The following is a 72,089-nucleotide window of genomic DNA, read 5'->3' as shown; positions in this document are numbered from 1 at the left end:
CAATCATCTGAAAATATAGCTCATAGAAATGCTGCCCACATATATATCTTTTTATTTTATTTCATAGTGGAAATTTCATCCCGCCCTAGGACCCTAGGATGAGGTTTGATGAAAAATGCAAAGTCCACCTGGCCGATTGACCTGTCTGCCAACTGTAAGGTTGGACGGGCCACGAAGAATTGAAGAAATTGTGCCACTAATGGGCTTAATTGCCCTTTTAATTGTCAGTGGGTGCACTTCCAACTTTTGCGCATGCCCACCGAGCCAAATGTCGTGCGAGTGCGCAATGACATTGGGACGCTTGCCCGATGTCTTCTCACGTGATTTTACACCCAATTGGGTTGGGTGCGCGCCCGCTCAAGGGACGTAAAATTCTGCCCTAGGAGAGAGATTAAGAAGCAAATGTTCTGTGACAGTCTATTATAACATCCTTCTTTTGTCCAGCACCTACATTCCATTATCATGGACAATCATGAGCAGGAAAACCAACAAAATTACATTTGCGTGACACCTTTCACAGAACAAAATGTCCCATGATGCTTTACAGGGTTAGTGGTCGACACTGAACAGGAAGATGAAGAGACTTTGGAGGAAATGAAACAAGACATAAGTCAGAAGAGGTTTTTACACTTGGAAAAGAGGCAGCAATCGAGAGAGGTTTAGGCAGAGAATTTCAGTGTGCACAGGTAATGATAGTTAAAGATTTTTTTCCATCAAAGGTGAAATGAAGAAAGGGGGAAATTAAAAGTAGACCTAGGTTGGAAGAGCTGAGAATGTTGTAAGATGAAGGGAAGTCATATAGCACAAAATCTGGAAGCACAACTTTTGTTTTGGGCTCTATGGCAAGAATTTTCCATTCCCCACCACCTCCGTCCCACCCCCCCAGCTGGCTCTGAGCTGGTGGGGGAGGAGTGTGAAATTGCATGGATGGGATTCCCTCCGGCCTCCTGCCCACCCTGACCTGGTCACAATTTTATGCTGGAGCAGACATAGCCTTGGATGGTAATCCCATCCTTTCCCCAATTAAGGCCCTTAAGTGATTAGTTGTAAGGCAGACTGATAGGGTGACAGTACTTGAAGGACTAATACTGTCATCCTGAAAGAGGATAGCATGTTTGTGTTCCATGGGCCACTGCCACTCTCCTGGGACAGCATCTCAGCAATCCCAGCAATTTGTTGGAGAACATATTGTTGGACTGCTGTGATGCCCTGCAAGCCCCTTCAAACAATGGCATCTATAGCCATGGTGGCAACCATCTGTACTTTCATTGCCGAAAAGCCACACTTGCATAACAGACGTCTGAACTTTTACTGTATCACCTCGCATCAGATGTCTTCTGCTTCCACCACAGTGGAAGCTGAGATATTCACATCAAATGCTGCATCGTGATAGGTCTCCGTGTGCACAAATGGAGTTGGCCACTATCTCCATGCTGGAAAGCATTGGCTCCAAAACCTTTGCAAAGTTAGTGCTGGATTCTTTCACAGTCCTCGACATTAGCTGTGGACTTTCTGACAGGTTGGTCAATGCACCAAACATTTCATTGTGCATACCCATCAGTCTTCCTCTGTAGCCTGCCCTGCTGAAGTGCTCTCTGAGTCCTTTGCAGCAGAATTTATGTACTACCTTGCTCTCTGAGGAGAGCCTTATCCTTGCTCCCTGACCTGGTTGCAGGTCACACATGCCCAGTGTTCCTGCCTCTAACCTATCCTTTAAATTATGCAGTGTCAGTATCTGAGCTGCTGGCTGCAAGTACGAGATTGAGCGACAGTATTTCTTCATCATCAATGTTTTTCAGCTCTTCTGCCTGTAGTTCTTCCATTGCTGCCTGTCCAGGTTGCAATTCTTGGGTATCTAAAAGGAGAAAAGCACAAGGGTTGGAGGGTTGTGGTTAAGGGAGGGGGGTAAGTAATAAATCTATGCTTATAGTCTCTGCAGCTTCTAAATCAGAGGACATTGTCTGATGTGGGAAAGTGAGATGTGAGGATTGTTAGGTATGAAGATGCAGTCACCTTCTATCATTTCAGATCCACACTGGGCACGGCCCTAGCAATAGCTGCTCCAATGATGCCAAGCCTCTATGAGGGTAAGGATGTACTGTTGGTCCTATACTCTGCTGGCTATTAGCTGCTGCATCCGGTTATGTATCACCTTGACCTGCAAGAGAGAGGAGAGTGTGTTAGCGAGTGTTGTGCAATGTGCTTGGGTGATGCAGATGTCATGCTGACTAGCAGTGTGTGAAAGCTTTAAGAGGCGTGTGTGAGGCTGTGACAAGTGGCATCCCACAGGGGTCTGCAGTGGGGCTTCAACGTTTTACGATTTACATCAATGACTTAGATGAGGGGAGTGAAGACGTGGTAGCTAAATTTGCAGATGGCACAAATGTACATAGGAAAAAATGTTGTGAAGAGTACATGAGGAGATTGCAGATGGATATAGATAGGTTGAGTGAATGGGCAAAGATCCAGCAAATGGAGTTTAATGTGGGAAAATGTGAAGTTGTTCACTTCAGCAGGAAGAACAAAAAAGTAGAGTATTACTTAAGTAGAGAATGGCTGCATAATTCTGAGGTGCAGAGGGACCTAGGTGTTCTGATATATGAGTCACAAAAAGTTAGTGTGCAGGCACAACAAGTCATTAAGGAGGCTAATGGAACGCTGTCCTTTTATTACAAGAGAGATTGAACATAAAAGTAAGGATGTTATGCTTCAGTTATACAGGGCAATGGTGAAACTGCACCTCGAATACTGTGTGCAGTTTTGGTCTCCTTATTTAAGGATGGATGTAAATGCATTGGAGGCGGTTCAAAGGAGGTTTACTAGATTGACACCTGGAATGAGTGGGTTGTCTTATGAGGAAAAGTTGGACAGACTGGGCTTGATTCCACTGGAGTTTAGAAGAGTGAGAGGTGATTTTATAGAAGTATACAAAATCCTGAACGGCCTTGACAAGGGGGATGCTGGAAGGATGCTTCCTCCTGCAGGGGAGTCCAAAACTAGGGGCTACTGTTTTAAAATTAGGGTTCGCCCTTTGAGAACAGAGATGAGGAGAATTTTTTTCTCTCAGCGGTTGTGCGACTTTGGAATTCTCTGCCTCAGGAGGTGGTGGAGGCGGGGTCATTGAATATTTTTAAGGCAGAGCTAGACAGATTCTGCTAGGCAAGGGAATCAAAGGTTATTGGGGTTAGATGGGAATGTGGAAATCAAAACACAAGAAGATCAGCCATGATCTCATTGAATGGCGAAGCAGGCTTGAGGGGCCGAATGATCTACTCCTGTTCCTATTTCTTATGTTCTTATTTCTTATGGCAGTCAGCAGTACCAAATGTGCAAGGGCGCAGTGAAGATATGAGTTCTGATTGATAGATATTGTTGGTAGGTGAGTGATGGGGTTATAATGCATTGAACACTTGATGAGACAAGTAGTGTCATTGGTAGAATATGGCATTTGAAAGTGTATTCACTGACCTTGATCACTCGTGTGAGATCATGGAATTTTTTTGCAGCACTGCACCTTACCAAACGCACAAATGACATCTTATCTGACTGTAACAAAAGTAAACTATCTCTCCTCATCTTTCTTGACTTGTCTGCAGCCTTTGACATGGTTGGTCACACCATCTTCCTCCAATACCTCTCTACTGTTATCCAGCTGGCAGAACTCCATTCTCCATTCTTATCTATCTAAAAGTAGTCAAAGCATCACTTGCAATAGCTTGTCTTCTCACTCCCACACCATTACCCCTGGTGCCCCCACAAGGATCTATCCTTGACCCCCTCTTATTTCTCATCTACATGCTACGTCTTGGAAAAATCATCCAAAAGCACAGGGTTAGTTTTTATGCTACACTGACAATGCCCAGCTCTACCTCACTGCCACCTCGCTCGACTCCTTCACTATTACTAAATTATCAGACTGCTTATCCAACATCCAGTATTGGATGAGCAGAACTTTCCTCCAGTTAAATATTGGGAAGATGGAAGTCATTGTTTTCGGTCCCTACTCCAAACTCCGCACCCTAAGTACAGGCTCCGCCCCTCTCCCTAGTAACTGTCTGAGGCAGGGCCAGACTGCTCTTAACCTAGAATCACATTTTCCCCAGAGATGATATTCAAACAACATACCCACACCATCACTAACACTGCGTATTTCCGTCTCCGTAACATCGCCTGCTTCAGCCCTGCCTCAGCTCATCTGCTGCTGAAACCCTCATTCATGCCTTTCTTATCTCTAGATTTGACTATTCCTATGCAGTCCTGGTTGGCCTCCCACATTCTACCTTCTGTAAAATTGAGGTCATCCAAAACTCTGCTGCCTGTATCCTTACACCCACTAAGTCCCGTTCACCTGTCGCTGGGTCAAAATCCAGGAGCACCCTCGCTAACACCACATGGACTGCAGCAATACAAGAAGGCAGCTCATCACCACCTTTGCAAGGGCAGTTAGGGTTGGGCAATAAATGCTGGCCTAGCCAGCGCTGGCCGCATCCTATGAATGAACTAAAAAAAACCCTGTGCTTGAAGATCCACATTGGCTCCCAGTCAAACAAAAGCTTGATTTTAAAATTCTCACCCTCCGTTTAAAGCCCTTCCATATGACCTAACTCCTCCCTATTTCTGTTATTTGCTCCAGACTCAGAGCCCTCCTAGATCTCTATGCTCAAATTCTGTCTTCTTGAGCATTCTCAATTTTAATTGCTCCATGAGTGGTGGCCATCCAGGTTGTCGATGCCGCAGGGCCTAGAATTCCCTCCCTAAATAACCTTGAGCTATTACTCTCTCTTATTTTCTTTAAGATGCTCCTGATAACCTACCTCTTTGACTAAGTTTTGCCCTGACCTCTGCCCTGATATCGTCTTATGTGGCACAGTGTCTAATTTTGCTTTATAATATTGTGAAGCATCTTGGGACAGTTGAAGATGTTAAAGGTGCTACATAGATATGAGTTATTGCTGTTACATCTTGGTCCTCGAGACATTGACCATATCTTCTTAAAGTTTGTCTGGAGAGCATGGTCTTCTGTGGATAGACCACATCTCCCTTGCTCTCCATTTCCTCAAGCAAGGCCTCTGGTGCTGCATGGGAAAAACTTAGACCTCGCTTTCTCCCATGTTGTGCCATTATTATATATTTATTATATCATTGTGTGGCGCAGTTAGGTAGCACCCTTGCACCTTAAGTGAGAAGGTTGTGAATTCAAGTCCCACTCCAGGACATGAGTAGAAAAATCTAGGCTGACACTCCAATGCAAGGCTGAGGGAATGCTGTACTGTTGGAGATGCTGTCTTTTGGATTAAACATAAAATCAAGACCCTATTTGTCTTTTCAGAAAGAGGTAAAAACAATCTCACAGCACTAACTTGAAGAAGAGCAGGGGAATAATCTCCAGTGTCCTGGCCAATACTTATTCCTCAAACAACATCACAAAAACAAATTTTTTGATCATTATCACATTGCTGTTTGTGGGAGCTTGCTGTGCACAATTTGGCTGTTGTGTCTCCTACATTATAATAGTGACTGCACTTTAAAAAGTACTTAATTGAAAGGAGTGCTTTACGATGTCCTGACATCATGAAAAGCACTATATAAATGCATGTTTGTCAGAACAAATGGCTTTCAGCATCTTTTCCAGCCACAGTGCACCTCTCCTTTAAGAGGTGCACATTGGTTTTAACTGGCGCAGTTTGACTATAGCTAGCCTCATAATTTTGTGTCTCCTGCTGAGGCATGCAGCAATTCAGCAGCGTGTTTAGCTATGTCTGTTTTCGAGGGCTATCAAATTTACCCCTCGTAGAGATGTTTGGTGTCAAAGACATCCAACTGGTGCACGAAGATTAAACATAGCAAGGGGGCTGTACATTGCAGATTTGCAGACATAAGGCTCGAGCAGTTCCCATGGGGAGAGGTGAAGGTTTGCATGCATCTTATGGACTGATAGGGCCCCAAAAGAGGTTTCCGCACATTGCCTAACTCCTGCCCACAGAGTTAAAACTGATGAGTCTCCCCCACCATGGGTAAAATCTGGCAGGGGTGGGATGAGGTGTTGGACAGGTTCCAAAATTGCAGGGGGAGGGGACATTGTTGGGGAATTGGGCATTGGAGAGGGGTCAGATGTTGTTCGGGGGGATAGGAAATTGTGGGGGCATTGAACATTGCAGACAGGTCGAACATGTCCATGTCCAACAAGATGTTTAGGGGTTGGGCACTGTGGTGGTTCAGAGTTCACAATGGGTAGACATGCATCATGGAGGGTGGGGATGAATCTGACATGGCTGGGGATTTGACCATTTATGAGGCAGGAAGCTTATTAATTCTTGAGAAATACTTCTGCATCTTCCGACCCACAAGCAGCACAACCAAGGCAACTACCTCTTGGACCCGGCCCTCCTCGCCTGCTTTTATCTGCTGAAATTCCCACTTGGGAAACCTAGCCAGCATCAGTTTAAAATAATAATCAGTTAAAATGGAGGCACACAGCCTCTTTAAAATGTTTTATTGACTCACCTCCTATGAGTGGATTGGCTGTCCTGTCTCAACCTGCCTCTATTAGAACTAAAAGTGGGCAGTTTGGAGATGTTTGAGAATATTAAAATTTTTACCTTCCCACCCAGCCCCAATCCACACATCCTTGAGGTTAACATTCCCCCACCCCCTCCCAATTTCTATGTGTGGAAGTAATGCAGGACATAGAATTTAGGATGACCATTAATTGATTATTAATTTGTGTAGAGTGGAGTTGAAAAGCTAGCAAAGACAAGATTAAAAGTCTTAAGTTTTATATCTGTTATAGACTTGATCTTCAGACAACTTTTCTGAGTGGAAACATTTAACTTTATTTACAAGACAGCAGCAGCAACTGCACGCATCCACCAAACTCCACAACTAAAGAAGAACTCCTTTCTGTGGAGGTAGCCTGCACTGCTCACACATTGGTTTACACAGACCTTGTGTTCTTACAACACAGGACTATTCTTAAAGCTACAGTCCTACATTTCCCCAAACTATAATTACTACATTTCTCCCCCTTTAGCTTTTCTGTACATTTTGTATTTACAGGCATATTTATCATATGGCATTACAACATTTACACAGGTCATGGAATTACAAGTTCAGTCTTTCAGGTGGTTTCCTGATCTGTGTGGAATGTTGCAGCTTCATGAGTTCTGATTCTTTTGTAGGAACCACATTCTCTGGAACAGTATTAACATCAGGTACCTCATTAGGGACTTGCAGTTCAGTGTCTTCCATTCTGGCAGAGACATTAGGCATGTCTGTCCTTGGTTAAGCAATTTCAACAGGAATCACTAGTTCAGTACAAAAACAGAATTACCTGGAAAAACTCAGCAGGTCTGGCAGCATCGGCTGAGAAGAAAAGAGTTGACGTTTCGAGTCCTCATAACCCTTCGACAGGGTCATGAGGACTCGAAACATCAACTCTTTTCTTCTCCGCCAATGCTGCCAGACCTGCTGAGTTTTTCCAGGTAATTCTGGTTTTGTTTTGTATTTCCAGCATCCGCAGTTTTTTGTTTTTTGTTTTTATTACTAGTTCAGTAATGGTTACAGGTGGAACATAATTTTGCTGCAGTATCTCTCTTTTTCTTAAATGACCCACATGCTTACGGGTGATCCAGCCCTCCATTTCCACATAGCATGACAATGGTCCAGTCACAGAACTCACAGAACTTACTTTACCAGATAACCGCTTATCTGGATATAGTCCTCCACCGAAATTCTTTACATACACTGCTTCTCCAAAAATAAATTGTCACTCACAACTATGCAAATCATGCATCGCTTTTTTGTTCCCTTGGCTTTTATCCACCTTCCCCTCCAAATTTGGAACTATTGGCTTAGTCTTGTCTAAAGACAGCGCCTCATCAGTAATTCTGCAGGTGTTGCTCCTGTCATGGTGTGGGGTGGAGGGTGGGGGGGCGCGGGGTTGCGGGTGGTGGTGGGTTGTTCTGCAGTGAAATAGAAAACAAGCAAGTTTGGTCTTCAATAAATCACCTGATAACTTTTTCATTCCCACCTTAAAAGTTTGTGCTGCCCTTTCCACCAGTCCGTTTGATGATGGATGGTGAGGTGTAGTCTTCACGTGGTTGATACCGTTGAGGCTGATAAATCGCTGGAACTCAGCACTCATAAATGCGGTACCCACTCTGAGAAATGAACTGCTTTTATGACACCCAGCCTCACTAACTAGTTCAGCTCAGCATCAGCCTTCTCTCTCAGAGCGTTTGACACCGGTCTTGCTTTCAAGAAGCAAGGGGTTGCTTCCGGGTCCATGTAAACCTTTGGCCATAGGCCTTGGAGTTTTTCCAGTTCATCCTTGAAGATGGTGTCATTTTTTTTTAGCAGCTCTGGTAGTCCAACTGCTCACAACTGGAAAATTTTGGACCAGTTTAATTTAATCTCCTTCAACCAATCACACCCAAGAAAGCTTGGCCCTTCACCTTCTACCATCATCACTGGTAGCTGTGCCAATTGGCATCCATAATGAACAGTTGCTCTGGTGATACCTTTTACTTGAAGGAGGAGAATATTACAGCACTGTAGAGAGAGGATGGCCTGAAGGGGTCAATGATACAACATATTTTGTTACAGTCAAGAAACAACAGTAGTACTAATTCACTACTGGGTGTATTCTATAGGCCATCCACTAATAGGAAAGATATACAGGAGCAACTCAGCACTCGTAAATGCGGTAAATGAAGGAGGAATACATCAGGAGCATGGAGCCTGGTGAATTAGCTGTTTGCCTCATGGCGAACAGAGAGCAGAGGTGAAAGAGAAGAGAATGACAGAGAAGCCTGGCTGGGCAGAGGAAGGAGCGGCACCCTCAGGAAGAAGGGGCAGCTGGAGATGCCACACATGCCACTGAAGAGCCACAGTGAGCCATCATCGGTTGATAATGATGGACTTTAATTATTCTAACATGGACTGTGATGTAATAGGGTAAAACACAGAGCAAGCAAAGCATTTCCAAAATATGTTCAGAAGAATTTTCTGTTTTAAGTGGGTGCCCCCTTACTCTGAGACTATGCCCTCTGGTCCTAGGCTTTCCCACAACGGGAAACAACCACTCAGCATCCACCCTGTCAAGCCCCCTAAGAATCTTATGTGTTTAAATAAGTTCACCTCTCGTTCTTCTAAATTCCAATGAGTACAGACCCAACCTCAACCTCTCCTCATAAGAAAATCTCTCCATTCCCGGGATCAACCTATGAACCTTCTATGGACTGCCTCCAAAACCAGTGTACCTGTCCTTAGATAAGGGGATCAAAATTGTTCACAGGATTCAAGGTGTGGTCTAACTAGTTATATTTCACCTATTTTCTATTTTTCCTTAATTCTGATGAAGAGTCATTCGGACTCAAAATGTTAACTGCATTCCTCTCCGCAGATGCTGTCAGACCTGCTGAGTTTTTCCAGGTATTTTTGTTTTTGTTGTGGTCTAACGAGTGCCTTGTATAGTTTTAGCAAGACTTCCTTACTTTTATACTCCATTCCCTTTGAAATAAAGGCCAACATTCCCTTTGTCTTCCCTATTACCTGTTGAACTTTTATGTTAGCTTTTTGGGATTCATGTTCAAGGACTCCAAAATCCCTCTGTGCTAAAGTTTTCTGCAGTCTTTCTCCATTTAAATAATATTCAGCTCCTCTATTCTTCCTGCTAAAATGCATAACCTCACATTTTCCCACATTATATTCCATCTGCCAAGTTTTTGCCCATTCACTTAACCTGTCTATATCCCTCTGTAGACTTCTTGTGACATCCTCACCACTTGCCTTCCCATCTATTTTTGTGTCACCCACAAGCTTGGCAATAGTACATTCACTTCCCTCATCCAAGTCATTAATCTATGTTGCTGTGGAAAAGGTCCAGGTAGCTAATATTATTGGGATGAAAACAATCCTGTCCCAGGCAAATTGGAATCAAAGATTAGCAGGCAAAACTGTAACGGAACAGTGTCTGTCTTTAGAGAACAGATAGTTCAGGTATACTCAAGGCATATCCCGTGAGGGGAAAGTTAGGACAACCAAGAAAGAGCTCCCTGGATGATGAAAGAAGCAGAGGGTGGAATTTTCCCTGCCTGTTGGTGGTGGGTGTGTTTGGCAGAGTGAGCAGACAATATGGCAAGAAGGCCAAAAATCGGTTTCATAATGTTGTGAAACCTGTTTGCAATCATCCTCTCTGCTCATCAATGATGGTCATGTTTCCCGGACATTGGGAACTTCATTGTAATAAATCTGCATATCAATATAAGCCCAGCTCACCGGAATCATTGCCCCATGCTGGATCATCCAAGATCACACCAACATGTTTCACAACAGTATATATAAGGTGCACCACTTGGCAAGCAGCACTTTGAGGGGAACTCAGAGGTGAGTGCACAGTAACGTTGGGCAGCACTCACAAGGGCCACCTGCTGGGCTTCAAGGAAGAGGGCAGAAGCAAGTCATTTTTTCCCAGCTGGCTAATAGTGTCAGTGCCAAGATAAGGGCTGCACTGCGGTTGATGGTGGTGCACAAGCATGTGCTGTGTGGTGTGGGGTGAGGCAAACGGTCATGCATTAGGGAAACTTTGTATAAAGTGACCATTCCTCCACAGCTGAGACAGTTCAGGCACAGCCACATTGATATTCATGGAGTCGGGCCTCTAGGTTATCTGCCCACTCAAGCAACGCAGAGGCATGAAAGTACCACCAAGCTTTTCACCCCTTGGGCACAGACTGCAAACTAATGAGAGTTTTAGTGGACTGTAGAACAGTTGGACACCTGTGCACACTGTACAGCCTCCTTTCTAAAGCTGGCCATGGAGCAGTCACAGGTGGCACATGAGGCACCCACAGCCCCTTGCAATGTCAGCATCCCGGTTTGGACCATTCTCCTCGATAATTCAAGCTAACAGTGCAGCCTTGCAGTTTGGGTTAGGGGAATGCCTGTGTCTGAGCTGAAAGCACAGCATGCAGTCCAGTAGGCAAAGCTGCTGCCAATCAGTCAGGTGGAGTGGGGTGGAGGTGGGTAGGGTCTCATGCAGCCATGCAGCACACTAATCTCTGGCCAACCAAGTGGTGGCCAGCACTCTCCAGGATGCATTCAGGGGCCTTCAGACTTAACCAAGGGAGGTTCTTAGAACACCCAAGCTAACCCATGCATCTCTCTCTTTCACCCTGAAGAAGGGATATATGAGGAGCATGGAGCCTGGTGAATTAGCTGTTTGCCTCATGGCAAACAGAGAGCGGAGGTGAAAGAGAAGAGAATGACAGAGATGCTGGCTGGACAGAGGGAGGAGCAGCACCCTCAGGAAGAAGGGGTGGCTGGGGATGCCACACATGCCACTGAAGAGACACAGCGAGCCATTACTGGTTGGCGCTGAAGTGGACCCAGGGTCTATAGACATTGTGTTTCATTCATCCAGATGACTGAGAACCAGTGTTGTCAAAGACTGCTCATGTCTAGGGAACTGGTCGATCACATCTGTCACCTGCTGGGGGATTTGGTGCCACGGGGACAGCCTGTGAAAGTGACTGCAGCACTGAGTTTTTACACCAGTGGGTCCTTTCAGGTTTCCACAGGTGACCTCTGTAACATATCACAAGCCTCCACCCACAAATGCATCCATGAGGTCACAGATGCAATATTCACGAAGATACACAACTTTATGCATTTTGCCTGGGACCAGGAAAGCTAGGATGCAAGAGCGCAGGGGTTTGCCTAGATCTCAGGTTTTCCACAGGTGCAGGGTGCCATTGATTGCACTCACGTGGTGCTCAGATGCCTATGGCAACAAGCGGTCAACTATGTCAACCACAAGGGATTTCACTCACTGAATGTCCAGTTGCACACAAATGCATCCTGCAGGTCTGCGCACTGTTCCCAGGAAGTGTCCACAAATCCTACATTGTCACTAGGTCTCAGATCCCTGACATCTTCCAGGGTCAAGAGATGTTGTAGGGATGCCTTCTTGGGGACAAGGGCTACCCGCAGAGGCCGTGGCTGATGACACCCATGCAGCAGCCTCAGAGTGCAGCAGAGCAATGCTATAATGAGACTCATGTTACAACTCACATCTTGGTGGAGCAAACGATAAAGATGCTGAAAATGAGGCTCTGGTGCCTGGACTTGTCTGGTGGAACCTGCAATACAGTCCACAGGGGGTGTTTTACCTTGTCGTTGTCTGCTGTGCCCTTTACAACCTGGCGCTGCAATAGGGAGAGGAACTACCTGAGGAGGAGATGCAGGAGCTGTCGATGAGGAGGATGTCGATGGAGCTGTGGGTGAGAAGGTCCTCAAAGGCGACCATGACAACAATGAGGACTGGCCAGGTGAGGCAGGTGCACTCGGGAGGCCCTCAAAGCTGTTAGATTCAATGAGGATGATGACAACATGCAGTGAGGAGACACCATAGATCCTGACATTGCATCTGTGAATATTTGACTCCAGTCTGGCTGACGGCAGTGCACATACCCTCAGTGATAATGCTCTGTCATGGAGACACAGTGGAGGCCCTCATAGTTGCTCAATTCAAAGAGGTTGATGACAACATGCAGTGAAGACACTCCATAGACCTTCACATAGCCTCTGTGAATATCTGACTCCTGTCTGGCCGCGGGCAGCTCGCTTGTGCTCTGTGATCAGGATAATATCATGGAAATGCAGCCATGAAACTTTAAAAGCACCTGATCCTTTGTTCGTCTTCAGCACCTGACCCTTCAGGAGCACAACATCACCGATCACAGAAGGTGCCTCCAGCAGTCCTCCGAGTGCCGAAAACCTGGGAAGTCCCTGCCACCGCCTGCTATGGTGTGAAGTGCTCACCAGATTGTGACCCTGAGGCTACTCTAAAGTTATGTCCCACCGACATGTGTGCCAGTGCTGGTGGAGGTGTGGGTGAGCACTGTGACAGGTCTTCAATGAGGATACCTTTAGATTCTTCTTCTAAGGTTTCTTTAGGGTGTGATTGGAGGCCCTGGGTTGTGAACTCAGTCAGCTGTTTCCCAGATGTTCCTGCAAAAGCAAGGAGAGGTAATTAATGCATGGCAGTGGCCTGTGGAACAGGACACATCACTCACAGCATGGTTGTCTGATGGATGTTACACTACTGGATCCTCACTTGGTAGAGCAGCGCCAACCTCACCGTCCACTCAGGAATGGTCCAGATTGCCGATTGCTCTGTTTTCAAAGTCCATAAGGACCATGATTTCAAGCATTCCTCCAGCAACCTGAGACCTCTCCCTCTTGTGTGCCAGCTTGTTCTGCATGAGTAGAGATGGAGAGAGTGTAAGCAGGCTGCCTGCCAGGCCAGATGATAAGTATACCTGGCACGTGTGGGTGGTGTGGGGCTCCATGGACGGTTGCCACTGCCTCAAATGCTGGATTAGTGACATTGCTGCCCCTCCTGCAGCCAGAGCAAGGGTAGAGAATATCACAGCAGGCCTCCACGGCATCCAAAAGGTTTTTGAGGGATACACCATTAAACCTTGGAGCTGCAGTCTTCTTGCCTTTCGGGGCCATGTCTTCTTTGCAACAGTCCTAATCTGGAAGCACTGAGAGGTGTGCTTGCTGCTGCACCTTAAATATGGCACCCGGTGTGATGAAGCAGCGAGGTGATGGTGCGGTGAGCGAATGACAGCCTGCCCACCATCGAAATGGCATGTTTCCCGGGAATGCATCATTAATGAGGCAGGATTGGGACAATAGGATGTGAAAAGCCGGGATTTTGGCCGGCAAGTAAAATGTCCTTTTTCCCACCTATTGCCGCATTTAGTGCAAGCCTGAGATGATTCCGCCCAGACAGTAAGATGAAGCAGAAAAAGGCACTGGACTTTCCGGCCCTGTTGTGGTGGGACCCACTGCAGGACATTCAGCGGCTCAGCCAAAAATTCCATTTGCTTTTGGCAGGACCAAATGATCCTGGCAGCAGGCAGGGCCAGAAAGGTCTGCCCTGAGTGTCAGGTTGATAACACAAATGAGAACGAGGCTGAATGTAGAAAATTCAGAGGGCAAGGGAACAAGAAAATAACAGAGGCAAAAGAGGAATATAAGAAGAGACTGGCAGCAGACTTAAAAGAGAATCCAAAAGTGTTCCATAAGTATATACATAGGAACATGGTAGGAAGAGAAGGCGTGGGGTTGATTAGGGGCCAAGAAGTGACTTATTCATGGAGACAGGGGACATGGCTGAGGGACTAAATGGGTACTTTACATCTGTCTTTGCCAAGGAAGAAGATACTGCCAAAGTCAAAGTTAAAGAGGAAATAGTTGAGGAACCTTATCAGCTAACAATTGATAAAGAGGAGCTATTAGAAAGGCTGATTTTACTTACAGTTGATAAGACACCAGGATCAGCTGGGATGCATCTGAGGGTGGTAGGGAAGTAAGGAGGAAGTTGCAGAGATGCTGGCCATGATCTTTCAATCTTCCTGAGATATGGGGGATTGTAAATGTTATGCCCTTGTTCAAAAAAGGGTAGGATAAACCCAACATCTTTGGCCAGTCAGTTTAACCTTGGTGATGGGAAAGCTTTTAGAAGCAATAACAGAACAGAATTAACGGTCAGCTGGACAAGTGTGGGTTAATTGTGGAAAGCTAGCATGGATTTATTAAGAGCAAATCATGTTCAACTAAGTTGATTGAGTTTTTTGATGAGGTAACAGAGAGGGTTGATGAGGGTATAATGAAGTTGTTGTGATGTATATGGACTTCCAAAAGACATTTAATTAAGTGTCACATAATAGGCTTGTCAGTAAAGTTGAAGCCCATGGTATAAAAGCGAAAGTGGCAGCATAGATACAAAGTTAGCTCAATGACAGAAAACAAAGTAGCGGCAAGTGATTGTTTTTCAAACTGGACAAAGGTACACAGTGGTGTTCTCCAGGGGTCAGCACAAGGCTCACTGGTTTACTTAATCCATATTAATGACCTAGATTTGGGTGTACAGGACACAGTTTCAAAATTTGCAGATGATACAAAACTTGAAAATATTGTGAACTATGGGGAGGATAGACTTCAAGAGGACATAGAATGGAATGGGTGAATAAGTGGCAGGTGAAATGTAATGCAGGAAAGTGTTAAATAATGCATTTTGATAAGAAGAACGAGAAGAGGCTAAAAAATCATAAAGAGTACAATTCTAAAGGAAGTGCCTGTAGGTATATATGCACATAATCACTGAAAGCGGAAAGCCAGATAAAGTGGTTAGAATACATTAATGCTAAAAGGTTAGTTAAGGAAAAAGTGGGACCTATCAGAAATGAAGATGGAAACTTGAGTGTGTAGATGCAGAGGCTGTGGGAAGGGTTTTGAATGAATATTTTGTCTCCATGTTTATAAAGGAAAGGGAGGATGTATAGTAGTCCAGGAGGAACACTGCACGATATTGGCTGGGATAGTCGTAAAGAGAGAGGAAGTACTCGAAGAGTTGAAATCCTTGAAAGTTGATAAGTCACCAGGGCCAGATGGATTGTTTCCGAGGCTACTGAAGGAGGAGATAGCAGATGCTCTGAGGATGATTTTCCAATCTTCACTAGATACAGGGGAGGTACCGGAGGACTGGAGAAATGCAAATGTAGTTCCATTGTTTAAAAAGGGATCAAAGGAAATGCCAAACAATTATAGGCCAGTTAGTCTTACATCAGTGGTGAGCAAATTAATAGAATCAATCCTGAGAGATAGGATTAACTGTCATGTGGAAAGGCATGGACTAGTCAGGGATGGTCAGCATGGATTTGTTAAAGGAAGGTCTTGCCTCACAGATTTGAATGAATTCTTTGAGTAAGTGACAAGATGGGTTGATGAAGGTAGTGCAGTGGATGTTGTGTACATGGATTTTAGCAAGGCATTTGACAAGGTCCCACATGGCAGATTGGTCAGGAAAGTAAAAGCCAATGGGATTCAGGGTAATGTGGCAAACTGGATAAAAGGTTGGCTTTGTAACAGGAAACAAAGGGTAATGGTCGATGGATGCCCTTGCGAATGGAAAGTTGTCTCAAGTGGTGTTCCACAGGGCTCGGTGTTGGGACCCTTGCTGTTTGTGCTATATATTAATGATTTGGACGTGAACATGGGGGGGCACGATTGGGAAATTTGCAGATGACACAAAGATTGGCCAAGTAGTGGATAGTGTAGAGGATAGCCAAATTCTCCAAAATGATATAGATGGGTTGGTGGAGTGGGTGGTAAAGTGGCAGATGGATTTTGACATAGAGAAGTGTGAGGTCATATATTTAGGGAGGTCAAACAGTTACATGGATTACAAAATAAATGGGAATATACTAAGAGGGGTAGATGAAGTGAGAGATCTTGGCGTACAAGTACACAGGTCCCTGAAGGCAGCAGTTCAAGTAGACAAGGTTGTAAAGAAGGCATATGGAATGCTCTCCTTCAGTGGCAGAGGTATAGATTATAAAAGTAAGGATATAATGTTGAAATTGTATAAAACACTGGTGAGGCCACAGCTGGAGTATTGTCACCACATTACAGGAAAGACATAATAGCTCTGGAGAGAGTGCAGAGGAAGTTTACAAGAATGTTGCCAGGGTTAGATAAGTGTAGCTACGAGGAGAGATTGGATAGGTTGGGTATGAGGGGAATAGAAAAAGTGGACAGGATAAAATTGTTTCCCTTGATGGAGAATTCTAGAACCAGGGGGCATAGATTCAAGATAAGTGGCAGAAGGTGTAGGGGGGACATGAGGAAGAATTTTTTTATGCAGAGGGTAGTGGGTGTCTGGAATTCACTGCCCAAGTTGATGGTAGAGGCAGAAACTTTAAAATCTTTTAAAAAGTACCTGGATCTGCACCTAAAGTGCTGTAAGCTGCAGGGCTATGGGCTGGGTGCAGGAAGGTGGGATTAGAAAGGGCACCTGGGTAATCCTCAGGCTGGTATGGACAAGATGGGCTGAATGGCCTCCTTCTGTGCAGTAACTTTTCTATGGTTCTATGATTCTAAAAATATACTGGACCTTGCATTTTATAAATGTTACAACTGAGATGGGAGGAGTGCGTGAATTATCAAGCCCCAATACCCCGCAGGCCGGACCATGAATTTAAATGTTTATTTTTCTCACCAAAATGGCCAATTGTTACTTATACTTCTAGTACCCAGAAGAGACTCTGACCAGCAGGCTTCTTTCAATAAAACACAGATTGATTAATTTATTATTATAATAAAGTCAAACTCCTTACAGACAAGTTTCAAGAATTGGTTGACACATAATTGTAATCTGAATGTGTAACTAACTAACCCTTTTAAGTTTCCCCGGCACGCACACAGACATACAGACACAACAAACAAAAGACATACAGGTAGTCCCTGCAGAGTCAGGCAGATGGGAAAAAAACTTTTTTAGGAAGAAAAATAATTAAAGTTCACAGAGGTTCGATGCTGTTGTTCTGAATTCCCTTAGGTGAAGATGTGCCACTGGGCCCAGTAGATGTCAGGAAGTTCACCAATGATACTTCAGCGTGGAGGAGAGTATAGCTGGACCAATTATTCCTGCCTCAGCTAGCAAGCCCAAAATTATGAAAACTACACTCAGATGAGGATTATCTGGCTACAGGTCGACAGCCACACATGGTTTCACAAAGCAGAGAGGGAGGCAGAGCAAGCTAGTCAGGGTAGACTTCTGTTCTCAGCCTTTCCCCAACAGGACTGAAAGCAAAACCACAGGTTCAAACTTAAGGTTTTTTCTCTGTCATATGATTGCCCTTTTGCCTTCCAGCTTTCTATTATTAAAGCACTTTGCAGTTCAAAACAAACAAACAACTCCTTCTCAAGTACCATATAGCTCAGGCAGTTATTTGGAAGAGGCCTGCATATTGACAGTGCCAAGTTGAACTTATGACCCTATTAAAAATACTTTTGTCCAGCCTCAAAATGTTCAAATACTGCAATGTCCTTCCATATTTTTAAAAAGAAAAATCTAGTTTAAATAGATATGAGTCTAAAATAAAAATGGGCATAAAGCACAAAACAAGAAACCTACGGTTAACCATTATAAAACACTGGCTGGCTTCAGCTAGAGTAGTGTGTCCAATTCAGGGCATCACACTTTAGAAAAGAAAAGAAGACTTTAGAGAGGGTGCAGAAAAGATTTATGAAAATGGTTTCATAGGCAAGTGACTTCAGTTGTGTGGATAGGGTGCAGAAGCTGGGTTTGCTCTCCCTAGAGAAAGAAAGTTAAGAGGAAATTTGATAGAGTTGTTAAAAATCATGAGGGGTCTAGGCAGAGTAGATTGAAAGAAACTGTTCCCATTGGTGGAAAGGTTGAGAACCAAAGGATATTGAAATAATGTGATTGGCAAAAGAACCACATCTGATGTGAAGAAAAAAGATTACACATTTACTGGTTCAGTTCTGGAATGCACTGCCTGTGATTATGGTGGAGGCAGACCCATCATCGATTTCAAAGGCTATTTGATGAGACCCTCCAAAAAGAAACTATTTGCAGGGATAGGGGAATTGGTGAGGAATTAGCTGAGTTGCTCTTGCCATGGGCTGGCATGGACATGTGCTGAATGGCCTCCCTCTGTGCTGTACTTGTTCTATGATTCTATGATTCAAGGAAACTTGAATTCATGGATGAATAATGTCTTGGATGTGGGTTTTAACGATGATCAGGATGAAGTTGGAGCATTGGCAGATAATGTTCTAGAGGTGGAAGCAAACAGTCTTGATAATTCAGGTCAAGAACTTCTCTGTTGTGGCGAAAATGGCAGGTAAGCCCAAATATTCTAAGCCCCGCCCCTGAACATGATACTTCCTATTTTCTCAGGGTGGAACTAAAGGGGTAGGGGTTTGCACATGCACAGTTTACAGAGATAGTTGGCCATTTAAATCACCAGTTGCCTCTACTGAAGTGGGATTTTGGTAGGCTAGGATTGTGAAATCCAGAGTGTGCAGATTAGACCAGGTAGGAGTTGGCCTAAACTTGGTGGATTTGTTTAGATAGCCACGGTACACCTTTAGAGAGGTAAAATACCCCTTTGGATATGGTCACAGGGCATGTTTGGGAGAGGTAAGGTACACTTTGGGAGAGGTACTGCACTCTTTGGCATTGTTAAAAGTAAACATTATTGTGCATAAAAAGTGCATAAGCTCATTGGAACTGTCAAAGTTGTCAAAGAACTATCAAACTCTCAAAGAACTGTGAAAGGATACGAGGTGAGTTAGTATGAAGGGGGGAAAGACAAAGGGTGGCGGGTGGTGGACATGAGTTGGCATTAAGTTGGTTATAAAGGGTCAGGGGATGTGGAAGGCATTGGGGTTATGAGAGGCCATGTGGCTGGGTAGAGAGGCAATTGTTGACATAGGGAGTATGAGGGCAATGGGGTGGATTGAGGGGCATGGGTTAGCATGGAGGTGTGAGGGGCCGATGTGGGGGGTGGGTAAAGGGGCATGGGTTGGCTTAGGGGCTATGATAGGCCATGGGGTCATGAGATGGCATAAGGTGGTGTAGATGGGGTACGGGAAGTGTGTGGAGGTTGAGGAGTGTGGGTTTCAGCCTTTTTATTATTTAATTCAACAAAGTGCCAGAGCACAGAGGCAGGCCTTCCACCCAGCATGCCTTCAAACTCACCAGCCTCCACACTCATTTTGGAGGTGGCGGGCCCAACCAGTCCAGCTCCCGCATCCCCTCAAAACAAAGGTGAGAGCTGTGGCTGCTCATTTTTAAAGGTTGGGTTTGCAGAGATGGGAATTCTCCCATTTCTGTGAACTCAACCCGTGAGTGAAAATCTGGACCTAAGTGAACGTAGGGAATGAAATTCAGATCAGGATGGTACAGGACTCCAACACGAAAAACACGCTATAATAAATTATTAAAATGCTTGAGTATTTTCATATGTATATATATTCACACAGACAGAAAACTTATGAACTGAAATTAACTCATCAACATATATCCCATGATGTTTGGCACAGATGGAGTTTTGGCACCGTTTGGGGAATGGAAAAGTTGTAAGACACAATGAGCAATTTTCATATCCCAATAATAATTTATCAAAATGACTTGCGATCAGGATTATAATTTTATAACTTTTTTCAAGTGGCTAGTTGCGATGTGAAAGACTCATTCTCTTAAGAACTAAAGGAATAGTGCAGCAGACCCTCCAGGGCATTTCACTTCAAGCTGATATGTCATATACAGGTGTGCGAACAATTTGCTGAAGTAAGTTCTGGCCTGTTGTTAATTTTTCACCAAAAAGAACAACTGAGCTAATAATTTTTGTTAGCTTCTTTACAAACACAAATTGTAATCAGACCAACATTTAAAAAATCCAGGCCTAATTCAAGTCACTGGAAATCAAAATTCAATTCAATTAAATGGAATAATTAAACAGAAGCTTTTTCATTGTGAATTAACACTCTATTTCTCTATTTGGATCAATGCAAGCACTTTATCTGTATCAGATTGATCACTAAGTAATTTGCACTTGAGCAGAAACATTTTTACAAACTATAATACATAAATCCCTTGCTGTGACAAACTGTCCTTGGTACCATTTGAAGCTTTATTATTATAACCAGTGAGTTTTTCAGGCCTTGACAAGAAAAATCCTTTCACTAATCTACAAGTTTATCATAATGTGGCTTGAATGTACTTCAAGCCACGTATATTGACATGCACAATTAAAAACAAAAATACCTCAACAGCAACCCAATCATATTTTTGTTCTTGCTATTTGTCCTATGCTCATGCAGTATTATAAACTGAGGAACGGATAAACTCAGTATACTATTCAAAGATTCATTTATAAGTTACATCTTAAACACTGGACAAGATGAGCACATAATAATTTCTCTCTGAATATTACCCAATGAAAGAAATATTTTTTCATGCTATTATCTTTCCCCTCTATTACCCCACTACCCCTAAAGGAATTGAATCTTACTAAGATGCGGTTCCATTTAAGATGGCAATAGCCCAGGACCTCATCTAAATGGCCATTTTTCACATGTGAGCCTAAAATCCGAATGTTAGTACAAATCAACCACAATGGGGTGTATCACAGCTGAGCTAACAAGGTGAACAATCAAAATCCATGCATGTGCACTTTGCAGTGTGAGTCACTGAGTAAGCGTGGAAACCTGGCACATTCTTTTTTCTTCTACTTTGCCCAGGGAAGCTGTGGCCAATTGAACTACCAATGAAATCAACAAACTCAGTGCGGATAGGGGAATTGAAACTGGAAATTTTGGGTCTACTACACAGCACATATTGTACAGCTAACATTTGAGCTGCTAGAACATTTAAAGGCTCAGCGTGAATAACATGTTCAAATAAAGCTTCATTAATTACTAACAATAATTATAGAATAAATCCATGACTGGTTATACAAAACTCATTTTGCTACTACTTGTCCTCAGTCTAATACTTGCATGTTTTGTCTCTGGTATTGTTCTAAAACTGTAGTGCATCTTTGTGGCAAAGTAAACAAAAGAGTTATTGTTAGTTTATTTGAATGCAACATATGAAGTTGAATTATTTTGGTGAATAAAAGCCTCACTCTTCCTTGTTAACATCAGAGTTGTATCATTACTAGAACGGGGACTGATGGTTTAAAGGGGTAGTTTCAAGATACATGATTAGTAATTTGGGGGCACACACATTCAACTTGAGATACTAAAGCTGTAATGTAGAACTATGAGGGAGATTTTAAAAGCTACCTCTTCTATGACAAACTAACTCTTAAAAAAATGAATTTTATTTCCATGCCAAGATTGCATCCAACCCTGCAAAATAATACTTCTAAAAAGTTATTATGGGTTCAAAAATATTCCTTAAATAATATATGGATTTTCTTTCTACATTGCCTGAACCTACATGAAGATCTTATCCATGTATTACTCACTCCTTGTGTGACAAACTTCCTAACATCAGTGTTAAACTTAAGTTTCATTAATTTGGCCCCCAATTCCCTTGTCCCACTGCAAATTCTCATCCAAGCCACACACCATCCTGACTGGAAATATATCACCGATTCTTCACTATCGCTGGGACAAAATCCTGGAACTCAATTCCTAACAGCACTGTGGGTTTACCTACCCACATGGACTGCAGCAGTTCAAGAAGGTGGCTCACCACCACTTTCTCAAGGGCAATTAGGGATGGGCAATAAATGCTGGCCTAGCCAGCGATGCCCACATCCCTGTTAAAAAAATAAATAAAACTGACTTGCTTTAGTTTGAAGTGGTTTTCCTAATATATCTTTTATATGCCTTTAAACTCTACGAGGTCAGTTTCCATTTGCTTTACAAATATAAATGCAAAGGTTATTTCAGGTTGAACTGTGTTTCACAATCTGCTATATAGTTAGAAACAATAGAGATTCCAGCACAGATTCTTGAGGCACCCCACATAATACTTTCCCCACTGGATTGTTTGCTTGGTGCGACCTTCGTTGTGGGAGGCAATGCCAATGGATTCGGGTGAGACAGAGGGTGGAGGGGGGTGGACAGTGGGGCGGGGGGCGTGTTAATGGAGCCAAAAGTGAGGAAGGCTGAGAATTGGGGACTAGGGTTTGAGTTTTGATAGCAGCTTCTGTCCGCTCCAGCTCTCCCTGGCAAGCTGGAGAAATCCAGGAAGGGGGAAGACTGGAGTAGGAAGAGGGGATGAAGTAAGAGAGGCTGAGAAGGGAGGAAAGACATAAGTGAGTGTGTGGGGCTGAGCGAGGAGGGAAAGAACATAAGTGTGTGCAATAATAAAAAAATGTGTCTGTAAAGTTTGCCCTTGTCTTATGGCTCTCAAACGTATGGAAATTATCGTATGTGGCTCTAAGTTTCATAAAGTTTGGCCACTCCTGGTCTATACTGCCCAAGATAAATATTCTTCTGCCATGAATGTTGATTCCTTTTGAGCCATTTTAGTTTGTCTAGAACCTAAATTTAATTCATGTTGATGCCATTAATTATACTTGGGTTATCACCAATTATGAGGAGCACATAATTCATTGGGAGTAGGGGATCAAAAATATAAATCTTTTTTCTTATTTTAACCATCTCATTTTTTGCCATGTTTATTTTCTGTTTCTTCTTATTTTGTTCTGCAGCTGAATAAGCAAGAAGGCAATCCTATCTCAAGCTGTTGCTAAGGCAGCTACTTGGTGGGCTACCTAACCTCTTCTTGGCATCTCTCTCTGGCTGCCGTTTAATACTGGCTGTTGCTCTGCTAAGTTAACATCTGCATATGTGTGCTTCAACATGCATTCAGGTACACGGGACACTGGTGAAAATATCACAGTCAATGAAAAGCCAACTGTATAGTTTTAGTGCTTACTGACGTTAAAACTGTGGAGAATCTGAGATTTTACTGCAGGTGAAGTGGCTTTCTCACGGTGGTCTCACACCACTTGCCAAGATTTAAAGTGTTCTCAGGTTGGCAACCTAAAATCAAATTATACTGTGGTTTTTGAGTCAATGACACATGTTTCACATTTATAGTTCCTCAATAAATGTCCATTTTATGATAATTGAGCATGCTTAATCTAGATCATGGCTGCAACTGATCAATCTGCACATCATACTTCTCTTCATTGAAACATTTTAACATAAGAATTTCATCACTAAACAAAGTAAGTTTAAAATAGTGATACCACTGTTATTTTATGCATAAGTGAACAGTGGATCATTGTCCACTAGTATTTGTCCTTATTGCCTTGGAAGGGTTAACTAATTTTTCTAACTACACAGGTAATATAAAAAGCATGGAGGATTGAGAGAACAGAGAACCAATTCAGTAAATGGAATTGAGACAGAAGTTAAAAAGGAATTTTTTTTGCACCAAGTGTCAACATTAAGTACTTTCAGATCAGATGTAGCATAATCTAAATAGAGAGTTAGGCAGCCATGCCACCAGGGAAAATCACATGTGCACAGAAAGGGGAAACAAAACTAGTAGGCAGGCACCAGATCACGCCACACTGGTTTCATACACCTGGGTACAAAGCATCATCGATGAAGGTCTATGGCAGGTCATTTCCCCAGCCTCTCAGCTGGCGAATATGGTATGGCATGAAGAGAACTCAAAAAAGGAAAGGGAAGAAAAGTGTGCAATAAAGTATTGATAAATGAATATAAGATCATTTGCATGGTGTAGAAGCTGCTGTAAACTCACAAAAGAATCAGTAAGATATGCATCTATATTGCTGAGCTAATCCAAGGAACTTAAATTGTGCAACTTTAAATGGAAATGGTGCTGCAAGTTTTGAGGATAGAGCTGATAGATGCAATAGGATAGCAAGATAAAGAAATAAGGAAGAAGTAATAGCAAAATATAAAAAAATTTAAAACACAAAGGAACAAGAGAAGAGAGAAACAGTTCAATAAATGCAAGTAACACAGGTGTTAAAAAATTGCCAAGAAAATAAAAAAAGAATGAAATATGAGAAACAAAAAGAGAAAACAGGTGAAAATAATGGATGGATGAATAAATTGGCAATGAAGTAAAGAAAGAGATATAGAATGAATGGAAAAAATGCAAGAGTAAAGCATAAGAAAGAGGAAAACAGAAGATCATTTCATACACAGACAGGAGGAAAGCATTGAGGAAAGAGACAGAGAATAGAAGCTATAGAATTAACTGTCACGATCCCTGGTTCAGTTTGTGTGTATTTTCTTCCATCTATGTCAAAGACAATTACAATATTCCCTTGCTATAATGCTTGCTATAATGTAGTCTCTGATTACAATGTATATTTGCTGCAATGAACATACCATTAGAGAATGTATGTAAAATACATTTTTTGCATTTTTGTTGTATAGTCTCCAAATACAATGCCAGAAATGAATCTACTGCATTTACAAGTACAATCGATATATACAATAAAACATGCTATGGTATGTCACTGGTAATATAGTATTCTCTTACTAAGTGGTGAAATTCTGGTAAAACTCCAAGAACATCTCGGCCAAATGAAACAACATACATATGATAATCAATCACCATAATAAATAACATCTGTACACAAGCTTGGCTTCACCACCAAGTGCTGTAGTCAACAGACAGAATCTTAACTCTGCCACAAGAAGACAAAGACCCCTTTTAAATAGATAGTATAAATTTAAAGTGACAGTGAATAAAGATTTAATTTACATCTAATCATATCACTAAAATAGAGGATGAATTTGTTCTCCTAAGAGACCCAGCTTCACATTTATGTGAGCTTTCATAATCATTTTAGACTCTGAGAGAGATCTTGCATTTGTAGTGAAATATGTGAGAGCCTTGCCGATACAATTTTATTATTTCTGAGGGCTCAGTTTCAGTGTATTTCAGCTTATACGCACGTTTAGAGATTGCTGTGAAAATCCCAGTCACTGTTCAATTAGATGGAGTGAGGTTAAACATTTTTTCATGTTAACGCTCTTCTTGTCACCATTTGGTAAAATTCAGCAGTTGCAAATGTACACTTAGAAGGCTATTTTTAAGTTACTGTGTTTGTAGCAGCATAACTCCATGTTATAAAAATTAATCTGTGCAGTATTATCATAAGAATACATTTACATCAAATTTCCTTTTCCATTGTTTTAACAGAGGCATTGTTAGCTCATGCTAAGTAAAATGAGTTTGAGCTGTCTCCGTACAACATCTAACAACTGCCAATAAAGTAGTATTAAAAATCCCAAAGGATATTGCATATTTAGGGGGAGCATAACATAAACTAACCCCTTTCATCCAAGAAACTAAAATAATTTTCTTAAAACTCCTAACATACATAAGTTAAATTTTAGGACTGTTTTTCCTCCACTGTGGAGAGCTGCCAAGTTGCAATTTTAAGTTTCCAGACTCTTGAAGGAGCTGATCAGATTTGTGTTTGCCACCAGTGGAACAAATGGTTAGCATAGAAACATTCAGCATTCCCTATACTATCCTTTAAAGATTAGTGTCCTGGAAATAAAAAAAAGGCTTGCTTGTGCAGAAGTGGATTATTTTAATGTTGGAGCTAAGATACCTTGAGCAAAGTTTTCCATTTGATGGTCAAGATTGTGTTCTATAGAGGAAAACTCTGCTCTTATTTGATTGTTTGATTTTCCCCTCCTGATACTATCTAATAAATTTAACTGTACAAGTAAATGCTGGGTGGAATTTATACATTCTGCCAGCCATTTTTGATTATTCTCAATGGAGGGCTTTGGTGAACTATTTTTCTAGTTTGCTTCTTTTTCTGAACCTCATTGATATCCAACTGAACACATTTTTGCAGGTTCATTTCAGCTGAGTAAAGTGGCGAGTAAAGACCAGTATAAATACAATACTTTCTTTTTGTCACAGAATCCAGGAGCTAGAAATAAAGTAGCATTGGAAGGGATCACAGCAAACCCCAGTTGATCTTATCTCTGCCACTAGTCAATTTGTCATGTCAGAGAGAAAACTGGGTGGTGAGTTGATAATTCCAGTCACATGCCACGTTTCATATGGGGCTTTTCTTCTCACTATATCTTGACAGTAAATACGTACTCAAAACAGAAATGTGGAGCCTGCACTAGTTCTGCTGCTGCAACTGGGTTTATAACTGTTGGTTTATTTGGCGGTGCCGCCCATTCTGGTTGCCACCAATAGAAATTCAAGCTCATTGCTGTGGCACATTTAAAAAATGTACATCATTGTACATCTAACTCATGCTCTCTTGCCCTTTATGATGACACTAGATGCAAAAATGTAGAAAATTGTTCCATTCATTATAACATTGGCCATGCTTCACAGAATGATTAATTAGTTGTAAATTGTTATGGAAAGTCCTGAGTTTGTGAAAGATGATATATAAATGCAAGTTTGTTTTTAATTTTTTGTTTATTCCCCACATTGTCACCTCTCATATTGTTCAGCATAAGATTTATCAAAAGTTATTTTTAAAATGACAGCATTGCTGAGCTACATGATCCCATCCAGGACAACACTGCCTGTTGTGGGTCTTAGCACTCCTGAGTTAGGGAGGAGAAGTTGCAGTCAGTCCACTTCTGATCACTCGTTCATAATTTAGGTAAGAAATGTGTGGATGTCAGATGTAAACAGTTTCAGGCTTGGCTCCAATATCCCATACCCAAGTAACCTTTTAACACTGACTGTCCAGCCTCACACACTTGGGTTACACTGTACACCAGTGGAATTGTATCAGGCAAGTCAGCACTTTCCAGGAAGTAAGGAAAACGCCAGGAAAAATATAAACAATGGTTTTCAAAACGAACAGGTTTCTTATTCTCACAATCAGATAATTTAGAGTTTATGATGGCAGGGAATGGTCATCTGCATTTTCAAGAAAAGTTTTGCCTTCTTTAGCCTATTGTATCATAGGCTGTCCACAGGCCACACAGGTCTATCAATAAAATGTAACCAGCTCATTTTTTTGCTTAAAGAGAAGGTAAGTATAAGCGCACTTGTCATAGTAAACATAAACTTAAAGAAAGTAGGTATAGTGGATCATATAGCTTCTGCAATAGAATCTATTTGAAACTATAGGTTCTAAGGGTGCATTCACACTTAAACTGTGCAAAAAGGATTGGCTTCAAAACCAATCCTGAGGTTATTGAGTAAATGCAGCTTGAGTCCATCATCAGTGCTTGACCTGGAGCCAAAATCATGCTAAGTGAGACACCCTGATTGAGATAGTGTCCTTCCACTTTGCCTAGGAGTCAGTGATTTTGTCTTTGTACTAATGTCGAACTTGAGGAGAAAGAATACATCCTGAAACCATTACAATGACAGCTGAAAGATTTAATGTGTCATTTTATGCATATAGCACCCCCACTAATAATGTTATTTTCTCACTGGGCTGCATTTTCCCTGTTGTTAAAATTAAGGGGGGTCTATCTGTTTCTGGCCATCCTCAATCAGTTGCTGAATGGGTGCCTGATAGGAGTTCAGTTTCCACCAAATAGCATGGCTACACTACAGACTGTGTGATTAGATCTGTTTCCCAGCACTCTGAGACATGTGCTATGTCCCACTGCACTGCAAAATTGCAGTACCGGATAGAATGTATTTATTTTTTAATTGATATTTTAATCAATGCAAATCTGCCAATCAAAGAAGCCTATAAATTGCCACACTAAGGATCACATGCTGAGGTTGTTCTGCATTCTTTGTGCAATATTACAAAATGGATACATTCGTGTTTTCAATAAATAGGAAAATGTGGAATATTACTAAGTGTGAGATTACTTGTGCTATATTCATCGCTTGGAAAGAAAGGTACATCCACCACTTGTCCTTTGGTTTGTGTTAATCAATGAAACACAATTTTAATGTGTTTGCAAACTACAAAGCTATATAGTTTACAGAATATTTGTAATGCAGCATTAGAATTTTATAATACCGCAATGTAAATTACCTTTCTATCACAAAACCACCACGCACAGTGTGAAATTGGTGAAGGATAATGTTTCTTGTCTCATCTGTTTTACAGTTTGACAGTGTGGATGTCGCACATAATGACGCCGCATTATAATAAACTAATTCTTTCTAAATAAACTTGCTGCTAAATGGGAAAATTGCCAAAGAACCACTGAATGCTGATCTGAATTAATTCTGCCTTTTCACATATTCACAGGGACCAGGCCATAATAACCCCTCTCCAGAATCAATGTAATTATAGTTTCATGGAATCATTTGTTGGTTTTAATGCATATGTTCAGGACCACTGCGCAAAGATACAAACGGATCCCTAAACTACTGTGAATAGCAGTAAGAAAGAAGGAAGCCATTTTGATTTCAAAATTGATCTGAATTTAGTCAATCTATCTGGATGTATTTAAATTCACACAGTCCTATTCCAATTTCTCCTTTCCCACAACCTATAAGCTGATGAACACTTTACCTTCCATGTGCTTCCTTTCTTCCAATGTCCTTCTAAGGATGCATTTACACTGAAAATTGAGTGCTGCTGCAAAGTGCTCTTGCTCTTGCAATAATGTTAAGATCACATGGTGGTTAATGGACTAGGAATCCAAAGAACAAGAGTTCTCAGGCCATTCCCTGTCAGTTTGAGAATTTGAATGCAATTTTGAAAATCTGTGAACTAAAGACTGGTATCAGTGAAAGTGACCATAAGACTGCCAGATTGACATAAAAATCCAACTGGTTCGCTAATATCATTCAGAAAAAGAAACGTTCCATTCTTTTACCAAGTCTGACCCACTACCTACTCAGGAATAGATAATAAATGCCAGCCTCACCTATAACGCCCATATACCAATAATTGCAACATTTTTAAAACCATAGGTTTTAAAGCTATTATTGAAGTGAAGTCGGGTGTGATTCCTTCTTTATTCCATTTCTTTCCACTGGTAGATAAGGTCCTGACTCCAGTTTCAGACTGTACTTACTGTACCTGTAGCATTGTTGCAAAGTCAAACTGTTAGATACATGTGCTCCGTTGTAGTGAAAATGCACCTTAAAAGCCACAAGCACCTCCACTTAGCCATTACTTCTTGATTTACCCTGTCTTCTGTCCTTTACTTTTCAATATTAATGGTGCAATGTATCAAGGGTGCTACCCCATGGTTCGCCAATAACAATAATATTTTTATCTGAATATATCTAAATTTCAGTCAGCATCTTTTATTTGGGACAGTGTAGCTTTGTCATTTGACTGCAGTTCAGATCAATAATCCCAAAATTATATCAAATAAATTGGATGTGAGAAGTCAAAATTTGCAATTCAGCCCCAAATTCTACCTGAACCTGACTCATACACCATACTTAACTTCAGTAAGTACATTTTGTGCCAGTAGGTCACGTAACAGAACCTTTAATGTTGGAGACCTAGGCCAGGATTTTTCCCTCGTCAGATGGGCTCAGCGGGGGCGGGCGGGAGCGGTCGGGAAGCCTACTACCGCTCGTGATCAGGGCCAGACCGATTAAGGACCGTCCAGCATGAAGTGTGCGCGGCAGTGTTGCCTGTGTGGGGGTTGGTGATGGCGAGTGTGCAAGTTCGCGCATGCATGCAGGTGCATGCTGGAAAAGCTCCCTGAGGCACAGAGCTGCCTCAGGGCGATGAAGAGTTTTGAACATTAAAAACAAAGATTTTAAAAATGTTATAAAATATGTCCCTCATGTGACTTTGTCACATGGGCAGGGGCGTATTATTAATGAAATGTTAAAATCTTTATTTAATTTTTATTTGCTGTTTGGAAACCTCACCCTGTCCGTGATTGAGGTTTCCTAAAAAATGCAAAGGCTTCTTGGTCTGCTCACCTGCCTGCCAACCGTAGGTTGGACAGGCAGCGAAAATTTCTTTCAATTATAACTTTAATGGCCTTAATAGGCCTTTTGATTGTCAGTGGACGCGCTGCCGATTCCCGCGCGTGCCCGCCAACAGAAATACCATGTAAGTGCTCGATGATGTTGAGATGCTCATGTGATATCATCGTGCATCATTTTACACTCAGTCAGGTCCGGCATGCACCTGCCCGACGAGTGTTAAGTTCTGGTCTTAATGGCCTAGATATTTGAATGCACCATTTTAGGGTGTGAGTATGCAGGGTATGATCCTGTTGTCTGAATGATGAGGCCTGAGATATCCTTAATATGATGCCTTGAGCTTCATTTTCATGGAGCTCGTGAACTCAGCAGAATAACCAGTGAGTTGTTTTTAGAAATCAGGTTGGAAAGATCTGTGGCTAAGGAGAGTATCAGACCACAATTATTTAATGTGGGACCAGGATGCACGGCCCTACTCCACCCAGGTCCAGGCTGAGGAGGAACTGTGGCTGAATTTTGTGCTTGTCAGGTGCATTTGATTGGCGGGCCCGGAAGCAGCTGCGATTTCCTTGTCCTGCCACAATCGGATCTCGAATGTGATTTCACACTGACTGGCCAATACGCTGAGAGAGGCTCAACGCTGCTGGAGAGGCAGGCACCATGCCAAGTGAGGGTGCAGACGGACATTTCTAATGAGCTCCCTGAAGGCTAACACCTCTGTGGGCCTGCCTCAGGGAGCTGCGATATTGTTCAAAGGATATTTGCACACAAAAAAATACCACAAACTATCTCTAGTGCAACTACAAACAACTGACAGCAGCACTCATAACTCCTCAACCTTCAAACATCTTCTGGGCATGTTATCCCACCCTGGATTGAGAATGATGCAAAAACGTGAAGGTCCTTGGCCAATTGGCCCGTGCATCAAGCGTAAAAGTGCATGGGCCACTAAAAATCCCAGTCAATTGGGGTGTTAATCGGCTGAATTGGAACTTTGATTGTCGGTGGGCGCGCTCCTGAATCCCACTGACCATGATATGGCACAACTTTGCTATGACATCGGAACACCCGACATTTTCTTGAGTGATTTCGAGCCAGTTCCGGTCGGCCATGCATCTGATTGCAGCATAGAAAATTCCAGCCATGGGTGCCATTCTACAAGTTAGCACCGTGTTATTCTTTGTGATTTCAGGGCTTGGCGAGTGAAAGGCTGGGGCATTTAAGAATCGAAAACAGGTCCTGCGGGATTCACAGCTCCCTAATTTAACTTAATTATTCTGCAATTTTTTTAAACACTGTTGGCTTATATTCCTGTCACCAGTGTGTCTATCTTACCCAATAAGATGGGTGGCTCCCTTCCAGACAGAAATCAGCATGCACTTCCTAGCTGCCTTATTAGGAGCTTAATTAGCCAATTATCACCTAAGAATGGTCACTGCATGGTCAAATTTCTAGGTTAATATCACTCAAGCTCAAAAATAATCTAAGCAAAATTATATTTTATATACAATCCCTCTGTCCATTGTTCATGAGGATTTTGAAATATATAAGTTGCCCTAACTTCAGGGAAATAAAACCAGATAGAAAACTAGTGATGGAGGAAATAAATCATTACAGGAACATTGGGCAGAATTTAATCCAGCCTGTCATGGTAGGAAGCATGGCGTCTGAGCCCACTTAATTGTGGGAGAGGCTGCATGCCAGTCTCCCACTGGAGGTAGGAGACAGGAAGGGGTCCATATGGGAAACTTGTCCGCTCATGGTTGGATGTCTATTAGGCTTATTAATGAGCCAATTGACACCAATTATCCTTGAGCCCACCAGAAATTAATGGTAACTCGACGATTAAATAGGATTTACATGGCTTTCCCGTGCCTCCTGAAGGCCGCCCAGCGTCATATGTCCATTTTGCCAGTGACCTACTGGGGGCAGGTGGCTCCCTTGTTGACAGGCAGTCTGTGTCTGATCAAGGGACCCAGTATTGTAAAGGGAGGTCCACTTAAAGCCACCCATGCCCTTGCCTTCAAACCTCCCCCTCAACATCCCTCCTGCAACCACCTAATGTGACTCCTAACCCACCCTCACTCACCTGAGTTCAGAGATCCAACAACAATTCCTGAAGTAGTCCCTGCAGCACTACCAGCAGTAGCCACCCCCAATGCCGCTGTCAGCAATGGAGAGCTGCCAGCCTCTGATTGGTCAGTAGCTCCCGGTGGGTAGGATTTCCACTGCGGGGTCTTAAATCATGGGGAAGGCCCAACGCTGACCAGTTAAGTGCCTGAGAGACACATAATTCAGTCAGGCTTCCCTCACAGAAGTGATGCAGGTTTCCCACTGGTTCTCCAACTAGTGGGTGGGATCTACATCAGGAATAAATTGTGCCCAGCCTTTCCCTAAACATTCATTTGTACCGGTGACACCACTGGCCAAATACCAATGCTGCTGCAATTTTTTATGTTGACATGCTGGAATAGCAAGATCAAAACTGACATTTCTAGAATGTGTGATTAGTATGGCATCCATTTAATAGACACTCACTCTAGTGTGAACACTGCCTTGGTGTCATAAATATCAGCAAATACAATTTTAAACTTAGAATTTTTCCATGTCTAGTTGCACATGAGGCAGACAAGGACATCCTTATGTCTGTTTCTATGATTAGCTTTTCCTCGAACGGGTCACCAGCCTGTCACCAGAGGCTATAGCTTGGGGGATGCTACTCCACATCAAGCATGGCTGACCAGGAGACTCTCCCACTCTTACCACCTGCCATAGGCATGTTGGAAGGATTTGCAGGTTGATAATCAATGTGTTTGGCCACTTTATGAACACACCTTCCATGGCCATCAAATCCAGGAGTGGGACTCAAACTCACAGCTTCTGGCTGAGAAGCAAGGGTGTGACCCCGTGTCACCTGACCACCATAATGATTAAGCTAAGAGCATAAAATTTATTCCATAGACATTCCAATCCATATGTCAAGTAAAAGGTCTCCAATTGTAAAAAAAATGTATCTATCTTGTGAAGACTGGTAATAGGCATGCCAATGCACATTAATTATCATTCAGTTTTTACCAAAAGGACCGGTGGATTGACAAAAATGGGAAGCCATCTCACTAAAGGCTAATAGCTACCTGTCTTTAAAGCACACAGAATTCTTGTTCAAGGAGCATTGGTGTGCACTAAAAATAACTTGTGATGGTGTGAACAGCATGCATTGATTTGTGGCTGTCTGTCATGCCTAAGGCATTGCCCAGGTGTTCGTGACACGCCCATAACCAAATGAGAGAATTCAGAGTATTACACCGTTCTGTCAGTGACAAATTATCCATAGTTATTATTGTTCATTTTGAATAATATAATTATGAACTCAAAATATAATTACTTCTTATGAAGGTATGATTTATAACACAAATAATAACACTACATTTGCAAAATCAACACAGAAACATATCACTGCTAACATTCTTGGAAACTGTACTTCATGGACCTCTAATATAATTCTCATTGTTTATAGCTCTGTTACTAATAAAGAAATCATATAAAGCACCACCACTTTGATACACTTTTCACGGCAACACCCTTTTTGTATGGCTGCCAGAGATGGCAAAGGAGAGGGGGTCTGCACCATGAGCAAACCCACAATTAAGAACTCTGCTTATTTGTTATTAAGGCAGCTATGTGTAAAATCAGTTTTTTGTCCTGCATTAATAACGTAGCCTATTTTCTAGAAACACTTAACTGGGATTTTTATAAGTCTTCAAGCAGTTTTTCAGTATTTGGCACCTCTAATAAAAATTAAAAATAAAATATTGAACTGCTTAAGTTTGCATTATGAAAACAGCATGCCTGACAGAAAGCAATAGAACTAAATATATAAAAATTAAATCAGCTTTAAAGGAACATTTCAAAAAATTAACCTTAAAGGACTGCTCCTAAAATGTAGCTATTAAAAGAGTAACAAATAGCATTTGCTAATAAAATAAATATGGCAAAGAAACTGTTCCCTGGAATGTTATTGCTGGCCATCTTTAGTGTTAAGCTAACTTGCAGGGTTTGCTTTTGGCAAGGCAAGAATGCAATCCATTAACTCACAGACGACTAAAGCGGCAATAGATTGTAATCAGATGATGTCACCCAGGTAAAGTTGTACTGACAAGCTTTTAATTAAAGTTTTCCCACACATCTTTCTCTTTAGGCCTGGGAGCTAATATTCATTATGTGCTGATTGTCAGCCAATTGAAAGTCAAAGGGAAGTGTTTCATTTTCAGAACTGTTGCTGACAGCAACAGAACACTTTGTTGTACAATCTGTTTACTTTCGCTATACACACTGTCTTGCTATTGGGAACCAAATGAATAACACTGTTTATGGTGTTAATTAAATGCATCTGTTGTTAGATATGTACAAGGAAGAAAAAAATCTTTGTAGGCAATTACCGAAAAGCCCCAAGCTGTGGCACAACTTGCCAAATTGTACTTGCTGAACAAAGTGCAGACAGTGCCAGCAGGTCCTAACAGGTGCACAGGATCAGAGCCAGGGGCTGTGGCTTCTAGAGATGTGAAGCAACTGATAAGTCCAAGCTCAGGAATGCTGACAGAGACTAGAGATAAAGTGGTCTCAAGAAAAGAACAGAGAAGAAAGTTTAATATCCGACTGTCAAGCATTTTAATGCTAAAGGATTTTCCCTGTATCAAATTTTTATATTTTGTTCTGAAACTAGGCTGAGTTAGTTTAGGCCTATTGTCCAAATAGACTTCAATCATCAGGCTGTAGTATGCACGATAGCTTTTTTAAAAATTATGTGATCTGCAAAGGGGCTGATTTTACTCAAGGAATATCTCCAAGGTCCTGACATTAGCGGCTAGCTCTTTTATACGTTTGTGTGAAGGTTAAAATGAGTTTACGAGTGGTAAAGCCAGGGTAAGAGCAGGAATTTCTTGCTTGCAAACATGATCTTTCTGTTCAAAAACTCCACATATCTAACCCATGAATCTTTCTTGCTGAGGGGATAAAATAGCACTAGAGCCAGCCACTCATGAATCTATACTTCAAAGCTCATTCGAACGCTTCCAATGACGTTTTCTACAAAAGTAGTTCAAATACACTTGGTGTGAAATACAGCAGCCAGGTCATCAAAAATAGCTGCTCAATTCAATGTATGGCTGCACGCTGATTTCTATGACACGAGTCAGCTCGAGATGTTAATGTGACCAAGAGGAATCATCAGGCTTGTCACTCAAGAATGTGAAACACACACTTTGGGGCGACTATTGCACCAAAGATACAAAACCCTTTCGTGAGTGGAACGTCCTCATTGTCACGTGCTTGTAGTTTTCAGCCAATCAGTTGACAATTCAAAACTTTTTAAAGGGAAAAGTTTTGCTTCTTAGAAGTGCATTTATATCGGCTTCCGTATTCTCCCCAGCGCTCGTGTGCATGTTTAATTGCTCTTTGCTGTCTTTTTTAATGTATAGTTTGTTTTTCTGTCTTTGTTTCTCATGCGGCTGATCACAGATGTAAATGAGTAGTAAATGCCTGCAGATATAGCGGGGTTTCTGCAAGTATCGCATTCTTTATTTAATACCGTAGGAACAGAGGGGCTCGGCGAAAGGGCCATCTGTCTATAACTGAGATCATTTAAGAAGAAAGAGATGAAAGTGTAATTAGGCGGATGAATTATGCTGAACACAGCCGAGCGTTTCTGAGGATTGAGTTGCGGATCTTTCTCCACCTCGTCCTCAGCCAAGCGGCAGGAAACAGCTGGGCAGAATTTCTGAGTGCCTTTAATGAATTGAAATCTTCGTTGTTAGGACTTGGTGATTAAATGAAATAAGACTAATATTCCTGGGTGATTTCGCTGAAAGCTGAGTGCCCTGAAAGCAAAGCTTGTCTCAAAGTGAGCCTTCTTGCCTTGCTTGGGGACCTGACATACTGCAAAATTGTTCGTGTGTGTTGTGGAGGCGGGGTGAGTGGAACATCTCCACGTCTCTCATGCTGCAGTATCAGAAGATGTCTCCAGTTAATACGATAGTCAAAATGAGTTTAGCAAGAATTTGAAATGATATACCGACGCAGGAGTAGTCAGCAGGTCGACCTGTTCCCAGCGCCCTTAGCCTGCTTTGCAATTTAATACCAAATAAAAAGAAACGAATATAGTTTTGTGGCTTTTCAGTTCATCCATCTAATTTTAAACATAACCTTAATGAATGATGATGCGGCTGTAGCACGCAGTTTGCTAGCCTGCCGCGAAGCTGCTGCGTCCCTGGGCTTAGAGGATTTACGGAGTTTTACAGCATCGAATTTTCCGAAACGAACGATGCACATAAATAATTCCTTCCTGTGCAAAATGCAATGGAAAAATTGTCATTTGTTTGATGTTGCAAGCACATCGCGCGCACAACTACACCAACGATGCTGAGATAATCCTTAAAGATTTGTTGATATAGAATTGAATGTGTGTCCACAATGGTCCATTTTCTCTGTTGTTGAAACTTGCTGAACAGTAACAGGTTATCAAACGAATGTTGTGCTGTGTGTATTTGCCTTCAACCAGTGCGTAATGAAGCCTCGAACAGGCGTTTGTTGACAAGGCGAGCCTTCTGCAAGGAAGCTGCTTCCAAAAATAGCATTTTTCTTCAGACATTTTGCAAATGGATTTAGGACATGTGAAACATTGCTCTTTTATTTTATGCTACCAATGAAACCTATTTTCAGAGTGTCAGCCTGTCATGTGCACTTGTGAAATGAAAAATCACCAATTTTGTCACGAGACAATAATACACCATCCACATTTATTGGCATTCAACATTTTGGTAAAGTTAACTGCAGTTTCAGGGGTTAGTTGTACATGCCAATGTAATTTCCTGCGATTGTGAACGCTATAAGTAATATTTAGTCCTCCAACAATATATAAAGTTATCTGCTTAGGAAAAAAAATCAAATCTAGTATTTCTTTAGCTTGCTGAAGTTGCAGGATTTATCGCCTTGTGTATTTTTGGTGTTGAGTGTCCAAAGGTGATTAAATTTTCCTTGTTGAGCCTTGTAAAAACCTGACTTAATCATGTAAACTTCTGTGTAAGCAAAATAGAGAAAACTTCAAAGGGTCAAAAAGCCTTCGGGGATTTCGGCTGAGACGCCAGCAATAGATATAATCTGCTTGCTGAATTCTGGCTATATTTGTGCAGGAACTCGAAGGAGCAAACTCTCTAAGGTAGAGATACTGGGTTAATTCATCCTTTATCCCCTCAGAGAGTATAGGCTTTGTGAGGCTAGGCAGCTCTTCACGAAGGAGAGCCTGCTTGCCCAAACCCTAAAATGAAGTGATGGAGTAATTTGAGATAATGACTTCGTAACAGGCTCGGACAGACCTTGAATACAGAAGTGAGAGATGTTATCGCCTAAGAATGGCTCTTAAAATGCAGTTTTCTTCTTACAGTTAGTCAAAGCTACATTAACATTCCGTGCAGATCTGCTAAACAGGGACTTTAAACAGAATCTTAATTAGCCCGAAACTGCGCGCAAGGGTTTATTCATTGCACTCTTAACTAATGCTAGCTGTCAGGATATTTTTTCTTGGTTCTTCAGGGGATATCGTGTTCTGCTGCAAAGCATGACAGAAATCTAATGTGGATTGCAAAAATCCTTACAGATGAGGAATCTGTATAGTCTGCCCGACTCCAAGACTCTAATGGCCAGGCAATGTTTACAGTACAGAAAGAACATTTATGACAACCGCCCCTACCAGACCCCTGCACAAAACTGCCTTTAAGTCCTCAGATGAAGGTAATAAATGTATGTGTGTAAGGTATATGGGAACTTCCTATTATCCCGCGCGACAGCAAAACAGAAATCCCTTTCAATTCCAGCTGTTTAGATAGGCGCTTATGCTTAAATCTGAAGTGTAAGAAATTAGATTTTGCTCGTACTCTTCCATGTTCTGGAATTAAATGCTAAAATCGCCCTAGCCATCGTTCAGCTGGGCATCGCAGGGAATGGCACATTCAATTGAAAATAACAATTTTGAACGAAATGATGCAATCTCAAAATTGCGCTAATCGTAGCAAAGGCTTTGTTACTGTCGATGAAATATAACGCCAATAACAGAAAAAAACGGTAATATTAGATTTTGCGAGCTATGATGTGTAACGGGCTTGTTAATGCGCTGCCCCCTCTCCACCCAACCTAGTAAAAAAGTTACATGTGGCATTTTTCACTGACAGGAGGAGACATGACATAACACTGGGAAGAGTTTTGTGCATCTGGGATATTTGGGCCTTATTAAAGATTTACAATAGCAATTAGGGCTTTGAAACTATAAAACATTTTAATAGCCTCAAGGATTTGCACAAAACAAAATGTACACATCCGTTTGCGAGAGGACGAAGGACTAGCAGGACAAAGCCAAAGAAAGCTTACGAAATACAACCACAGGTTGAAAATTAACTGTTGCTATTTTATGTAAATATATAAATATTTTTCTGCTCTTAACATACTGCGTACTGATCTGGTATTTATATTGCTTCTCAGGTTATGCATTATATATTTGCATTTTATTACAACATGCTAAGTGTATTTTCCGATGAATGGGCGTCTAGCTTAAGGCGTTATTAAACTGATACGAAAGTAAAAATAATCAGGTGTGATTATCTAGATGAATTCCTGCGTATATGGTGAAAGCTTCTCTAAAATGTATTTGCGTTAATCTGGCTCTGCTGACTCCAAGGGTCCCCGGAGGTGCTGTAATTAGTATAGTGTAAGTTCCCATGTCTTTGTTCTAGAGAAATGTCAGGGGTTAAAAATCCACTGCCTTTGCCCCATTCCTTGATCTGGAAGAAAAAGAGGCTGCTGGCACCTTTATGGGGCTTAGGCATGCGGATACTTTGAACAGGACTTGCCCACTAACTTTGATCACCCTCATCAATCCCAGCTGCCGTCTATTTGTTTGTCATTTCGGTCTTTTCCATCATAATGATTATTTATAGGCTACAAAATGAACACTGTGAACCTGCCTTTGCCAGACACTGGGGAGAACAGGCGAGGGCAAGAAGCAACATTGCTTACCAAATTATAACCAGATCAGGAATGACTTCATTAGCAAATCTTCGCCTATTGGCTGTGCTCGGGGGACCTGCTCCAGTAAACACAACTTCTATTTATACCCATAGTGACTGCTTGCATTTATCTGCAATGCATATTAGAGTGCACCGGTATATATTAATTCTTGATAATAGTTAGCTGACTTTACATGCCAATTACGATTTATCAAAAACGCACAATTTGTTCAATTAATCTATTTTTAAAAATAAATCAAATACATGCGCCCTCTATTAAAATAAATGTTTTTTTTAAATTTTATATTAATCATTATTTTTAATTGCGCTTAATGTGTGAAGTTTATTTGGGTATTTGATTTGCTTCTGCCACATAAATATTTCAAATGAAGACAATTCTTATTAAAAGTAGATATTGTGCATGAATAATACGGAATTTGCCATAGCTAATTCACTGTAGTTTTTTTAATGTATACATAAACTACAAGTTAATTTGAATTGGAATGAAGTTACACTCCAGCAACAGGCAAAACTGGTCGGTTAAGTACCAACTATTGTACAACGTAAACAGAAATTAGAAAATGGCAGAATTTGTTCTTTGGGCTTCTATACTCAGAAGTTAAAAACCATCGTTCACATTTCTGCGCATTATTTTTCCTGGACCAGGCAAGAAATAATGTCCAGATGTGAAACCGATTTCTGTCCAGAGAAGTTAGGTCTTCAAACTAATCTTTGCCACTATTGTTAGCTAGTGTGGTTTATGCAAGTTAAGACTTTCCAAAGTTTTCTTAACAGATCTAGTTATGTTTAAGTAATGGGTTGGCTATAGTTAGCAATAATTAAGATAAATTGTCGTCGTACAATACTTTTGGCAGCAGCTTTTGACAACTTGAAATTGTGATGGGACTAAACTGAATCCATTTATTTTTGTTTCTGGAAAGCACTCCACTCACATGATATTCGCCAGTGACCCATCCCTATGTGGAATCCTTTTAAATCGATAAGGATAAGTGCCTGGCTGTTAATTATGACTCGATTTTCTTTATTATAACAATTCTAACGGAAGTAATGTTTATATGCATAGATATATTTATCAATTGACAGTTGTCGAACTGCTGTTTTGCTATTTTGTTGGGTGGTCTTAAAATAAAAGAAGATAAAACAATAAGGGTTTCCTCTTGGAAACGAATTGATCGTTATAATGCTACCATTGGTGTTCAGCACTTCGCAAAGGTGGATTGAAAACCATGGACGTCTTATTTTTGTCCTGTGCATCCGAAATATAACCTTAAATGGAATAGCTGAAGCTGGCACCTAGCATGTCCAATGATACCTATTCCTATATAGTGGGCTTTCGATTAGCTTAGTTTTTAAATTATCTATGATTAATTTGCAACCCCACCACCCCCTCCCCCCGCACACACACACACACACAAACCAAACCGCCCCCCACCCCCATCACGACCACTGTTTCCATATGCAGTGACTTTCCATCGAAGTGCAGGACTTTGCATTTTCTCAAACATATTTAAGGTACAACAGATCTCTATGTTGCTAAATGAATACACAATAACGTATATATGGGAATTCCCGTTAAGTATGGCTGATGAATATCATTTGCGGACAGGGTAAGGAGAATTGGTGGTACTGTATTGTCAGTGCACTTTCTACCTTTACTGAAGATAATTAGCTCATTCAAGGCGAAGACTTCACTGCCTTTCTGGGCTATTTAATTGTCAAGGAAAGTGTAGAAAATGCAGCTGATTGTCTTCATTATGGCTTTCAAACTGCTCCCATTAGGCTTGTGAAATGCTTCTTCAGCTGCCGTGAATAAGCTCATACATCTCTGCAACCCCTGTCCAGCAGGGCTTTCTAAAAAGAGCCTGTCACACAGCAACATTGTCACATTTACACGCGGTTTTCCGCTTTTTAGTCTGTATTTTGCATTTAATCAAACGATCAGGGTAAAGATTCTCCCCTAGCAAAAAAAGGGCGGTCCGTGTCCCTCTCACAGAAACAATAACGCTTTCATTAAGAACAAATGTTGACATTTGAAGTGGCTAGAATAAGGTACAGCGGCAGCGCCTCGAGTAATATGTGACAACACCGGGATTCCCGCAGGAACCCACCTGAGATTAAAGATTACATTTCAATAAATCAGCTAGACTATAACGCCTGAACTAGATGTTGTGGACTGTTTGCCTTTACGCTTAACTCGCCCCTGCTAGACTTTGGAATTGTTCTTCTAAAGCCCTAGGGACAGGCTCCTATTCATATCAAACACTATTTAAATAGAGTATACTTTCTTTACTTTGTGACCTTTTGAGTCCCTGTTATGCAACTGGCGAATTAATGACTACTTTGGTCCACAGGCCAAATATACAAAGGCTATTCTAATTAACACAGCGATAAAAATCACTGGCATCATCACCAGATGTTCTGTGGCAAAAGAAAATTCTATATTTTTGGATACTGGATTTCGAGTTAGTCACAAATAAAAACCTTTAAACACGAATTAATTGCTTGGAATGGTTGTTTACTTCTGGGGGAGGGGGGAAAAGTAACCTAGTTAAACAACTAGGCATGAGTTTTCATTCAGTCATTACCTTTTGTTTAATTGCTAACAATGTGGATCATTTGATGGGAGCGAGGAGGGAGGTTGTGCAGTGATGGAACAGTGAAAAGAAGCGTATAGTTTATACCTGCTACCTAACATTAGTATCTCCAAACACGAAGATAATTTTGCTCTGATTATTGTTGCGAGGCTTGTCAAACACTGTTAATGTTTTGCAGCACCTCTAACAATGTTTGCTTCTTGTCAAGCAATGAAGAAATACACTTCTAATAAATGATAAACGGCAAGAGAAAAAGACCATCGCTCTTTCCGAATCAAAGAAGTACTGTATAACAATATCAGGCTTGATCAATTAATGGGTCATTAGACACTTAACATCGCGAAGGCTGATGGCTTCAAGTGTTGCAGGGGATCACTTTCAAATGCCCTTCGCTAACGAGAAGTGACCAACGCCAACAATTTTCAGAGCGAAATAAGTCACTTGGGAAGCTATCAGAGCCTGCGTGTCAATTTCTCCTGTTAAAGCAATTTCTCCTCAGCCGCCAGATTGAGGCATTTGAGATGGCAGATGTTTAGACAAGATTTTATAAATTGTCGAATATACTCCATAATGAACCCCGACTGGCCGCTCCAAACGCAACAGCAACTAGTATTTCTCCCGCTGGGATCTAATACTCCCCTTTTAAAAACGCACATTATTACTCATTCCATGGAGTGAAATGCATGGGGCCTTTGAAATATTTTGAGATTGATTACAGCGAACTCAACGCCGTTGTTGTAGGTCGTCTACTTGTCACATTTGCTAATTTTGGATATTTATGTTCCTTTAGAAAATACGCTAATTATAATAATTAATTGCACATCTTTAGGTTTCAGTTAAACATAATGATCCGTGCCATCGAATAAATTGTAGCCTTTAAAAAACAGATTTTGGATAAAACAAAGCAACCTGCTGATGGTCTGTAGTTTTTCAACCTTCCGGGATCGTTGTCCCCGTTTTCCCTAAATGTATTTTATTTCACTGCGTGTTGTATCATGTTACCATTACACTTCACATATTCCAGTTAACGTTTCAAATGTAAAAACGTTTCATCCAGTAGATTTTTTGTTGAGCTCTGAAGTGTTGCAAAGCACATTATTACACAAATACGACACCGTGTGAGCTCAAATAAATCACTTTCATATCCAAGTTAAAACGGAACATTGTCAGAATTTCGAATTTCTACAACTGGAATATAATTGCTCTCTATTTGATCACCTAACACGACAGGTAAATGCCAGACGCAGTGAAAACCGGCAAATACCCCATACAAAAGCGGCCTAACTATGATGCTGAAATTGAAAAAAAGCCTTTTTAAAGACTTAATGCTTAACTGCTTTTGTCTGCCATTTAAATATTCAATAGGCTGGATATTGGAATGTCGCCGAATGTTTGATATCGTTCCTCAGCTTTTACTACCTAGTTAATCGCAATTATGAATTGAAATAAATATCAAACGCATGTTTAAAGATATTTTAATTCAGTTTCCAAAACCAAAGCTAAATAAGGTATTTCAAAGTCAAATGAATCCTTGAAGAGGAATTGCCAAATAATTCAAACATTTCGAAGAAATTGCAGTTGCAGACTAGTCGATTTTATTTACATTTAAAGATATAAATTAGCAAAGAGTCCCTATAACAACCAAACAGATTGTAACTGTCATCACGTTTCCAAAAAAACAAGCAGATTTATTTACAAAATGTTCAGATTCCATTGCAATACAACTTGCATAAATTACTAGAAGCTTTATGTCATCATTACAAAAATAAATATCAAATGTTTTCCACTTTTCAGATACTCAAGTTCTTCAATCACATTGTTCTACTGGATATCTACAAATTGTTTTACAATAAAGCCGCATTACACCTAGAACGTGGCAAATAAACGGATCAAGTGAAGAAAAACCTGAGAAGACATTATTTTCCAAAAGTCACATATACAGATTAATAATTAAACCAACGAATGCACAGATATGTTGCAGGGGTTTGCTTTCTTAATAACATCATCTGCAGAATTAAAATAGTGCTCTGTGGGTCTTCTCTATACAGTGGCACAAGATGTGATCCGGTATTATATACATTTTTTTGCTTAATAGCTGGGGGATGGCTCGCTGACATTTTCAAAGCAATTGTGACACCTACCTGCAGACCAAGGAAATAAAAGAGAATCCCAGTCAAGCAACTCGTTCAATTGTAAGCATACAGCTGTCACAATTTTGGAGACACATAAAGCACAAGTTAAATATTGCAGGATTTGTGGCAGGGTGGGCCATAGTTATTATAAACCCTATTGTTACCAATAAATAATGGCATGAAATAAGTTAATGCAATTTTCAGTTCGACCAATATTTAATTTGTGTTTTTTTTCTCCTTTTGAAGCACACTGCTTTGATTCTAAACTTGGTAATTTAGATGCTTTCATTGCATATGACCACTTACTTGCACTGCTGATTATACATCTATAGATATGGTTGCACTCCTACTGTGCAGACATCACTGGGGTCTGTCAAAAAATACAACCATCATTTAGTCACAGCTCTTTCTATGTATATCTATCGACCTACCAACTACTATTGCTAGTATACATTTTCAGTCTTGAGAAATAAATATTTCATATACCTTGCACATATGCAATTCAAATATACAGTTGCAGTGGGAGCTTTGTACTGTAACTACATCTTAAGGGCGGCTGATTGCTATGGTTAATGGCCTGCTTTTCACTGCAGGTCTCTTGTAAGCAGAAAGCTTGCATCAGCACGTACCTTTTTTGGAGTCGTAGTTCGTGGCCCTGAAGTGCTGTTCTAGCTGGGAACTGGTATTTTTCAGAGAGTCAGTGCTCTGCTTGTGTATGGAAGCAGTGTTTAAGACAGTCTCGTTCGTGCTGTACCGCAGAATGCCTTGGCTTTGCAGATGATTAAAGTTGGCATAGTTCGTGTAGTTAGTGTAAAAGGGTGAAGTGTAGTAAATGGGCCTGCCAAGGATTGAGGTGGCCGGGTAGGTAGAGCTAGACGATGATGAAGAGGAGTTCGGCGATGAAGAACAAATCTGTCCGATCTGCTGTTTAATATCCGAGGTGGCGATTTCCGCCAAAGACCAGAGTTTGGGTTTGCTGACTTGAGTCTGTGAAGCTGAGGAGATGATACTGTTCAGGCTGTTTTTATTTCTACTCCCCGAGCTCTCGTCTTCTTGAACGTTAAGGAGTGTGGCATCCACCCTGGAGAGAGGCGAGGAATTCATAGCTTTGTGAGAAAGGTCCCTCTCCTCATCATCATCGCTCCCATCATCATCCTCATCAACAACATCATCATCATCAACAATACAATTGTCACATTTTTCCTTCGATTCTGATCCAGATTCACAAATGTTGTCTTCCACTCTGCTCACTTTCTCCCCTTCGCATTCGGGCGAACAAGAGCTGTCAGTCAACGTGTCAACGTGTAAACTAATGCCTGGAATATAACAAGAATATCCTATGGTTAAATAAGTCAGATCATCAAATGTTACCTCTCAAAGAGAAAAGTATTCTCAGAAGCACTGACAATTGAAAATAAAACGCCCATAAATGATGCACCACCCTTTCACTCTAACACATACCCCGCTGACAAAACTAATGCGCATTTTTAAGGGTTTGCGGATACTGGGTGCTGCACTCGTTGAACAGCCATATTCCAACGTGGCTAATTGGTTCTGTAGTGAGATTGATCAATTCCCCTTCATCTCCAAATAAAGGAAAGTGTACTCTGCATGACAACCTGGCTTATTTAACGGTGAAATATTTAATCCAGCTTCTCCGTCTGTAACTAGTCTCTGACAATGTGCGAGAAGCCATAATTTAGTTTCATTTGCTCGTCCAAAAAAATGAGCCTCTCCAAAAATAATAAATGATGACCATTGTATAAATGTTTAAATCGGTATGTATGGTGGCATGGGTAGTTGTGTGTATAGTGTTGCCCTAATAAGGCACACAAAGCTTGAATACATTAAATATCGATCCCGACATTTGTTTTAATTAAATGCTACTTTGTCAGTCGTCATTGCATAATAGCGAGTGATGGGGAGAAAATTTTCAACATCACAAACCTTCATCCTCGGCTGAAGTTTCGTTCTGGTCGTGTTTTTTCTTCAAACATTCCTCCTTGTTTCTTTCACTTTCCCCTAAGTCTTCCTCTTCCTCGTCCTCACTCTTGTTTCTCGGAGCCCAGGTCATTTTATTCTCTTTCTTGAGTCTCCTCCTGGCGTTGGCGAACCAGGTGGAGACCTGGGTCAGGGTCATCTTGGTGATGATGGCCAGCATGATCTTCTCTCCTTTGGTCGGGTACGGGTTCTTCCTGTGCTCGTTGAGCCAGGCTTTGAGAGTGGCCGTGGCGTCTCGGGTGGCGTTCTTCCTGTAAGCCGGATCGTTGAGTTGATAAGGGTAAGCAGCGTTACCGTAGGGGTGGTAACTGAGGGTTCCGGCCATCCCTGTAGTGTGAGCATCGTACGGGGAACCCTAAAAGTACAACAAAATGCCCGTCACTATTTCAGCAAATCGACACTGAAATTCGAATTTACTGATCACTGGAACTTGGAATATAAAAGCAGTATTTTTGTCCGTTTATTTATTGGGTCTGGTTAATGTTATGCGAACTGAAATCCCATTTAAAACGCTTCAAAAGTCTAAGGATAGCTTCCCTCTAGCATGAAATAAGAGATTATATTGTTATGTGTTTTTTTATTTTAATTCTTAAAGTTCTATTTTCATGTCACCTAAAAATGGCGGCGGCTCTCCCCTCGTGCATTATTATCAAACACTTTGGCAAACTTAGAAACAATCAATCCAGCAGAATGATTTTGAAACAACTGCAGTTCACGAACATTTTATAGCTGTTGAGATTTGGCTGTCCTGAGCAAGACAGTAAGGCCATTATCTCCTGACCTTTTCTGACTATATGTGTAAACAGCGATAGAATTACCACCGGGCGTTGCTTCCGAAAATTAGGATTCTTTTAGCTTTGACCGTGTGCACTTCGCCACTTTCTCCCCCCGAATGACTGCATTTCGCCTTTTCCAAAAATCATCAAACTTTTTTCAGCTGCCCAGCTGTAACAGCTGCCTCATTGGCGTGTCGGATATTTCCAAATCAGTGTACACGTTTTATTTTAGTGTAGTAAATCTGTTCACTTTTTGCATGCTTTTCCCTTACCCAAAATAAAAACACAATCTTGGGTCTGCCTAGGTTAGTACAATCTCTGCTCCATCAAGCTAGATCGTAATTTAACAAGTAACACATTCAAACATTCCAAAAGCTAAACTCCATTAAACTCAAAGCCTTCTCCAAATTAAAAAAAATGCAAAATAAAATTATGTTAAGAAAAACTCATCCGCAAATGTAGTCAGTTGAAATTTATTGACGTACCATGTAGGACGGGAATCCAGTTGCGGGGTCAGTTGAGTACTGAAGCGGATTAGTGAAGCCTGTAGAGGGGGCTGTGAATGCTGCTGAGCCCGCGTAGGGACTGAACGCGGAGCCGGACGAGGCTCTGCCCAGCTCGTCGCTTCTCGGGGCGGTCAGCGCGGAAGCACTGTACGCCGGGCACGAGTAAAGAGCCAGCGACCCTGCCGGCTGGTACAGATAACCCTGAGGATAAGACATTGCTTTCCAAAAGAGAAAAAAAAACACAAAAGAAATGTTTTAAAGAACAAAAGAAAAGGACAGAGAGAAAGAGAGAGAAGAGAATTCGATTGTTACTAGAGAACTAGCATATAGCTGAGATTCCCCCCTGGTTTGGCTGAGTGCTGGGTTAGGAAGGTGTCTGCATGGAGCTGCAGGAACTGTTCTAGAGCCTGAGTGCTTTTGCTAAGCGCTGCTGCTGTGTTCTGGTTAGATAGAGCGGCGGCGGGCAGCGCCTGTCAATCAGCCCATCTTATTTACATAGCAGTGCCCCGCCCCCTCCGGCCTTACCAGCTCAGGGTTGATCAGGGAAGCTTTAGGCCGCCAGCGGCCACTTTCTACAGCTCTTCATTCTTCCATTCATTCCTTCCCCCCCCCCCCCCCACCCCTTTACCTCTGCTTCACCATTTCGGTTGCTTCATTTAAACGATTAAATATTGTTAAATCCTCGCCTGTTTCTCCACTGCCTGTCTGCTTTGTGTACAGCGCGTTTCATTTCACCCCATGGCTCTCGCCCTTCTCTCCCTTATTTGCTCCCGTTTCTTTCTGTCTTTTTTATTTCCCCCCACCTCCCCCCAACCCCCCCCCCCCCCCCCCCCGGTCCCCCCGTCCCCGGTCTAACCCGTTCCTGTTTCCCAGCGCTTCACTTTCCTGCTCTCCTGCATTCTCCCGCTCGACTACCATTTCTCCTGTGGCCCCTTTTTGAAAACATCCCTTTTCACGATCGGGTTACCAAACAATAACCGGCGTCTCTTCTACTCTAAAAAGAGTGTAACTCAACTGATTTATTTAAAGTGAGAGAGAGAGAGAAATGTCAGTGTACCATCCAACACAAAGCTTCAAGTTCGACTTTTCTAAATAAATCTTGCTCAATATTGCAGGTAACCGAAATGGACTGGATTTTCACATTCGGCATCAATTGATTTCTTCTCATGTCTTTTGTTGCATTTAAACTGATTAATTTATGATTCTTGCCTTTCGTTTTATTTTGCACGTCCGCTTGCCCTCTTTCACGGCAGCTTTCTTGGTAAACAATGCCAACATCGACTGGCTATTTCTGTCACCAAGTGACATCCAGGGTTTATATTTAACTAAATATAACATATATGTGTGTGTGTGTGTGTGTGTTAGATATGATTCAGATAAATGAGTAATGCAAATACCGTTTTAGGATCGTGCAATTTATTCGTCTTCATGAGAGCTATCACAGAACGGAGCTACCTTTCAGAGTGCTGAGATTTGCCACAACGAAAATGATAAACTGTTCTTTAAAATTCGACGAGCAACGCTAGAATTTCAATTCGCCTGAAATAATGGGGGATTATAAATAAAAAATGAATTTAGATTGACGTGTGTGGAAATTATGCGGGACAAGCTGACGTTGCTAAACGTTTGTTTAAGATTGTTGGAAAGACTAATTGCGCCTCAGCCGATAGAGAAGGCTTGGGCGTTTAAGGTAGTCTTGGAAAGAGATATCAGCTTGAAGGCGAAAAAAGAATCAATCAATTAGAGAACACCGGAGTATATTAGGAAATGTTAAGCGCAAAAGACTGGAAATGGAAATGAGACGTTCTCTCGCTAGCTCTGGGGCAGGTTTTAACGAACTTGAACCAAACAGGCGGTAAAATAAGAGGAATGCGTTCCCAGCAAGCGTCGGTTTAAGGAGTCAAATGAGGGAAAGAATAATGTGTCCAAGTAGTTTGAACTTGGCAGTGGGAGCAGTGAGGTTGCAGGAGAGGGGGCTGACGGAGTGTGCGCAGGTCGCACTCACTGAGAGGCCGTGATCTTCAAGAAGTGGATTGTGCTGAAGCCTTACGAACGTTAAACCGACTGCCAAGTTACCTACAGAAACACTTCAGCGGGTTTAGTTCTGTTTTAAATGTAGATTGGATTCTAAGGGAGTCACTGAAAAGCTAAATATTTTATCACTGACGCTATCTCGACTTCTATTGGTTAAATCTGATCAGATATCTTATCACTTGTGTGTTGCGAGAACTTTTTCAAGATGAAATGTCTCTAGGCAGATGTGAGAAAAAGTCTAGTCCTTATGTTATGGATCACATGCTGAGCTATATTGGAAAATGTTTTTATATATAATTATTTCATCCTGGCCCAGATATTATTTAGAGAAATGTCATGCCTCTAATTCTAGCTTGCGACGATGCAAAACTTCTGCTTGGCTGACTTTGATTGCATGCAGTCTACCTTGCATTTACCAGGGATAGCGATGCTATGTAATTTTAATGTTTGCCTCTGTAAGGTTACTAGTCAACTAATAGTCAGTTTCATAAACCAGGAGCCAATCTGTATGGCTGACTCAAAGGACCATTACTAAATGGATTATTGCAATACGCAATGAATAAAGCTTGCTCTAATTACCGCCATTCACATAGGAGGCATTGCTCTTAGTTCAAAACAAGTGTTCAACAACACAATAAAACGGAAAGAGAATCTTTACTGATGTATTTACCTGTAACCAGCAGCATTATACAAGACAAGTGAAATTCTAGTTCTGTTGTCATGATTTTTTTTATAACAGTACTCACCGTTTCATTGTTTTCATTTTAATAATTGCCAAGCGCCCGACGTTTTACTGGCAGATCAACATGTCACCTGAGACATTCGCTGATTTTTTTTTGAATATGTGAAGCACGGAGAGATTCGGCATAAACAGCTGCAGGATACCACGTTTTAAGCAGGCAGCTCCCCGTCCTCCCGTTTCCTTCTCCTATTTAAATACAACCCGTCGTCCATACACGGCTCCTGTATTTGCAATCAAGACAACTAACACATACAATTACAATCGAGATTAGTAAACCCTCTCTGCATCCTCTTGGGACCTACACTTGCAAATGACAGCAGCCCTGTCCCGTTGGAAATCGCCTCCTCTCGCATTAAATTGCATTAATTCACACTTTGGTCATTAACACATCGTTAAAATGAGAACAGTTTTGTAAGCGGTATATCAATTTACTTCTGTTTTCCACCCCTTCCGCCACAGCCCCCAGTAAAGATACTGTTAGCCATTTCAACATTTGAGTCACCACGTCTACCGCCAGAGCAATGTAAAAGGGTCACATTTGCGAACGCAACATTATTTAAGACAACTCACATCGGTCTAGTTGCCATCCTGCTTTATTAAAGTGGCTCGTGTTCAGATTCTAATTTTAAATAATGTTTTGCATGAGAACAGAAACCCTTTCGAGAATATTGAAGAGTGTGGAAGAGTAAAAAGAGGGTAAGACCCCAGACGCAACCTCAGTCACAGCTTTAGACTCACTCGGTATTTTATTTTCTCCTCAGTTAATTGACACTTGGTTGTCAGTGAAGGAGACATTTCCAGCCAGGGCTTCAGCCGGCACGAGTCAGAGATATGTTTCCTTGTGTTAAACCATACCTCTACCCGGACTCCCATTGCTATCAAAGCCAAACTGTTGCCTGTATAACTTGCAACGTATGAACGACGCCATGTGCAAAACAGGGCGCCTAAGAAATAAAATCAGCCACGTCAGTATTGTTTTGAGCCTTTCTGTATCATCACTGGGTAATTAGCACAGTGGTTTGCAAAAAACAAATACTGGCAGTAAACTTTTTCCAAGGTCGCATTATGTTCGTATAGCAAGAGCGACTCATTCCATTGACATGCATGTTTGCTTACTTCGAATAGGTCTGCATCTGTGCTTCTGCAATTTAATCTGTTAAACAATACACAGCCGAGGTTCTTTCAAAGTTTGGAATCCCATTTCCTCAACTTGGGAAACTATTAACTGTTTCTTTTAATCATGCAGACTTTCTGATGGCAAATACAATGATCAGGTAAACTGGCGAATTCGATGAAAAGTTCTCTACGTTCAGTGGCAGAATTTGTGGAGATGGTCACTCTTGGTGGCTTAAATCAGAATAATTCTGTCACTTTCGTTTCGTTCTTTACGTGTATCGAATGTGTGCTGCTCAGTGCAGCAGGGGATGACAATCAATGCAATTTTACTATAACATTTCAAAGTTACTGCGTAGAGCTGAGCTTCGAATATTTGAAAAATAACTTTGTCAGGGGAAACTGTAACTGGAAATTTCGGATTGAGAATTCTTACTACTTCAAACATTTGAAACACTGCTTCCAAATGTCCATTTTAAAAAATATAGATAGGCTCTCTCAGTGGAGAAAACAAGGCACGCGGGAGCGGGTGGGGCTCCCACTTTCTGAAATACAGGGGTTCAAAAATAGTTCAGCCGATGATAACTGGACTCAGATCGTACAGTAATGAATGTTTCTCAATGCATATATCAGCAAAGAAGGAGTGTTATCACAGCTTAAACCATCAAGCGGATTTACAAGCCAACTTACTGCTCAGTGTTTTTTATTGCATTTGGTCCTTTCTTATTATGTGTTTAGCCCCAGCAGAACTAACTTATACAGAGTGTGAAAATAAAATCACCCAACGTTTTCACATTTGGACAAAATGCGCATTTTTATCCCTTCATTTCCTATAAGGCTTATGTCCAAATGGTTGTAAAACTTAAGAAGGTACAAGACTCTGTTGTAGTCACGGTCGCGATACCCAGTACTTTAATACATAATTATCCACTGTGTTGATCAGATTTCAGCTGATAACTGCTTGGACCTAAGTAGAGACTATACTGACAGAAACAGTGGGGAGAGGGCGCTCGAAGAAGGATGACTGGTGCGCCTGGAGGTGAAGTGCATGCAGCCCGCTTGTGAAAATTCAGCCAATGAAAGCCAACTTAGTTGTATTTCTTAAAATAACTTTAAAATGTTCTGAATGTGTGCTAAATGCATATCACCTGGTGCAAAACGGTTATTGACATTAAATGCTATTGCATAGCAGGACTGAACATTATTTCCGAGAGGCCATTTCTAAAAACATGAAGATTAATCAATGTTGTTCAGTCACAACAATCTCCATCAAGTTCATCAGTTAATTGAATCACCTAGCTTATATTAGAGATGAACGCTGGTAGATTTATCGGTGTGCAAATCAGATGCAAATTAAACTTGCAAATGTAAGCACTTATTCTGCTAGTCTACAATTCATATAATTAATATTGTTAATAGTAATACCATAAACGTGAAACAAAAAGAAATGTGAGACTGTTCAGTAACTGTGTCATGCCACTTCTTTCTTGAAAGACTGGCCCAATGAAGTTTCGGGAAGCCCTGTAAGGAACATTGATTTTTAAGTTGATTTTATGCACGTCATGCCAAAATATTTGATGGTTCCTTACCTCGCCAAGATTGAACTTGCATTCCCTTTAAGTTTCTCATAAAAGTTTTACATCAGTCAGACAAATAGAACAGGATATAACAAACTATTATTTTTCATCTGTTGATGCAACGATTTAGTGAAACTAACACAGAACATTTGAAAAATTGAATAATGTACAATTATCATAGCACAGTAAAGTGTGTCAACACCGAAGCCGAATAAATATTTACTTATAGAGAGAGAGAGAAAGATTCCTTACAACAACCTTTAATGCACGTTAAAAGGTCACAGATTAATTACTTTCTGTTTCCACAATTAAACGCTGTTATAATCTTTGTATGTTTAATCATTTGCCTGCAAAGGCATTACGGGGTACGAAATGAAAACATAAATAAAATACCGTAGTATTTTACTTATATATTTTAAACTATTGAAATAAGTTTTATCTCGCCAACATTACGTAAATCTGGTTACCTGGTACCTTGTAGTTCATTACTTATAGCTTCATTGGTCCTAAAGCTCTCTGGACATCCCGAGGTAGTGAAAGACGCTTATGGAGACAAGACATTTTCTTTCCTTTTAGTTTTGGCTGGGTCATGTATTCTTGTCAATAGGAGTATACCGAGGTCCAGGATTAGGTACTGAGTGATGCACTAAACCTTGGAACAGCGACCGCAAAGGCTCAGTAGGGGAAAGGCACTGTCTAAGGCCTCTCTCCATAGTACACCTAGCAACTGGAGGCTGTGTAAAACCCCATCGGGTTCTATGCACCAGGGAGTGTTTGACATGAAATGCAAATGTATATTGTAAACATAACCTGCAATGGCATGTCTAGTGCGGCACCTCGTAATGTATTGAAATAAATTGATTTGTATCGCACCTTGTGTAATATCAAATTTGAACTGTTATCTAATGTACTTTTACAATTTTTATGAATAAGTTATATTGTTTGAAAAAATCTATTCTTGTTGGTAGGGTTGTACTGATTAATGAAACCAAGTTAAATCTAAAAGTGTCCAGAGAACTACTTGTGAAACCATTCTTTAATATATAAACGACATGTGATTTCTTTATTGCTAAACAAAAGTTTCATTCATTTTAATATTCTTGAAGGGTGCTGAATTATCAGACGCTTTCTCGATCCAACAGATCTCTGAAAGTATGTTCTTATCTCTCAGTGCATTCTTGTCTTTTTGTGTATCGGGGTGTACATGTGCCTTTGTAATATAGCAGCAGTTCAACTCCAAAGACATTGCACTTTATTCCTTTTGTTTTCACCGCATTATTAATGCCTTAAGCCAGGCTTTAGTGTAAACGTCATATTCCCATAAAGTTATCCCATTATTCCAGATGGAAGACGCCTTCCTGAGAAATATTAAGTATATATGGATGATGATGCAAAATGCTATTTATAAAGTCTCGTTTGTCGACAGAAACTAACTTCAGGGAGCCGGATTATGCAGTGGTCTCAGTTACACATCTGTCAATCTCGAATATTGTGCGTGGCACTCACTGCAAATGAAACTTTGGCTTGCACAGAGAGAGTTTACATATGTATCATTGCTCAATATAAGATTAAGTTATATAGGTTTTCTGGCCGTACTTCCTCCAAAACACAAGCCTGACTTCTTCCTAATGCATCAGTTACAATTCAAGCAGATGGGTTACGATCATGTGATGCAACAACACGCTATTTCTGGCCCTTGAATGGCAACGATAGGCAGGGGGCACATTAGAGAGTCTCAAGTAGTTTGCATTCCTTTCTATTAAAAGTTACGTTTGATTCGTAAGAGAAACACAAATTATATATGTATAATTTACCGGCGGGAATCATTTCATTTATAGATACGGGGTGGGAGAGTTCTGCAAACAGGTACCGGTATTATCTAATTTACAATTGCAAGTCGCTACTTACACAGTTGATCTTTGCTATATATACCTGACCAGGTCACACTGACAATTAGCATTCCCACTGGCTCCCTCTCTCTCTCTCTCTATATATATATATATGCATTACATATTTATCATACTGCATATCTGTAAATTCATTATTGCATGGAACCGATCAGACAATAGTGATTTCTGGACGAGAGTGGGGAATACACAGCGAAATTTGTTTAGTTTTGCATTTCTTCCAATAAAGGTCATAATTCCAAGTAAAGGCTTTATTTTCTCCATTACCTTGGGCCTCATATATAGAAAAAAAGGCCAAATGTCTCGAACAGTTGTGCCATTGTTAACCAGATGCTAAAATAAATCTCTGATTTTAATATCTGAACTGTCTCCTACAAGGAAATAAATAATTAGCATTTTGAATGAGAAAGTATTGCATTTCAGTGGTTGTATGTGACAGAAGAAAGCAGATTACATTCCAATCCCGCATTACCAGACCATAATACTCATAGTTATCAACTTTAGATTAGAATCTTCAACTTGACTGGTTAAATCGAAGTGGAGGAACATTACAAATTTTCCGTTGCGCACCATTTAATGTTAAATATTTGGACACCTGGGCGACCATACTGATTGCGCTTGTTTCTGTCACAATTATGAGGCTCACAGGAGAAATTAGTAGAAGAATAAGTAACACACTATTTGCATATGTTTGATTCTGAATCATACATTTGTGTGTGTCACACATTTATATGTTTATAGGCACTGTAATATTTTAAAGAGATATTGCGTTTGAAGGTGTTGAACACACCTTTATTATAGACCAACATGACAGTCACACCTGCAGGACATTGCAAAATATATTTTGCTCAAGGGCTCTCTTCTGCATCAGTTACTAGTAGATAAACCAATCACAATTCGGTGATATTTAGCCTCTACCAAACTGAAGCCCCTTACCTCTGTGGCAGTCAGTCAACTGTGGTTAAAATGGCAAACCTAAATCTTATAGAAGTCTGTTTTGCCAATACTTCACAGGCGTATTCTGTTATAAGCCTTAGGCCATATTTTACATTATAGATCCAATGAAACACTTACAGGCCGTCGATATGATTTGCTTATAACAATAGTTGAATCTATGACCTTGTTCCTCTACAGACTGAGTCAGAACACCATCAGTGATGACTATTTTTTGGCCAATGTAATATGGTTATTGGCATAGCGGAAGAGTAGTAACCAGGATGAAGCAACTTCGTGATTTTGACAATTCTGCACTGTTAAGGGTTCGGTTCCATGCTAACTATATGGTCCCTGAAACAGTTATATTATAAATGGAGGATCAGAACACGGATCTGTCCCTGCAGCATAGAGGCGCGAGACGTCCTCAAGTATCCCACTTCCTGGGTTTAACATTCATGCACTATTACTCCAGTAGTGTCAAACTTACTTAAAGGGGGAGGGTCCTGTGGACCTCCCAGACACAAAACACCTGTTAACATAAATATTTATTGAGTGCAGACACTGCCCCCGGTGCTTTTATAGTCTAACTGCTGGGAGAGAAGCTCTGCGCATTGATATATCCATTTAGAATGTGTGGAATGTCTTGGGCAAGAGAATTAGGATTTGCCTGGCTGGAAGCCTTTTTTTTCAGCTACACAGTAGCTGCAGCATAAATGTAGCGCAAAGTTAAGTATGTCGCCTTCTCCAACTGTTTTAATTTGCCATGCAAATGAGCGAAACTATTGATTGGGAATATACACATTGCTTATTAACCTGTTTTAGCCCCGAGATGTAAAAATGAAATATTGATGATTATTTTCTGACAAAAATGCTATTGGGCTGGTGGGATTGTAGTGAATGAAGCCGGCAACTTTCCAGTTCAGCCCGATAGAAACCCTTGCATTCTTTACAAAGGTTAGTAATGACAAATATGCAGAACCATATAATCAAGTCGTTGGAAAACGAGATAAACCAATACTGTTCTATATATATATTCTCAATACTGTTTATGGGATTCGTCGACGTGAATTACCTGACGGATTGGAAATAAACTTGCCCACGTTAGAATTCATCGAAATGTGTATTCGAACTGACCACATGGATCACATCCTTTCCAATGGATTTCCCATTGTTTGATAACATTTAAAAGCACTCGCCACGGAGAAATGAACTGGATCGTTGGTCTAGTCTTGTAAAGAGGGTCTTCTTATTTGGCAGTAGTTTTTCGTGCCAAAATGACCGCAATTTTCCACTGTTTTACAGATTGTTGCTACTAAAAGAGATGATGACTACTTGGAACAAGACTTTTCTCTTTATGCAGGGCGATCACGAAAACATATTGGATTTTGCTGTTGTATGTGCTGATTTATTTTTTTAAATTAGGAAGCCCTCGCTCCCACATCTTGTGTAAATTAGATTTTACCAATAGCTGAAGTTAAACTAACAGGAAAGATATATTTTATACTAAGACTTGGCGGGCAAAGCGTTTACTTGCTTTCCAGGTCAGAGGCTAGGAATCCTGAGAGGAGTAACTCACCTCTTAACTCCCCAGAGCCTGTCTAAGTCAGGAGTTTGATGGAATACTCCCCACTTGCCTGGATAAGTGCAGCTCCAACAACACTCAAGAAGTTAGACACCACCGAGGCCAAAGCAGCCCACTTGATTGGCATCCCTTCCACAAACATTTACTCCCTCCACCATTGATGCAGTGTAGCAGCAGTGTGTACCACCTTCAAGATGTGCTGCAGGAACATACCAAGGCTCTCTAAACAGCACCTTCCAAACCCACGACTGCTATCACCTAGAAGGACAAGGGTGGCAGACACATGGGAACAGCACCACCTGGGAGTTCCCCTCCAAGCCACACACCATCCCAACTTGGAAATATATCGCCACTTCTTCACTGTTGCTGGGCCAAAATCCTGGAACTCCCTTCCTAACATTACTGTGGTGTTGCAGTGGCTCAAGAAGGCAGCTCACCACCACCTTCTCAAGGGCAATTAGGGATGGGCAATAAATGCTGACCTAACCAGCGATGTGCACATCTCATAAATTACTAAAACAATATATACAATAAATTGTCAATGAATAATGTTTCCATGTAAAAGTAATAGTGCTGGATAAAGCAACAGCATGTGGCTGTGTGTGTCTGTGTTGTATGTTGGGGTGTGGGGTGGTCAGATCAGGTAACTATATTTGTTGTGCCTTTTTGCTTCAGTTAAGTATTTGCCCCAGCATCAAGCTCAGTTCTTAGAAATCACTGTCTGAACTACACCTACCCACACACACGTGCAGTGAGGGCTGGACCTCTTGGCAAGAGGCCAGAAAGGTTGGCATGACAGCTTTAGGCATGCACAGCATGCTGGAGCTGTAAGCATATGGATTTTGGGAGCAGGCTATCATAGAGTTATGGAGTCATAGAGGTCTACAGCACAGAAAAAGGCCCTTCGGCGCATCGAGTCTGCGCCGGTCAAACAAGTACCTAGCTATTCTAATCCCATTTTCCAGTGCTAGGCCCATAGCCTTGTAGGCCATGGCATCGCAAGTGCACATCTAAATACTTTTTAAATGTTATGAGGGTTTCTGCCTCTCCCACTCTTTCAGGCAGTGAGTTCCAGATTCCCAGCATCCTATGGGTGAAAAAATTCTTCCTCACATCCCCTCAAAACCTCCTGCCCCTTACTTTAAATCTATGCCACCTGGTTATTTGTTCCTCCACCAAGGGGAAAAGTTCCTTCCTGTCTACCCCATCTATGCCTCTCATAATTTTATACACCTCAATCATGTCTCCCCTCAATCTCCTCTACTCCACAAAAATAACCCCAGTCTATCCAATCTCTCCTTATAACTAAAACTCTCCAGCCCAGGCAACATCCCGGTAAATCTCCTCTGCACTCTCTCCAGTGCAATCACATCCTTCCCATAATGCAGATTCCAGAACTGCATGCAATACTCTATTTGTGGCCTACCCAGTGTTTTATACAGTTCCAGCATAACCTCCTTGCTCTTATATTCCATGCCTCGGGTAATAAAGGTAAGTATCCCATATGCCTTCTTAACTACCTTATCTACCTGTCCCATTACATTAAGGGACCAGTGGAATGCACACCAAGGTGCCTCTGATCCTCAGTACTATCCGGGGTCCTACCATTCATCGTGTATTCCTGTGCCTTGTTTGTCCTGCCCAAGTGCATCACCTCACACTTATCCAGATTAAATTCTATTTGTCACTGATCAGCCCATCTGACCAGACCATCTTTATCCTCCTGTAATCTAAGGCTATCCTCCTCACTATTTACCACCCCACCAATTTTCATCTCATCCGCGAACTTACTCATCAACTCTCATACATTCAAATCTAAATCGTTTTTATATACCACAAACAGCAAGGGGCCCAACACTGAACCCTGTGGAACCCCACTGGACACAGGTATCCTGTCACAAAAACACCCCTCGATCATCGCCCTCTGCTTCCTGCAACTCAGCCAATTCTGGATCCAATTTGCCAAATTGCCTTGGATCCCATGGGCTCTTACCTTCATTATCAGTCTCCCATGAGGGACCTTTTCAAAAGCCCTGCTGAAGTCCAAGCAGGCTACGTCAAGTGCATTGCCCTCATCTACACACCTGGCCAACTCTTTGAAAATTTCAATCAAATTGGTCAGACATGAGCTCCCCTTAATAAATCCATGCTGACTGTCCTTGATTAATTCTTGCCTCTCCAGGTGTAGATTAATTATGTTCCTCAGAATTGCTTCCAATAGTTTCTCCACCGCTGAGGTTAGACTGACTGGCCTGCAGTTCCCTGGTTTATCCCTTCCTCCCTTCTTGAATAACGATACCACTTAGGCTGTCCTGCAGTCCACTGGCACCTCTCCTGTAGCCAGAAAGGTATTGAAAACTATTGCCAGCGCCCCTCCTATCTCCTCCCTTGCCTGGGATACATTTCATCCAGGCCTGGAGATTTATCTACTTTTAAGCCTGTCAGACCACTTAGGACCTCCTCCCTTTCTATGCTAATTTCTTCAATTATATCACAGTCCTTCTGCCTGATTTCCATACCCATGTCGACGCTCTCACTGTGAACACCGACACAAAGTATTCACTTGGAACCCTATCTCCATCTTCCGGCTCCACACACAAATTACCACTACGGTACTTAATGGGCCCTGCTCTTTTCCTAGTTATCCTCTTACTCTGAATGTACTTGTAAAATAACTTTGGATTTTCCTTTATTTTACCTGCAAATGTTTTCTGATGCCCTCTTTTTGCTCTCCTAATTTCTTTTTTAAGATCCCCCCTACACATTCTTTACTCCTCTAGAGCTTCCGCTATTTTGAGCCCTCGGTATATGCCATAAGCATCCATTTTTCTCTGTGCTTTGCTGCTATTCTGTGCTCTGAGTCTGGTGTCATTAGTCAGCATTCAACAGAAGTGACAGCTTTTTAAAGAGGGGAAAGCAATGAAAACCAAATTTTAAATAAAACAAAAAGGAAACTTAGATCAATTCAAAGTGTTGTGCACCATCATCCACTCCAGTTTCCTCACTGTAGGCCAGACACAGAAGGGCTTAAGCATATTGGTGGATATTGCATGCTCCCTCTCCAGGTTCACCCAAGCATCGACGTAATGCAGAAAAGAGGCAGAGAATCATACTGACCAACCCCATTGCCAACATTGTTCCTGGACGACACATGGCACTCTAATACAAAAGCAAAATACTGCAGATGCTTGAAATCTGAAACAAAACAGAAAATGCCATAATTACTCAGCAGGTCAAGCAGCTGCCTGGCCGATGGTGCGTTTCCAGAGTTTTCTGTTTTCATAATAGGTTAGGCTCTATTATTTTTTCAGGCCATTTTTTATGGGCAGCTGTACAAAAATGCCAGCAGTTCAATTCAACTGCAAAGGAAATTTTGGTACAAGTTTTCCTGAAGATGCTCCAGCCTATTCTCCTCATCTATTCACTTGTTTACATCTTTCTGAGACAGGGGTGAGGTGAGATGCTTCTTTTTTATATTAACAACAATATTAAAGAATGGTTGTTGCAATAAAAATTAAGCAATTGAACCTGGTAGAAAATGCTTATGTCAGTGAGGGCAATTTAAAATGGTCCTATTATTTAGTATGCTAATTCATACTAAAGTGATGTACTACATTATTTAGAGGAAACAATGTGTTATCTCCAAAAACAAACACTCAATATTCAGGATATGCAGTAGAAATTTATTGGTGCTTGGTTTTGCCATGAAGGCCACAATGTGGCTTGAATGTGTATACAAATTAGGATGCCTGTTTACCTTGGAATAAAAACAAAAAAACTGCGGATGCTGAAAATCCAAAACAAAAACAGAATTACCTGGAAAAACTCAGCAGGACTGGCAGCATTGGCGGAGAAGAAAAGAGCTAACATTTCAAGTCCTCATGACCCTTCAACAGAACAGCAGTGCTTTCTTGTCCCTACAACCACACCACCGCCCCCCACTTCTCTCTCCCCACCTTAAACCAGCTTATAATTCACCCCTTTCCTAAGATTCACTGAGTTCTGTTGAAGGGTCATGAGGACTCGAAATGTCAACTCTTTTCTTCTCCACCGATGCTGCCAGACCTGCTGAGTTTTTCCAGTTTACGTTGGACCTCATTTAAATAATCTGGGCAAGCCAACAGTGGATTTTTGAACACCCCTGCTCTTTGTGGCTCCAAATGATTTAAAGAAAAATTAAAAAATACTTTATTGCTGATAGCCTAATTGTTAATTTTGATATTTGCTTAATGTCTGTTTTAGATAACTGCACTGGGTGCCGGAAAATTATGCAAGGCCAAATGGTGTCAGATATTTTTCAGGCATTCTTGGAGTGAAAGGCATAACACTTTAAAAAAGTTAATTATTGCTTCAGTTTACATATGGGAAATGAACATAATAGACAGTATTTTGCACTCGGCAGCAAGAATTCATTACACTCGCACTTGTCCATAGACTTTCTATGGACTTCTTTACATGAAGTTCCAACTACTGAAAAAGCACAATGCCCCCAGCAATGCATCTTGAACCTACGTAAACAAGGAAAGCTGTGTATCTCTTTAGTTAATCTGACTGAAAAGTTGTTAATGAGTAACACTGAATCTGAACTAGGCGCAAAATGAAAAATAGAGTGAAATCAGAGATTGGATTAGGAGAGAGAAAGATAAAGGAGACAGAAGAAAAATCCTTTTCAAAAAAACTGCAACTATAGTTAAAATCTGAAGGTATAAGATGTCAAATTTGTAAAAGTTAATGTTCAGTGCCTCAGAAGATGTTTGACAGTGATTATCACATCATTACAATGATACTTGCATTAGATGGAAAGGCCCTAAGCTTTTCTTGCTAGTTTAACTGGTATTATAAAAGGTAAATACAGCAACTTCATGCCATTCAATGTATTTGAATGGTGGGTCTCTCAATGAGATACTGTTGTCACACAATTTTTGGAGGAATGTTGCATCATGGACAGCAACTTCCTGATTTCCATGTTTAACTGTGTATATGTGGTCAAAGAAAGTTGCTGTCCAATTTCCGTGTAAAAAATGGTTAGCCTCACCATTATTTCTACCACAAAATCTGATCCATTGATGACCAATTTCTACTCCTATATATATGTGAGATAAAAATATTCCCCAGTATCAATAAAATCAGAACAAAATTGTTTGAAAAATGTACACAACCTCAACAAGCAAATGCATGTTGAAGAAACTGGCATGAAACTAACTTTATACAGGGAATACTTAATGAGCAACTGTGGTCTAGCATTTTATCTTACTGAATATGTTAGGCCAGTACACAGAATTTCTGATGAGTTTTCCTCCTGTCAGATTTCCTTTTGGAGTATGCTCCATCAAGTGCCTTCCATTGTTAGACAAGTCCCTGTTAGTGACGTCTTTGAATCCTCAAAAAGGTTTTCAGTCAGGATCAAGATACAGCTGGTGCACTACTTTCAGTTTTTGTCAAGCAGTGACAGACTTAACCAGACCATGTAAATACAAATTATTGCTACATGATAAAATGTACAAGAGTATACAATTTAACCTTGCTAACATAAGTATAATAAAGTCAGTATAATAAACATCAAGTTTTATTTTACACTTATAGTACAGGATATTGCATTAGTTTTGGCTGAAGGCCATATCCCAATCAGTGACACAGGAGTGTAATAGAGTACACACCACTTGCCCAGATGAGTGCAGGTCCAAAAATACTTAAAAAGTTTGACAACATCCAGGACAAAGCAACCTGCTTTAATGGCACCAACCCTACTCCCCCCAGCACCAACACAACAGTTGTTAACGTGTGTGCCATCCGTCGGATTTGCTGCAGCAACTTACCAAGGCTAAACTTATGATATCTACAAGCTAGAAGGACAAGGGCAGCAAAGGGAACACAACCACCTCCAAATGCCCCTCCAAGTAACACACTACCCTGACTTATCACCATTCCTTCATTATTTTTGTGTTAAAACATTGGAACTCTAATAGCACTGTATGAGGACCTTCACTACACGGACTATGGGACTACCTTTACCACATAGACTGCAGTGGCTCAAAAAGGCAGCTCACCAGTACATTCTCATGAGCAATTAGCTATGGGCAATGAATGCTATCCTTACCAGTGATATCTTAATCTCATGAATGAATAAATCAGACAAAATTCAATTTCATGTTTATTTCTGCAGATTGAGCCTTAGGCAGGGCTGTTGCAAGTAAAAGGTTCTCAGAAGATTGATAATTAAGATAGCTAGTTTGTTTGATCATGCCAGTATGGACACTGTAAGAAATATAATTGATAATAACCTTTGTCAAATAGATATCACACGGAGTTAGGGATAATATATTAGCTTGGATAGAGGATTGGCTAACCAACAGAAAGCAGAGAGTCGGGATAAATGGGTCTTTTTCTGGATGGCAAGCTGTAACTAAAGGGGTGCCACAGAGTTTGGTCCTTGGGCCCCAATTATTTACAATCTATATTAATGACTTGGATTCAGGGATAGAAGGTACGATAGCTAAATTTGCAGATGACACCAAAATAGGTGGGAAAGTAAGTTGCAATGAAGAAATAAGAAATTTACAAATGGATATGGACAAGTTAGGTGAATGGGCCAAAATTTGGCAGATGGAGTTTAATGTGGATAAGTGTGAGGTTATCCATTTTGGTCGGAAAAATAAAAAGGTGAGTTATTATTTAAATGAAAGAAACTTCAGAATTCTTCAGTGCAGAGGGGTCTGGGTGCCCTCGTGCATGAAAATAGGGAAGTGTTGTTGCAACTGTACAAGGCATTGGTGAGTACCTGGAGTACTGTGCACAGTTTTGGTCCCCTTACTTTAGGAAGAATGTAGTTGCACTGGAGGCAGTTCAGACGAGATTCACTAGATTGATTCCAGAGACGCAGGGCTTGTCTTATGAGGAGAGATTGAGCAGTTTAGGCCTATACTCACCACAGTTTAGAAGAATGAAAGGAGATCTAATTGAGGTATATATGATGCTAAAGGGAACAGACAAAGTAGATGTGGAGTGGATGTTTCCCCTTCTGGGGCATTCTAGAATGAGAGGCCATAGTTTTAGGCTAATGGGTGGTAGATTTAAATCAGAGATGAGAAGGAATTACTTTTCTCAAAGGGTCGTGAATCTGTGGAATTCACTACCTCAGAGTCCAGTAGATGTCAGGACGCTGAATAAACTTAAGGAGGAGATAGACAGATTTTTAATTAGTAATGGGTTGAAAGGTTATGGGGAGAGGGCGGGAAATTAGAGTTGAGGCCGAAATGAGATCAGCTATGAACATAATGAATGGAGGGGCAAGCTCGAGGGGCTGAATTGCCTACTCCTGCTTCTAGTTTTTACGTTCTTACGTTCTTATATCAAAACTCTCTGGGGGATGCATTGTCAGATCTCCCAAGTCTGCTGGGAAATATATTGGATATAACATTGGTTTGTAAAGCTGGGAACTCAGAGCTCACCTCTGGATTTTAGAGCTATTCACTGAGGTTAGGCATGGGGCTTCTGACTCAGATTGCCTTTTCCATTGTGTCTCCTAGTTTATTTTCCATCAACCAGCAAACACCATTACACCTAATATTATTGCAGCTAATAATTTTATCTAATAAAAATTGCCTTGCACTTTATTAAGGTAAAAATACCCAGCTTTGTAAACCTACCATGGTAACTAAGCACCTTTAAGCTAGGTATATGTAAGTGATCCTCATCTGAACATTTTCAAGACTTATGTGTTTTTTTTTACCATGTGCGGACCAAAGCTAATACAGTATTCTAAGTGAGGCCAAATCCAAGTTTTATACCTGGACATTAGCAAGTTTTTTGATTTCTATTGGACAGCTCAAGAGATCAGCACAAATCTGGGAAGTGATAAGATGGCCAAGGGTGGGCAATTTTACAGTGTTTAGAAAGAGAGGGGGCAGTACTTTTTTTGATTTTCTTTCATGAAATGTGAGCATCATTGGCAAAGCCAGCAATGAGATTTGGAGCCAAATGACACTGGTGGAACCCGAACTGTCCATCGGTGAGCAGTTTTTATTGTTGTGGACGTGCAGCTTGATAGCATCTTAGATCACTTTTCTAATGATTAAAAGAGTTTGATGGGGGCAGTAATTGGCCTGGTTGGATTTATCCTGCTTTTTGTGGACAGGACAACCCTGGGCAATTTTCCACATTGCGGGTAGATGCCAATGTTTTAGCTGTACTGGAACAGCTTGGCTAGGGGTGCAGTTAATTCTGGAGCACAAGTCTTCAGCACTGCAGTCAGGATGTTGTCAGGGCCCATAGCCTTTTGTTATAAGCAGTACTTTCAGCCATTTCTTGATAAAATGTGAGTGAATTGAATTCGCTGAAAACTGGCATCTGAGGACCTGAGGAGGAGGCCGGGATGAATCATCCATTTCAAACTTCTGGCTGAAGATGAATGCAAATGCTTCAGCCTTGAGTTATGCACTGATGTGCTGGGTTTCCCCTCATTGAGTATGGCAATGTTTGTGGAGCCTCCTTCTCTGGATAGTTGTTTAATAATTCACCACCACTCACGACTCCGTGGGGCTAGACTGCAGAGTTTTGATCTGATCCATTGGTTAGAACTTTTGTCTGTCAGTTGCATGCTACTTCCACTGTTTAGTATACATGTAGTCCTGTGCTGTAGCTTCACCAGGTTGTCACCTAATTTTTAGCAAAGCCTGGCACACTCCCTTTCACTCCTCATTGAACCAGGCTGTTCCCCTGGCTTGATGGTAATGGTAGAGTGAGGGATATGGCAAGCCGTGAGGTAACAGATTGCGGTTGAATACAATTCTGCTACTGATGAAGGCCCACTGAGTCTCATGGATGCCCAGTCAGTTTTGAGTTGCAAGGTCTGTTCTGAATCTATTCCATTTAGCATGGTAATAGTGTCACACAGCATGGTCAAGTGCATCCTCAGTGTGAGATCAGGACTTCATCTCCGCAATGACTCTGTAGTGGTCATCTCACTAATCACTATCACTATCATGGACAGATGCATCTGTGACAGGTAGATTAATGATGGCAAGGGCAAGTAAGTTTTTTCCTTCTTGTTGGTTCTCTCACCACCCGCCACAGGCCCAGTCTGACAAATGTGGCCTTCTGAACTAGGCCAACTCTATCAATAGTGGTGCTGCAGAGCAACTCTTGGTGATAAGCATTGACAAACCCATCTGAGAGGCAGCCATTTACAATGCCAACTAGCACTAGAATCAGGAAGAAAGATTGGGTGGGAATAGGTTTCGTAGAAAATAGATGTTGAGGCTCAAGGCTTGAGTGAAGACGTGAATAGTGGAAATTTCACCAACTGGATAAGGTTAATGGGGGGATGTAGCAGAGGCAACTGAATGGATAGTCTTGATGACAAAGAAGTTGATGAGTTTCTTGTGCTTGTTAGAGGGGAGGGTGGAAGAGTTGGGAGGGGTTTAAGGAGGTGGTTGTTAACAAAGAAAAGCTGAGGTTATCTTTGCTCTCCACATGGATCCAACAATAGTGGCTGATTTGGACAAAGAAGAGTAAGACCCAGTAGAGCTTGATGTAGTCAAGTCACATTCGGTAAAGTCAGACCATGCGATATGACTGGTGTCCCCAGAGGTACCTTTAAAGAAGTTAATCATATGGAGTTTTAAAGCAGCAGTGTCTTTTGCACCACAAACTGCACCTGTCCTCGTCATGTATCTGGATTGGTGGTATAACTGCAGGAAATGGCTAGGTTTTGAGACTGCCTTCTCAATGAGCTACATACGACAAAGACTGGGGTCTTTGGATATGTCTAAACAACTGTGGCATTGTCAGCACTACTGCCTCCTTAGGTAGGAATGGGTCTGTTGAGTCTCGTCTGATGCACGTTTTCCAATGTTCAGGCCTTAAGATCTCACTGCATTCTATCTTTCAGGGTGCAAGTGTAATTCCAAAAGGAGTATCATTCAAATGTATAAGAGGCTGTTTCCAATCCCAAGGTAACATCACCAATAAAAAGAAAGAGAAAATGCTCAATAAACTGTAAAATGGCTTAAAAACTTACAAAAGTGCAGTACATAAAATTGCTTACTTCACTGTAACTTGCAAGAAGTCAACATACAAGTGCCTGAATGTAATGCTGGTGCACATTTCCAATATTGCCATGAGAGAGGAAAAGAGGTGAACCCCAAACATTGCATCATATTTGGTTTCTAACGAGGCTTGCACACTGCTGCGAAGCAAATCTCCCAAGCTTTTCCTGAACAGCTTGTTCCCAGCACATTTATGGTTCTCAGGCTCACACAAACGTGCCCCCAACCCATGCCTCATATGCATATAGACTATCAGAATTAACGGCAAATAATCTTCCCCAAGTACTATTCATCAATAAAGGAGAGAATTCGGGTGAACAAGTTCTATCAAGGACTACATAGAAATCTCACAACCGAGCCACAAACATTTTCTGACCAATCTTTCATGCAGCCTAAAGAAAATGTAGCATTGTTTCACTTTCCAACTAAATCTAAAATAACAGCCTGTACTGAAAGGATATCCCCTACTTCTCAACCCCCACCTATGGCACCACCCCATGCCCACGCAAAAGATGTAACAGCTGCCTCTTCACTTCCTCTCTCCTCACCGTCCAAGGGCCCAAACACTCCTTTCAAGTGAAGCAGCATTTCACTTGCATTTCCCCCAACTTAGTCTACTGTATTCGTTGCTCCCAATGTGGTCTCCTCTACATTGGAGAGACCAAACGTAAACTGGGCGACCGCTTTGCAGAACACCTGCGGTCTGTCCGCAAGAATGACCCGAACCTCCCTGTCGCTTGCCATTTTAACACTCCACCCTGCTCTCTTGCCCACATGTCTTCCCTTGGCTGGCTACATTGTTCCAGTGAAGCCCAACGCAAACTGGAGGAACAACACCTCATCTTCTGACTAGGCACTTTACAGCCTTCTGGACTGAATATTGAATTCAACAACCTTAGGTCTTGAACTCCCTCCTCCATCCCCACCCCCTTTCTGTTTCTTCTCCCTTCCTTTTGTTTTTTCCAATAAATTATATAGATTTTTCATTTCCCACCTATTTCCATTATTTTAAAATATTTTTAAATCTTTTATGCTCCCCCCACCCCCACTAGAGCTATACCTTGAGTGCCCTACCATCCATTCTTAATTAGCACATTCATTTAGATAATATCACCAACTTCGACACCTATGTGTTCTTTTGTTCTGTTGTCTGTGACATCTTTTGATGATCTGCTTCTATCACTGCTTGCTTGTCCCGACAACCACACCCAACCCCCCTCCCCCGCCACTAGCACCCCCCCCCCCCCCCCCCCCCCCCCGCCCCCCCCCCCCCCCCCCCACCACCCTCACCACACCTTAAACCAGCTTATATTTCAACCCTTCCTTGGATTCACCTAGTTCTGTTGAAGGGTCATGAGGACTCGAAACGTCAACTCTTTTCTTCTCCGCTGATGCTGCCAGACCTGCTGAGTTTTTCCAGGTAATTCTGTTTTTGTTTTGGATTTCCAGCATCCGCAGTTTTTTGTTTTTATCTCTTCCATGGCCTATCTTGTGCACCTCCCAGTGACTGACTCAAGAGCTGCATTGGCAGAAGTCTGGGGCAAAACAACTTCTCTACTCAAGACAGTGTCCATTTCCCCCAAGATGAGCAGAGAAACTGAAAGAAAGGGTATTTATACTCTCAAAGGAATGAAGAAATGTAAATAAACATGTAATGGAAGCAAATAATCATACACATGAAATAAAAATTTGAATTCTGACGCATGGCAGACCATACTGTACTCTATTGTGCTGCAACACATGTTGGTGAATGTGGATTTGCACCTGTGATTGCTCATGTATTAAGATTATTACACTCAACCTTGCAACATGTGAAGGTAGTAAACTGAGGTCATAGAAAGTGAAGAATGATCACATGCTCTTTTTAGCTCTGAAGAAGGGTCATACAGACTCGAAATGTTAACTCTGTTTCTCTCTCCACAAATGCTGTCAGACCTGCTGAGTTTTTCCAGCATTTTCTGTTACTTTTAATTTCAGATTTCCAACATCCACAGCATTTTTCTTTGATCTTAATGATAACATGTTCGTTATACTAGTTTTTTCTGCATGCCTCATGTGGAGAGAGGCCTCTTGAAGAAGATACTTGACACTTAGAGGAAGTAGGTGGAAATTCTGTCATGGTAGTTCTGGAAAGTATCAATACTTAATAATGTTCCTAAATGAAGCTGAGTTCAGTGGAGCTTGTCATAATCCTGGAGCGATGACACAAGAGACTAATGTATGGTTTCCCTTAAAAGGCTCAAAGATACTCCTGCTAATTTGAAATGTAAACTACTGCTGAGGATCCCACTAAAAACAAAATCACTACAGTCAAAACATCAACAATACAGCAAATCTTTTTGAATTGATGCATTGTGATCAGTTCCGACTTGAGCATCACATCAGTTTTTTTTTGTTTTCCCTGCCTTTGCATTTCTTTCTCATTCTTACTCACTAACATACATCTACACTAAAGCCAGCGGCGCAAACACAAACCAGTAACCTGGGGGGAAAAATGGGAACTCAATGTGCCTTTATGCATTAAGGGTCTGAATCAATACATTTGTGACAACCTTTCAATTTTGGAAAGGTATATTTGTCTCCCTTTATTTTTGGAGAGGTAGATTTGATTCCTGCCCAAACAAGCCCTTAAGAACTTGTATTTCCTGAGTGTAAAAAGCACTAATGTTACTGCTTCTTGCAACACCCTGGTGGTAAGTTCCTATCTAAGGGAACTCTAGAAACCAAACTTAGCTCTCGTCAATAACATCTGAGTTTAAGCTTGCAGATAAATGGGCACCTTTGTGTATTTCTGGGTTTCTGATTTCTGTACCTGGAAAAGCACTGAGCAAAACATTGCAATCATTTATATAATATATTTTATTTCAGTCTATTCCTCTAAAGGGTGTTGAGACTGTGGAGTTCTCCATAACTGCTGCCAGTGTCTCTTCACAATTGACTGACAGGATATGTACCTATAGCACGTTGACATAAGCAATGTCAATATTTCCTTCCCTTGGGACTGATGAAGCATAGCACAACTGAGGCTGGCAGATTTGACTGTCAGGTAGCCTAAGGACGATAACCAGCAACCTCTGAATTTTAAAATGCATGTTTTCAGTTACGCTACTGGGCTCTCCCTTTAGTTCTTAACACTTATGATCCTGTATTTTTATTGTATAATGAATCCAGAATAATAACACCATGATTCATTGTTTTGAGCATTTTGCTGTACAAAGATATGGTTAAGAGATAATGGAATAATAAATCTTCAGACTTAGAGGTGAAGGTGCTGGACAAACAGTGATAAGTAAAGCAAAGTTAGAGGGGAATATTTCCAGTATGTTCTCTGTAATTAATGCAATATTTACATTATATTGTATCAAAAGCATGAAATAATCAAATATTATGAAGGTGAATGAAATGCTTTAGGCCCATTTTCAACCATGAAAGGGGCATTTTGCCCCATCTCTGAGGCTCGAGTCAAGATCTTTGATGTAGGCTGGGTGAGGTACTGGTGCCTGTTACATCTCCATCTTGTCCATTTTAAAAAGGTGACTTTTGGACTGCTTGCCTCACATACAGCATCCCAATGGTAAATCCTAGGAAGGTTGTAGGAGGGGATGGCATTGCGGGAGAATTCGGAAATTAGGAGGGTGTAGGGCAAATTGGAATACTATGGAACTAGAATACATCCTCTTTTCTCTTGGGTGCAAAGGAGCATGATAGAGATTTTTTTTGTTTTTGTAAATAAACTTTACATCGTGGCTGATCATGAATCCCTATTTGGTTAGGCTGCTGCTCTACTCATTGGTGCCCAATTTGGCAGAGGTGGCATTTAACAGGTGCTTGACCCCTCATTTACATATGTAAGGGACTAATGCATGTTGTGGGCAATCACCAGGGACACCTGAAAATTAGCCTGACCCAATATTGGGACAAGTGTCTTTTAGGTATCCTTTGGGCACAGGATATTATTTCGCAGAATTGGCCCCTGTTCTACCCATAAAATGGGTACAAAAGGCTACATTCTACCCAATATTTTTTAACCCTGAAAGGATGCTACTGAGAGGCAACTAACACTCATGCTGTAGATTGTTAGTGTCATACAAAGCTGATATGTTGTAGTGTAAATTGAATGTGAATGTTTAAATTGATTCTGAAGAGGAGTGAGACTTTCTCCATGTATGTATTTCACTTCCTTTGCTTCAGCTATTAGGTCAGGCCTTCATTCTGGATTCAAGCTACATTTTCACTATGACAGCATCATAAGGGTGAAACAAAATTGCTTTGCACTAGTGCTGTAGCTGTAGTGCAAGTGCACCCTATAGATAATAAAAGATATATATTAATTTGGAACATTTTGATCAAGTTTTCCTTCAAAAAAAAATCTAGCATTTTTATAGTTTAAAATTTACATTTTAAAACAATTTGAATTAAAAAGGCTTAAAAGATGACCACATGCTGCAGGAATTTGAAAGTACGTACATCTGTAGCCTTTCCAATTGAGAAAGCTATTGCTTAGAAGCATAATTCCAGCAATTTTTTGAACAGATATCAACAGCATCATTTTCGTACAGTACTTTGGGAGCAGAAACATGGAAGGTACAGTATTTGGATAAGTAAAACATTCTTTATTACTGCTTTATAATGGTTTTATCACTGTGGTGATTATAGTTTTATGTAGTGTGTGATATACCTTTAAGAATAATTCTTGCTGAGGAAGATCACATGATCTTTAGTACACACTAGGAGAGTAGCGCGGGCTACCTCACTAGTTAGTAGTGCAGTGATAGAGATTGAGCTAGAAGCACACATGTAGTTGCTGCTGAGTACCTTTGTAAATAAACTAGAAGTTTCCACCTAAGAAGTATCTGCTGATCAAATC

At 41.2% G+C, this 72,089-nt stretch overlaps 1 protein-coding gene across 1 annotated transcript; it reads right to left on the bottom strand.

Annotated features, from left to right (window-relative positions):
• Positions 1–43,406: 43,406 nt before the first annotated feature.
• irx2a (iroquois homeobox 2a) lies at positions 43,407–47,774 on the bottom strand. The gene is made up of 5 exons (XM_041183331.1): positions 47,265–47,774; positions 45,950–46,358; positions 44,632–45,318; positions 44,309–44,372; positions 43,407–44,011 (listed from the first exon to the last, which is right to left on the bottom strand). Exons 1-4 carry the CDS (start codon positions 47,499–47,501, stop codon positions 44,329–44,331), a joined length of 1,377 nt encoding a protein of 458 aa, XP_041039265.1. The 5' UTR covers positions 47,502–47,774; the 3' UTR covers positions 43,407–44,011; positions 44,309–44,328.
• Between the last annotated feature and the right edge of the window lie 24,315 nt (positions 47,775–72,089).

The sequence above is a fragment of the Carcharodon carcharias genome, chromosome 3, assembly GCF_017639515.1.
Source record: "Carcharodon carcharias isolate sCarCar2 chromosome 3, sCarCar2.pri, whole genome shotgun sequence".
NCBI lineage: Eukaryota > Metazoa > Chordata > Chondrichthyes > Lamniformes > Lamnidae > Carcharodon > Carcharodon carcharias.
Note: the sequence above shows the minus strand (reverse complement) of the source record. Positions and strands in the feature narration are given on the sequence as shown.

Coding starts and splice junctions, on each gene's coding strand:
- irx2a (XM_041183331.1), bottom strand. CDS start 47,501: ATGTCTTATCCTCAGGGTTATCTGTACCAGCCGGCAGGGTCGCTGGCT. Junction 45,319..45,949: donor AACTTCAGCCGAGGATGAAG/GTTTGTGATGTT, acceptor GTTATATTCCAG/GCATTAGTTTACACGTTGAC. Junction 44,373..44,631: donor GAACTACGACTCCAAAAAAG/GTACGTGCTGAT, acceptor ATTTTTTGACAG/ACCCCAGTGATGTCTGCACA.